The 72,089-nt window shown below is 42.1% G+C and overlaps 1 protein-coding gene across 1 annotated transcript; it reads left to right on the forward strand.

Annotated features, from left to right (window-relative positions):
* The first annotated feature begins 6,976 nt into the window (after window positions 1–6,976).
* ppargc1a (peroxisome proliferator-activated receptor gamma, coactivator 1 alpha) lies at window positions 6,977–50,502 on the forward strand. The gene is made up of 13 exons (XM_053343279.1): window positions 6,977–7,279; window positions 10,022–10,201; window positions 27,543–27,737; window positions 28,776–28,901; window positions 30,773–32,144; window positions 33,062–33,107; window positions 33,316–33,389; window positions 37,633–38,869; window positions 41,455–41,547; window positions 42,457–42,577; window positions 44,417–44,538; window positions 44,901–45,052; window positions 47,547–50,502. The coding sequence occupies exons 1-13, from the start codon at window positions 7,232–7,234 to the stop codon at window positions 47,648–47,650; spliced, it is 3,870 nt and encodes a 1,289-aa protein (XP_053199254.1). The 5' UTR covers window positions 6,977–7,231; the 3' UTR covers window positions 47,651–50,502.
* Window positions 50,503–72,089: the final 21,587 nt, after the last annotated feature.

Below are 72,089 nucleotides of genomic sequence, written 5' to 3' on the forward strand. Positions count from 1 at the left end.
AATGCCAGCGCTGATTAATCCTGTTTATTGTGGCAGTGATGACAGTCCCAGTAGACACAGAGCGCCACAAAGAACACAACAAGGGATTATATTGGAGGGACTTGGAGAAAGGCTGAAGGTACGGAAAAGCCAGGGCAGGGGTTGACTGATTAAATGACCGCCTGACAGATAATCTTGGTCTTGATTTCTACTCCCAACAATCAGATGATATCATGAAAATTAAGTAATGGAAATCCTTTTATTACAAGACAGTGGAAATGGCTTTAGGCATAACAGCATTTTGTCTGGAAAAAAAAAAGCAGAAAAAGCTTTCGTCGCCAAAAACACTGAGGTTGCCTACTCACGAGGAAACACCAACGTTATTGCTCAGCACAATCTGCAATGTGCTTACACACACTTTCATGGTGATGGACGGCTGCCAAGTCATGTGAATATCATGCCCAGTTAAAATCTTGATTTTTACAAACATCAAAAGCAATTACCTTATGTCATCATTGAATTGAAAAGCATTATTTCTTACAGTTTAAAATTGCTCACAGGGGGGGGGGGTGCCTTTGCAACACAATTTTATTTCCAAAACGTGAGCGTCATGAGGGGGCAATGAGGTCATGTTGGCAGTGGAAGGTGTATGTGTGTGTGTGTGTGTGTGTATATGTGTGTGTGTGTGTATGTGTGAAAATCTAGACCTTCCTGTAAATGAATACATAGCACATGTGAGCCAGATACCCATCGTAAGCAGGAAGATCTCAGACCGTGACCGGAATATGCGGGGGAGGGGAAGGTGGTAACCATTTGATTAACACTGAGATAGTGGACGTGGTAGGACCGGCGCTGGGAGGCCAGTGGGTACAGGGGTCAGTCCCAGCGAAGGCGACGGTAAGGTGGTTTATCTTCCGATGAGTGATGGAACAACTAGGTGGCTGCTAGCCTCCCCTCGGTGTGACCCTTTTTAAAGTCCACACTTCCTCTGCCCATTCACTCGTTCTTGTACTTAGCCTCCATCTTCCTTCCCTTCCTTCCATATCTGCCTCTAATTCATTCCCCGTCTTTGTCCAACTCTTTCTATCACTCACAGCGGCTTGCTCCCTCTTGCTTTTGTTACTCCCTCTCACACTCTCTTTTCAGCATTAGCTCCATCTCCATCCATCTGCTCCTTTTGTCTCTTTGCTCTTTTTCACTAGGATGCCTTGGCAAAAATGGGTATTGACTGTGCCTTCTCTTTCCTCTCATTCCTGCTCCGCTTTCCCTTTTTTCCCCATCACCGTGTACTCCAGCAGTACATGCTCCTTTTAGGAGGTGATGTGAAGAGTAGTAGAAATGCACCCTGTAAGGGGAAAAAAGGTGATGATACAATCAGTTTTATTGTGCCGTAAGGATTTTTTCAGGCTTGTGGTTATACATCCCGTATGCAGGCTGTATGAAAGAATTGCAATTCGCATGCATTTTTTTCTCTCTCTCATTCTCCTTTTCCTTCTCTTTTCATTGCTCAAAATAATTAGGCTGCACTCTGGACTCAGGGGTGTAACGTTTCTGCTCACGTTTCCATGATACAAGAGCAAAAGGAAAGGAAAAAAAAACTGGTTGTGCTGCTCCAGAAATTTCTACCTGTGTGTCACCAACCGCCCCCACCCCTTCCCTCTCCCGTGATGCTGTTTTAACATGGAGTTCCACAAGGCACAATTCACTTCAGCTGACCTAATTCTTCCCTGGTGCTCTTCCAGTGCTAAGAGTACATAAGGACTGAGCTGTCAAGGTATTCAGCCCTGCCTCTCTATTATTTTAGAAATCAGGCAACATCTGTTGTGCTTTGGGCCTCCTCGTGACTCACAGGAGGTTTTTGCAGTTTCTCAGAAAGATGCACCTCAATTTGCCTGTAGCCAGTGATGAGACCTCAATAATGTATTTTTTCACATTCAAGAGTTCATTTTGATACCGTCGAGATTCCTACCTAGATTTCATTGCTGTGAACATCATTGCTTTTACAGGCCATGGCTTTTGATTTAATAAGTTTAAAGTTTGCTGTAAAACTTGAAAAAGTGCCTTACTTAAATATTGAGCATGACAACAAGCACTATTTTCATGTGCTCTTCCAGTAGACAGAGATTTAACTGCATCTCCTCCGCACAAGCGCATCTCATTTCCTCTAGTTACATTACCAGGCATGTGGCATCTGTTGGAATTTTACAGCAATTTCAAAGTTTGGGTTTGTAATATTTTAAGCACAGGAGTGCTTGTTTATGTGTGTGTGTGAGAGAGTGTGTGTGTGTGTGTACGTGTACAACCCAAACCCTCATGGTCCATAAATTTTAATATTCCTTGTGAGTGCTATACACAAGCAAAACACAAAGTGCCTCACAAGTCCCTGCCTTGAGCACTAGTTTAGCACTGTTCTCCACCAAGACGCATTACACACGCTTCTTGCATGACTCGCTGGTGATTTAAAACAAGCCCAATAACAGAACTACAACACAGGGCTCCTACGGGAGACCCTGACTCGCATCACCATGTGACTGTGATATTATTCGTCTGTAGCGGCAGAGGCACGGCCGCCTCTTTTTCCCCGGCTCCTCCAAAACAGAGCTGGAGTAGGGAGGGGAGGGTGGAACCGTCCTGTGTTTCGCCCCAGGCTCCTTTTTGTGTTTACCAGCCCCTGCATGGGACTGATGCTATTTTCAATTCCAAGGCTCAGCCATGGCTAACTGGCCCTAGCCTCTTCATGCCATTTGCCTTAATAATGTGGGCCGGACTCACTGCGGGGAAAGTAGCCACCATCCTGAGAGTGGCTAAATGACACAGTGGAGTTCATTGATGGAAAGGATTACACGCTTGCACGCAGGGCGGCAAGGCGACGGGTTCTCTGAAGGGCACTACAAAGAGAGGAGATGTAAAATCTTCACAGGGGGAGAATATACTCGCTCACTGTATGTCAAAGGGCGAGCGCTGGCATAATTTGTGGCATCACACTGTTTACCTTGTTACCTATAATGCAAGAATTTGGACCCTATGGCTGCAATGTCAATATTTGGACCTTGTGAAAGATTTTTCTGTGGCACTGAAAAGAAATCCACTATTTGACCAATCCAATATCCAATATTTAACCCTAACCCTAACCCATATGATTAAATATTTAAATTATGTGAACCACTGTTAGTATCTGTTACTTTATTAAAGGGTTATTTTAGAGCAGTCATGTGTGATCATTTGACACCACGTTAGAACCACAAATTAGACCTGTGTATCCATTTACATTTCCTGTAGACACTTTTGTATGTTATTACACCGTGTCATTGTAGAGCATGTCAGTATAGTGAAATGTGACCGCTTCCTTCACAGTCCCATAATAAGGAGAAAACAATATGAAGAGGAAAAATGACCCAATCACCAAACATCTGAAGGCACATCAAATGACAGGCAGGCAAAAGAAGAATAAGCTGTCTCGTAACAGTCCTGAACAGTACATGAATAGATGTAGCACTCTGTTTTACCTCCGCCCTCAATTAATTCATATGAATCCAGCCACCATGTATTAAAATGGCCAGATGCTAGGATAGATTCTGTTGGGAGCAATGACATGCAACAAAGTGATATGAATCATCCCCCCACACTGTGCAGCAGCACACTCTCAGAGGGCCGGTGACACAATTTATGGAAAAAGGAAAACAAGACACAGCCACTTAAGTATAGATGGACTGTCAAAAAAAAAAAAAAAAAACACTGTCCAAACAAAAAAAAAAAGAAAAAAAAAGGAAGACACTTAAAGTATTATAAATAAACGTGTGACTGTTTCCACCACAGAATCAGGAAAAAGCAGAAATGGTTGTATCAAATTCTATCTAAGACCAGACATGCAAATAAAAGAATCTGCACCATGAGTCAGGCCATGTTGAATATTCAAACAAAGATAATTATCTGTGGATTAGCCCCATTTTGGCTTTGAGTGTTCCACTTGTCATCTGACTCTTGGGAGAAATTGTTTAATCATTAAGACCTTTTTGCTTTCTGAGAACTGCCAGCAGCACAACTCGGTGCATGCAAATCCAACTGTGGCTTTTTCTGCACGTACTGGACATGTTCTTCACTATGTTCATTAAAAAAAAGTTATTGCATGTTTTCTTTTTATGTTGTGAGCCATTTAGCAATTAACCTACAGTCCCATTTGAGTAAATCAGGTTTAATGGATCTGTTTAGAGGAATATTTGCACTGTGAGGTTATGCCCTGCAATTTTTCAGTATCCAAAGCCTCGGAAGAGCCTAAGAGAAGTCAGCTCCATCTTATGACAACATGCTATGCATCAAATGGGTGTGAACAACTTTTCACACTCCATCCTATAGATTCATTCCCCTTGAGACGTGGTATCTATAAGAGTGGCTAAATGAAAGGACGGTGTGAAAGCAAGACCAGGGGCCATTCTGGTGAGCAGAATGATCGAATACGCAGTGATGTTGGCCCCTGTAGCTGGCAGTGCTCCGGACCAAATATCTCCTCTTGATGCTGGCAACAAAACATTTCCTATTTCTCATTCCGCACCAGTCTGTGACCATCTCCCCATACTTACCCGTTCATTATCAGCTCTGTGCAACTGAAACAAAAAGCTGTGGCATTTCAAAGATTACCTGTACTTCAGTAGGGCTGTAGAACCCCCCTTTTTTTTCCCTTTTTGAAATGATTCCTATATCTACAAATCTCCACCACTGCGTACCCAGCCTCTAGCTAGAGTGTGTTTGCAGAAAAAAAAAAGAATCAAAGGCCATTCAAGAAAGGAAATCATAACATTATATCTATATTTAGCTTCCGTTGTCTTAATTGGCATGAAGAGTACAATCAGATAAGCCTTTTGACTGTGACTCACATGCCGCTTCAGGAGAGGGAGAAATATCATTTACCAGCATATATCCCCTGCCAAGATGTTTTTTTTTTCTTTCTTTCTTTTTCTTTTTATGGGGAGCAAGTCTGTGTTCATTAAGCTGCAATTACTCAAGTTGTGAGGATTCTATCTGACCAAAAACTACTGCACCTACATTTAACCAACACTTTTTTTTTTTCATCACAGAACTTAAATCCCCTGTTGTCTGAGGGCTTTATCTATGTCACTGCCGCAAAGCCAGCTACTATCTAGCTCCATGTCACTCCCATGTTGCCCCTATATTACGGTCTGTGTGGTACTGGTCCATCTGGGCTCTGTGAGGTCACTGCACACACCACCTGCTCCGATCGGGTTTCGCCGTGGCTTCTGGGTAGCATCTCTGGGCACGCATGGAGGGGCAGATGTATAGATTTAGTGGTACAAATGCCCTCAGATACCCATAAGCATAACACACACACACACACACACACTTTTAATGTCTTACTGCACTCAGAGGGCGTCCACTGGCATGCTCACACACACAATCTGTACAATTTACATTTTTAGCCGAGGAACCTTTTCACAGGTTTCTGTGCAATTTTGTGTTTAATGAGACTTTACTGTACATGGTTCACTAATTTAGGGAGACAATTGCTCTTTGAGTGCTCAGGTGGACTTAATAGGCTTACAAGACTAAAAATTGGATTGTGGTTAGCACATTCCAGGGAGTGAGCTTCTTTTACTGAAATGTATTGTCAGAAGTTAACTTGCTTGTCTCCTGAAAATAATGTCTTCATAGAATAAACTGTTGGTATTGTCAGTTTTTTACAAGTGTTTTTCTTTTTCTTCTGTAACTGGCTAAGGTAATCTCTAGTACTCATGATTTGCATATAGAAAGACGTTTCTATTTAATTGACAAAGACAATAGCAGTGAGGACTGGAAGACAATTCTTCAGCCAACAGAAAACCTACTTTGTTTGACATGTCCACAAAGCTTTTGTTTTTATTTAACTGAGGCAGTGTTGCCTATACACGTCCTGTTGACACTGTATACATGGTTGATACTGCCACCTGTCCTTTTATTGCCTCTGAATGGACAAAGAAAGGCTGGATTACCGTCATTGATACTCTACACTCAAAACACGTGCATTTTAAGTCACAGACTTGTCAGGAGTTAATGAAGGAAAGGAGTAAACCATAAAAGAGCAATTGTCTTTTGCGAGTAATTTTAAAAGACATAAATTTAAAAGACATAAAAAAAGACATCTAGTTCCTGCAGTGCGAGGAAAAAGCTGTGACCACACAAGCTGAAACGTAAAGAAAAGCCAGACGTTAAAACGTTACTGGTGCAATTTATATTTATGATGTTGATGCTGGTATTAAGTGTCTTTTATTCGTGACTATTCTAATGTCATTTTCAGCAATGATCCGTTTTTCCCCCTGCAGGCATTGATTTGGCTGTCTTATGGTTATTGCGCATTCTTGCAAAGGAATCCTGAAAGGTGCTGAAAAGCTTTGTGAGAGATTTGCTGATTTGCTTTTTCTTTTTTTTTGTATTGTCCTTAGAAAATGTCAGTAGCGTCAATTGACAAACTGAAAGTCCCATTCTCCTCTAGAAATGTCCTAAACGAGGACATGAGAACTAATGACTGATGATGGATAACTGATCAGAGGCAAAGTGCCAACATTGATTCATGCTTCATGTCGATTTCTGACATTTGCATCAATATTGACCAGTTTGATGATTAAAAACTACAAAAGCAGATCCACACTAATTTAGTTGAGTTTAACGATCCAATCGGAGGTTTAAGCTGCATTAAAATGTGCAAACAACTTTTAATTTGTCCATTTAAACATTTTTACAAAGACGCAGATTATGAGCTTATATTATATATATATCAAACAAGATATTAGCTGTCAGTTTAAGTCATTAGAATACGCTCTAAGATAGGTCTACATGCTTCCAGAAGAATCCAGAAATCCAGAAATGAGTGTGTTACCCCACGAGTAGAATGTATCGCTTATTTTTAGACATACACAATATATCTTAGAGAGATATACCATGATGTGTTTTCAGGATGGACATTTTTTGCAGTGCATGGAAAGGATTTTACTATGTGCGCAGCCAGACTCCGCCTGCTCACTGCGCGTCACTGGCGAGTAGTGAGGACGCGGAGTCACTCCCCTGCCTACTTTTAATAGCTTTGTCATGTGATGGAAAGCAGTTGTAAGACAGGTGCCCTCGGTTCATTCTCGGCGAGGGGCAGCATTTGCCTGTGTGAGAGCGAGTGGGAAGCGCGTGTGGATTTCTTTTTTACTTGATTTCTTTCTTTTTTTTTTCTTTTTTTCTTTTTTTTTTCATTTTCGGACCGTCATTCAGTGGCTGGATGGCGTGGGACAGGTGTAACCAGGACTCGGTGTGGAGAGAATTAGAGGTGAGCGCATCTAAACATCCGACTTCTTTCATCTTTGTAGCCTTGTGGACTGTCTTTTTTTTTTTTTAAACCCTGGACGGATGGACAACACTGACTATCCCGAGACAGCGATTTGCTTATAAGTCTACACTCTCTTCTCTGCTGGTGCTGGCCGTGGCATTCCGGTGTAGTGCGCGTCTGGACACAGTTGAGGATGCAGGGGAATATACAACACGGGGGACATATGACAAGTGGAGGGGAATGTGCGGAATCTCCCTTTTACACCTCAGTTAAAGATGTAGTTGTTGTAATGCGTGCACAGGCGGGACCACTGCTTTTCTCATAGGATCTCTGTTCAGTCGGAGCGAGTGCTTGCAAGCTGGCGGATATCTCTCCAGCCTCGGACTGTACGCGCTCCGGTGCCGAGAGGGTTTTCATTGCCAATATGACTGAAATGTCTCAAAGTCAGGTATTTGGCTGCGCATGAAATCCACAGACGATGACAATCCTTTTGATGTGCTGTGTCGGGATAGTGCGTGTTATTTTCAAGGGGCGAGAGCAAAGGTTGCCCACACTGAGGGAATCGCTATTTGGCATTGCGCAGGAGCATCATAATACTAACGGTACTGGGGCACGTTTATGTGCCAACATCGCGGCTGGAAGAGAGTGACACTGGCTGGAGAGCATTATAGCATCCAGTTAGAGAGATGATCTTATTTGGGTTTATATTCCCGTTTGCATGTTTTAATCTTTTATCTTACCAATTAGTTCCCGTTCGCTCTCCTTGCCTTTTTCTTTTTTAAATCCACCTCATCTTATCTTAACGTTTCGTTTAAAGTGCATGCAGATAATAACGCACATCAAAAGGATACTTATTCGTCCCCTCTTTCCTTTATAGTTGTTCAACGAGTCCGTCCAGCTTGTTGTGGACGTTTAGGTGTACCTGGCTATACTTAGGTACTTGTCTGCATACAGGAGCCCAGAGAGGTTTTCCCAGCACCAACATGATGTGACTGCAGTCTGGCTGCATATGTGTGGTGATCTGGGCTGCGTGATGAGGAATATGATGGGAAAGAAAACTGCATTTTTTTTAAAGAAAAAAAAGAAAAAGAAAGAAAGAAAGTAAGGATCTGATATTTCCGACTGATTATAGGGGTGGCTTTGATTCAGATGTACTCCTTTGCACTTTAATCGCCGAGGCAGACACATACCCTGTCACTTCAGCCAGGTGGGATTATCTTTCAGCGTTTAGTTATGTCAGTCAAACAAATGTAGGCTACGCGTTTTTCTTGAAGCTCCTTTGAGTCATTCCATGAAAATATTGTTATGCACCGAGACTTAATGACATTCAATAAATCCCTGCTTTTACAATAAGCGAATTGCCAACTCGGATCACGGTCTTTCCACTAATAATCTTCCCCTAGCAGGTGCGTAAATCACTGGAGCGCTGTGGTGCGCCCTGATTGTCTGTCTGGCGGCGCTATTTCATTAGTTCACCAAGAAGTCCATAAGATAATTGGGCATAGGACATCCAGCCTCTGAATATCCTAACATCGCTGTTACCGTTTTGTCATGCCGTGCCTTGTCAGACTGGATCATCTCAGGGGGAAGCCTAAGACGCAGTGAATCTGTCCCCTTCGCTATTGCGTTTGCAACATAACGGATTTGTCTCATCATAGTCGAAGCCATGTGTATTTGTGTTGGTGCGATTCCGAGGACAGATGAACTGTGACACCAGTGTCTAGGCGGTTTTTCCTACTTGGCACAGTATCCGTCTCTCAGCTTAGGTGAACCCGACTCTCATCCCTCCTCTGTCTGGGGGCCAAATATCCCCTGGCTTCGCCCGAGGATGTCTATCTTATATCTGTCTTAAGGCCATCGTGTAACGCTCATAGATCGGGTGACGTGTTGTCAACAAAATTAGCAAAGTGTGTCCTATTAGACAGCGGCCAAAAAGCTGTGTTCTCAGGCTTGGATTTGCATGTGCACAGTCACAGGGTGTAAACACACCTCCACTGTGGTGTGTGTGTGTGGTTTTTTTTTTGGGGGGGGGTTGCCTTTTTTTAATGATCACTGACTGTAGAGCTCAAAGTTTGCTCACTGTGCAACATAGTGACAGGTCTGACTGGCTGGTGCTTATTTTAACTGCTAGTTTCCTGCCTGGGGGTTGCATGCTGAAATGAACAAATTATACTGCACATAATAATGGTGCACAAAATGACTTAATAATATCCAAAATCAAGGCATGTGTTTTCTACTTAATGGTAAATATCTACCGTCTTAGGTTTTATTTACAGTGACCCTGCAAAATAAACCGGGACCGGGGTACACGCTGTCTAGATTATGTAAATCTCAAAATGTCAACAGGCAGTATTTAGTAGCACCAAGGCCAGCACCAATTGCATTGCTAGGGGGGACATGGTGTACAGCAGGTTGGACAGAACCAGAGTGGGAACATGTTGAGGGTCTACACGTTCTAGACAAAAATGAGCTGACAGCCAGTAAAGAAAAAAAAAACTCTTCTGGTAGTAAGAGTGCAAAAGAAAGCAAAGTAATAAAGGGTGTGTAAGTGTGCCACATGAAAGCAATATACTTTACTATTTTTATTTTATAGAAATGTTTGGATTTCCTTTGTTTATGAGTCATCAGTAGGATTGTAAAAAAGCTGTTTAAATCCTGTTCAAATTCCAGTTCTCCAAATAATTGAATGTATGATTTGCATGTGATTTTCTTCTAACCATCATTGTTGCTTTCTTCCTCCAGTGTGCTGCCTTGGTTGGTGAAGACCAGCCCCTCTGCCCCGATCTCCCTGAACTTGACCTTTCAGAGCTGGATGTCAGCGACTTAGATGCAGACAGCTTCCTGGGTGGCCTCAAATGGTACAGTGACCAATCGGAGATCATTTCCACTCAGTATGGCAACGAAGCAGCCAATCTTTTTGAGGTAAGCAAAGTCTCTTTTATTCATTAACTTCATAATCATTTCCTTCATTTTTGCATGATCATTCAGAACATGGCCAGTAACTGTTTCCAAAGCATTATGGTGCTATGGAACATCTTTGCATCGGCAGTGATTTCATCATATGTACTCCCAGGGGTCAGGATAGAGCTGGAATAATAACATGCACCTAGCAAACTCAACACGATATCACATTCTCGATTGCAAGGCAGACAAAATGTACAGCCATTACCAGTTTACAAACATACTTTTACGTTGCTCCGAAGTACAAAAAGGGGAGATAGCGTGAAGCGTGATAAGCCCTGGAGGACCTTTGTCCCCTTGCTTGGATCCTGGCCGCGACGGTAGGCTCCCTTATCAATATTAGCATTTATTTCAGCCCAGAGCTAGTAATGCGGCACACATCTGAAAGTAGTAAACTCTGGACTTGATGGCTATATTGCAAAACACTTCTCAAAGGTTGGAGTGTAAAACTTTAATCTTTGCTTCCCCCTCTGTCTCCTCCTATCCCTCTCTTTGCTTCGGACTCTCTCTTTCTGTTCTCACCCAGTGACAAACGAAGTCCACAGAGGGTGATGATCTGGCCAGGGCCATAAATCCATCGGTCTTGGGACTGAGTTCCAGTCCCCAGTTCATTATAAGCCTTTATCAGTGGCAGAGATAGACAAGAAAGACTGAGATTGGATGCTTTAGCCTCGCCTCAGGAGGAAAAACCCTGTCTGAGAAGGCAGTGCTTGCTTGTGCGTGCCGATGGCCCTGTCATGTAGTCACGTTTTCAGGGTCTCTGCTCTGTGTGTGTGTGTGTGTGTGTGTGTGTGTGTGTGTGTGTCCGTAATGGTCTTGCAGGCAACAGTTGATAACAGACCAAATTCTTTCCACGTTTAACCTCCCCACCACCACCACCACCTTTTTCAGAGTCTCTTTATATCACCACACACACTACCTCCGCGGACCACCCCAACACACACACACACACACACATACATACAAGAAGGGGGGCCTTAAGTACTAGCTGGTGTGACCGTGGCTCCTCTGTCGTCTGAGAGTGATATGGCTTGCAGCCACCGAGTGGCTCTGGGGATGGATAAAAATACCAATGAGAGTGTATGCATGTGCTTGTGTGTGTGAGAGAGTTTAAAACACAATGGAACTTAGCACCTACCGAGAGCCCTGATGCAGGGACTAGCTCTGAGCAAGACGCCATGGATGACTTCTAATGTGGGGAGAGGGCTTGTATTTGTGTGCCTGCATGTGCACATGCTCCTGCACACCAGCACACGTGTTAGTGCATCCACATGAATATTGTACTTTGCAGTAATCGGGTGATGTTTTCACACACTCAACTAGCCAGCAGCTATTGTATTATGCTGAGGATATGGAAAGGCTTCTAATCAAGCAGTGAAAACTGGGGTTTCAAAGCAAGCCTCATAGCAGTAATACATTTCCCTGACCAGGGTTTTTTTCTTTTTTCTTTTCCATCTTTGGAAAGTTTCAAGTCACCATATGAAGTGCTCAGTTCATCATAGGGCAGGACCCAGCTAATCCTACTTAATCTGACAGGGGAAAGTTTGCCGCTCGGCAAGGATCAGAAGACTGGGGCTGCAGTTGTACTTCCTGTACCCCCCTGATTGGCCTCTACACAGGGCAGAGAAGCATCCAATCAAAAGTTGAAGATTAGAGAAAATGTTAATAACTGGCCAGATTCAAAGCGTGTGAGTGTAGCCTTTGTTTCTCTCCTTTCTCTCATATGCATGCATCCACTTAACAAATAAGTTTATGTTTTAAGACAAAGCAGGTAGCAGATTTTCAAGGCTGCGCATGACTTAAAATGTGTAACAGCTGGGTGCAGCTGTCACACTGAGGCCCCTCTTTTAAGTGTCCCCATCAAAAAACTCTGGAAGTTTGAGTCGGATTTCATTAGTTCAAGTAAGTCAACTGTTGAAATGATTTGCAGCTCAGACGGAAAGACAAACACCTACTGTTTTTCTTGTGCAGGGCCTTTTGTTCAGATTGCACAGCCACGTGAGGGACAGTAGCAAATTTGTAAACAGGGCTGGTCTTGTAGTTAGGACAGGAGGCATAGCTGTCACACCACAAAAAGTCTAATTTAATCATTAAGAGGGCAATGGAAATTGTTTACATCCTGTGTAAGCAGTGTAAGCAGTGTAAGCGTGTATATGAATGTGAACATTTCCATGTTTCTATCTGTGCATGTGTGTGTTCTGTTCCATTAGCAGCATACGGCCTGAGATCACAAGCTGTCCCCTGGCTGGCCTTTTGCTCCATTCCCTGCCACTGTCCCAACTGTCCCTGACACGAAATGTGAAGAATGATACACCACAGCCCCTCCCCTCTTGTAACACGCACACACACACACCCACACACACACACACCCCCTACATGCGCACGCACACACACATAACAGCTATCGCTCCTGGCACAGTGTGTTTGACACCTCTTCAAAACGGGCCGACCGTGAACGTCCAGTCTATTTTGGGCTGCAGTTGTTAAGGGGTGGTTACTCCAATAAGTTCCCAATGTACTGCCAAAGATAACAGCACAGAAGCGTGACCCAATGTCTTTTTAACCGCAGGTCCCAGCTCAGGTTTCATGTCAAGGTTCAACCGTTTGATTGATGGAAATGTGTCTCGCTGGTTTTGGCTTGTTCGGATTCCGATGTGGACGTCCCGGCGGCGGCTGCACCGGCCACTTCACACGTATACAGATGAAGGCATTTACAGTTGTTGTAGATTTAGGAGGCAGTCTGTGAAATTATGCAAAGAAATTGGCACTGACTTTTAACTCCTGACATGTTATAGCTGCTGTCTTGTTGTGAGATACACTGTTGATAGATGGACAGCTGGTATAAAAGGACAAGGACAGATGAAGAAATGTGAAACAAGCGGAGGCACAGAGACGACAAGACAGACATGAGGACAGATGGGGAGTGAAAGAGGGTAATGTATAGATGGGGAGAAGCTTGGACTTGTGCCAGTCCAAATCAAAGCCCACGGATTGGAAGTAAAAGGTTGTGGGCTTTACAGGTAGTAAAATAAGATGGCATGGCTTAAAGCATTATTCACATATTGTATAGGGACATGCTTTGGAGTGTATGCACGTGAGCACACGCATACAGTATGTAAGTCATGTAAATGGTTTATATCACTCCAAGAGGATGTGGTGTGTGACGGCATACGAAAAGGCATTATGGTGCTTTGTCTTGCTTGTTTGTGCCTTTTTGGACAGATGCTCAGGCGCTTACTCTTAAGTAAAGGCAGATTAGATTGATTGGGTCATCTTTAGCAGGCTTTGAAAGAACATGTTGTGATAAAATGTTTTCCTCAAGCAGCCCTTCATTTCCTGCAAAACGCGAGTAAGCATAGATTAGCTGGCACACTTGTTGGCGATAGGAGGCTCCATGTGAGCTGAAAAAAAGGGAGCGTGCACACAGTTGTCGACCCTCGGAGAAGAATTGTCATGCCCACACACCACACACACACACACACACGCACACACACAAACACAAACAGCAGAGACCCTTATTGTCCCTGTTCCTATTCCCTGCTGAATGCCGGTTGCGTTTATTTTGCAAATTTATGCTGACATTTGAGAGTACACCACCCGCACCAGTTCACCGCTCCAGCAATGGGTGTATGAATTATCATATTCCGCTGTATAATATGATTTTCTGAAGTGAGTCTTATTAGAATACACCATACTTTCCTCATCTTGAGTTCTCTTCAGTTTTTACTGTGCTGATACATTGTTTGCACTGTCTGATGGAAGAAATCCTCCATCACTGTTTGAACTGAGAGCAAGCTGCGCTTTCAGGCCCGCGGCTACGCTGTTTCAAGATACACAAATGAGAGAGAGAGCGCAGACAAGGAGACGCAGACATATAGTAGAGAGATGCAGACTTACACTGTCCAAGCCCATGTCATCTTGGAGCGTCTGTCAGATCCACTCCACGACAAGAGCTCTCAACCCGCCGCCCCACAACACTGTGGGCTCTGCCGGCTGCCATCCTTTCTCCCTCTCTCCCTCCCTCCCTCCCTCCCTATCTGTCTTTTTCACTCCCAAGGCAAAGCATTTGTTCCTGGCTGATGGGAAGTTGAAACTGCACTGGCTAAACAAATATATTCTGGCCTCCAACAGTCGCTTCTGGAAAGGAAGACTGGATGGAGGATGGGAGCGAGGGGGAGAGATATGGACCACAAAAAAACAAAAAAAAAGGCCCCCTCAGGGAATGTTTGGAAAAAGAGCAAGGGAACATCTTTTGGTCTGGTGGCGGCTGCTTGGCTGCCTGTCTCGCTCTCCCTTTCTCTCCCTCTTTCTCTCACTCACTCACTCACTCACTCTCTCTCTCTCACACACACACACACCTCCGCACTCACACTCAACCCACAGTCCCAGTGGACTGTCGCTACTGATTGAGGCATGGTTTGGTGTTCCTGCCCCAGCTGATCCCCTGCCTCCAGTGGATACCCATCTCTCTCATCACACCAGAGCCCTCGATGTGTACGAGTGCATGTGTGTGTGTGTGTTTCTTTGTGTAATTGAGACAGCCAATACAAAGATCAGATAGTGGTCTTTTCTGGCTAGACACAACACTTTCATTGCTTTCCGTTTTGTGTGTGTGTGTATTGGGTGGGAATGACTATTTTTAGTACCTGGGGTAATCTCCACTAAGAGCCTTTCAGGGCTGTTTCACTTTAACCTGGCCAAAACACTAAGCCAATAATCCAACCCCCCCAGACTCATACTCACACACACTTAGAGCAACATGTTGCAACGATGCCACTCATGACGCAATAATGTTCCTTGTATTATTTAATAGTGAACACTTTGCAGTGGGAGGATGATATAAACAGTGAATTCCAAGAATTCTTTTATACTCTTCCCGTTATTCAATGAAGAGAGGCAGAGGAAGTATGAGATAAGAGACCGTGTTTGCATAGAGATGAAATGAATTGAATTGAATGAATCAAAGAGTGACAGGGAGTGAGGTACAAAATAAGGAGTGAAAGTGATAGCCAACAGTGAGAAAACAGGATGAATATAAGACGAAAAAGGGGAAACCTCAACAGACAGAAAGAAGGAGGAGGACAATGGAGAGAGGCCTTCAATCAGTGAGTGCTGTGATTCATGGTGAAGCGCTATCAGTCTTGGGCGATAGTCTGCTTCCCCTCTCCAGGAAAGGCCAATCGATCCCAAGTGTGTGTGTGTGTGTGTGTGAGTGTGAGTGTGTGTGTGTATGTGTGTGTGTATGCTGTGCCAACTTGCCCAGCAGCGGCAGTAGCCTTGGCCAGCCCTTCTGCTCTGGTAGTTTGCCATGTTCTGTCAATCTTTGTGTAATTTGTAACACAGCTTCCAGAAGAATTTTATAGATTCTGAGCAATAATTAATGACTTGCTAGGCAAAAGATTTATTTTAGCCCTTAAAAAAAACAAAGTAATGCACTTATGGGAAGAGCTAATATAATAAAGAGGAACTCTTTAGACTGAAAAAAGTGTACCACTGCCCTCTCTGGTTCAAAGTTTGAAGTGTGGTGCTTCTCTGAACCCAACAGTGATGCTGAGTATGTCTGGGGGTCAGAAGTGTGCCCTTTTGCACCTCTTAACAACACCCAGCACTACTGTCATGGTGTACTTGTATCCTGGCTGTAACAAGCTGCAGCAAGGTGAGAACCACTGGAGGTCAGCAAAAAATAGAATTTCAGCTGCTGTTAGGTTACGACTTAAGTTAGTTCTGGCTCCTCCTTTTTAGTAGAAACCATGTTTGTAACTAAAAGTATTAGCCAATTTTAAAAAAGAGGGGGGCTTTTTGTTCAGAATGAATGTCAGCAGTTTGATTAGATTATATTTTTAGTGCTGTGAGAAGGGTCTTTTATTCCATCTTTAATTCCCTGTTGTTTTATAATATGGTAATTAGATTTTTTATCATAACTTACTGAAGGAATTTAGTATTCATATAAACATATACACACGTACAAACATACTGAACTCACACAAACATTAATCCGCATTGTGCCCACCCCTTAACCCTCCTTACCGCCCCTGGGGCCAACATCACACTCAGAAGGAAAGAACAATGACATCTGACAAATGATCAAACAATAAAGAAAGGGAAAAAAAGTAAAGGAATAAATTAAATGACGGTACATAAAAATAATCAAATGTAAATATAGATAATGAGTAATCTGTTTGTTAAATACGGAGGACCATAAATTGAGTAGACATAGACAGGACTAGAACATGTGGCCTAACAAGACTGGGCTACTACATCTAGGGCAGGTGGGGTTAATAGATGGGTATATTTTAGCAAGTCTGTCATTGGAGTAATGCAGTCTGTGGAACACCTTGGATTAAATGAACCTGTGTTTTATGCTCTTAAAGGAAGTATGTATAGCAGAGATGCAATTTACCCAGATATCCTCAGGGATTACCTTTTCAAGGTTGCATTCCCAGGTTTCTCGAATTTTAGTCCTTGTTGGCGGATCAATATTTTGGATAATGTTATACGTCCTGGAAATAAAGATGGAGTGGGTTCCTTTATAATATGGTTCATATGTGGCATCTTTATGATGAGGTTTGTAGTAGGGAAATGTTTGGAAGCAAGACTGCAGGCTTGAAGTTATCTGAAAAAGTATGATTTTTGGATATCATGCTCTTTGCCTAAAAATTCAAAGGACATGAATGATTTGTTGTCAAATAGGTCTTCAAAGAAGATTAATCTGTGTCGGTTCCAGCCAGCAAAATTTGAATCGATTTGTGAGGGTGTGAAGAAATGATTGAGAGACAGGGGACAAAAGCCATTCATCTGGTTAAAATTGAAATGTTTGCAAAATTGTATCCAGATTTTAATGGAATTAAACACTACAGGGCTGGAAAAAATCTTAGTATTAGTGCATGCTGACAGTGGAGCAGATAATGGGGAGATTGGGGAGATTGATGTATGTGAGGTGAGTTCCATTGTTGCCCAGACAGGCTCATCTTTATCAGAAAATGCTGTCACCCTGTATGTCAGTTTGCTAATGAAAAAAATTCAGGAGACTGCAGGCCCCCTTCAGATTTAGGTCTTTCTAAATAGATCTTCATTTGAGAGGTTGATCGGTACCATAGAAAAGTTGAGATATATTTTTGTAATGTAACAAAGAATTGTTTTGGGAGCCAGACAGGTAGTGGGTAAAATAAATGCAGAAATCTTTGTAATCTTGGTAAATCTTGGTAAAATAGTTATTTTGAGGACGTTAAGATGTCCAGCTAAAGAAATCGTGGGCATGATCGCTGTTCTAAATCTGTTGTCGTATGTTCTGCCTTTGTGTTTTAAAAGAACAAGTCATATATATGTATAAGAACTTGAAGGATTGATGTTCAGTTTTGAAAGGGAATTAATCATTATTGTTTACAGGACAAAGTAGGCTTTTAATGAAATGTAATTTATAGCCTGTGAAGCTCCTTAAGCAGACGCAAAAGATTGGGTATGAAATGTACTGGGCAGGCTGCATAGTGGAGCAGCTCATTGCGGTATAGCAAATCCTTGTGGATTGGATTTCCTCTTGTAATGCTCCTACTTGTCCAGTCCTTCCTGATCACAGTAGTGAGGGATTCTATGGCCAAATCGAAAACATGGCAACAAATAACCTGATGTTAAGCCATTTGTCTTAAAAGCAGATCTAGGGTTATCATATAGAATTTGAATCCATTTACAGAATATATAAGACTTCATGTAAATACTTCCACTCTATCCTATCAAATGCCTTTTCATTGTTTAGTGACTAGATTGCCTCAGGCAGCTGTACTGGATAGGTTGAATTTAATATATCAAGGAGTCGCCACACATTGGAGAACAATTGTCACGCTGGTGTAACATCACAACACACAACATGGAGTGAATTATGGCCCATTGGCAGGGGTCTGGACGTCAGGATTGAGAGTGGGAATCTTTAGTGTATCAAGGAAAGATTGTATTGTACAGATTGTATTTGTTTCTATATCAGAGAGATCCAAATCTGAGTAGTATTTCTCAAATTGATTGTTAATAAGTTGAGGGTTGCATGGGGATGTATCTGGTCCATTATTTATCTCTGCAGTTTGGGAATTACTGGATGTTTGTCTGAGTTGATGTATGAGTATTCAACCTGCTTTGTCTCCATGTTCATGAAATTTGTGTTTTGTTCTAAGTAGATTCTTTTCTGCCTGATGGATGAAGAGGTTAGTAAATTCCATTTGTAAAAGGAGATGCTCTTTGTGGAGTTCTGATATGGGAGATGCTGAATTTTTTTTTTTGTCCAACTCCATTATATATTGTTCGATTTCCAAAAGACATTTATTACGTTGTCTATTCATGTGGGCTGTGCATGAAATTTTCTGACCTTTGGTTTAGGTTTAAAGTGTTTCCCACAGTGTATGTCATGGTGTGTCTAGACAGTCATTTATGTGGAGGGAGAGGTCTATTTGCTGATGGAAAAATGTTCTAAATGGGATGCATAACAAAAGCAAGAGGTCAAGACTCCTTGACCATCATGGCTGTACATGAGCAGGAAAATTTATGTCCAATTGCACCAGAGAGTGGTCTGATATAGCAATACTATGATATTGTAAATTGGTTACTGATGGAAGAGATTGCTGTTGATTAAGAAGTAATCTATTCAAGAATAACTTTTGTCAACTGGTGAGAAAAATAAAAGTTGTTTCGTAACAGGGTTTAAATTCCTCCATTGATTTGTTAGACCATAGGACTGTATGAAAGAGTTAATAACAGTTCATGCTTTGGATAGTTGGCTGTCTGGCTTGATCTAACTAGTTGTGGATTCCGTGTGCAATCTAGGTCTCCTGCTATGATGAGATGAATATTGTCGACATCAGGGATAGAGAATATTGGTTTGGGAAAAAACTGTGGGTCGTTCCAATTTGAACCATAGATTTCTACAAGGATAATCAGAACTTTCTTTATCAAACATTCTTATCCAGTTATTTCTCAGTCTTATGTGGTGATTAATCTTTAATTTTTAATTAATCTTTAATTGAGTCTCGGAGTGTCTGAGTGTAGTTCTAGCCCTGCGAATCCTGGAGTAGCTTAGATATTGACCGCTCCATATGAACATCTCTGAAGTTTTCTCCCACCACAATTATCCTGTAGTTGTCTCTGTGTTGCCTCAACTCCAGATTTTCCTCCTTGGGCTGTCAGTTGTTTGACTTAGCAGCGACAACTGCCATTGTAGCTCCACAACCTCAGCAGAGGAGTGGTTAGCTCCCTTCTCTAGGCCTTGTTTCAGTGTAGCCTGTAGCTTGATCTCCTGGGTAGTAGTATCCAAAACTTCATGTAATTTCGAATGGACTGTGGCTATTTCTCTGTTTAGCTCATCGGAGAGGCTTTCAATTTCTGTGTGCCGGTTCATCGATAATGCAGTAACAGTGTTTTCAACTTTTGTCATGACGGATTGCTTGGAGGCCTTGATGGCATCTATTATAGTGGTGACAGCCAGACCTGAAATGTCCTTAGGTGGTTGTGCCTCAGTAAAGTTCAAGGTGTTGACTTCTTATTTCTTTCATAATTTTATTTAAGCAGTTTTGTACCGCCCAGGGTAATTTGATTTTAGCACATATTTGGCAGTGTGTGCTGCAATCTTGTACTGTACATGTGAAGGACTAGTTTTCCCTGGTTGAGAGTCTATTTTTAAGAGCTTTGTCATCCAAGCAGAAAAAAACCCTCCCATTCTAACTAAGCTTTATGATGTGCACTGCATGCTTATAGCTCCAGCTTATTTCCCCCCTGAAGCATTTAAGTCTGCACAGGCCTCAAATAGTTCAAGAGGCTCTCTGAGGCTCTGCTGATGCATGAGTGACTGGATGCTTGGATGACTCACTTGCTGCCCAATCAGTAGCTCCTGAGTCTAAACTGAAAGCAGAAGCGTTTACAGACATTTGGTCTTTGCTGATACAAAACATTCCCCACCCTTTACTTTCTGTGAAACAAGGAGGAAATAGTATAAAGGCGTGACACAGTTTGGTGCTAATAAAAAAGATTGAGCTAAAACACTTGCAAATACCTAATCCAGAATCTCAATGTACTTGTAAATTCGGCAAGTACAGCTAAAGATAGCACAGGTTTTTATCAGGTGAACTGTAAAATATGTGCATTATGAAATCGTGAGGAGATGCATCCAGGATAAATCTACTCCATGCATCTGCCATGATAGGGCTGTTGACCCCAGGAGGTCAACAGCTCTAAAATTGCCTGCTTGTTAATCAGCTGTTTCCAGAAGACCATTTTCAGGCTATACTGAAGCCAATGAAACCTCTTTTCATATGGCTGTGAGCTGTGCTATATAATAACTTGATGGGTAGACTGGGAAGGGATTTTGAGTGTTGGATGCTTGTCATCAAGTGGTCAATGACCATTGATCTTTCTGCATTTGGCAGAGATTGCACCGTTTAGAACTGTGTGCAGGTGTGGTGGGCATGCTTAGCTAAATGTACACTGTGAAAGGCAAGGCTGTCCAAACCAAAGGCAAAATGATCAGTATTCCACAGAGGATATATCTTAGATTAAGATGAAAAACAGTTCAACATTTGATGTTGATGCTACAAAGAAACCACTATGAGCTTTCATGCTCCCCCTCATCCTTTCCCATAGTATCACTGGCTCACGTCAACGGTTTGGGATTGTATCAATTTATGTGACCGATGTTGCCTTTTTAATTCTCGTAAAGAATGGTGCATCCCTACACGGTTACCATTCAAACAACATGCAAAGGCTTGTGAAGTCCTCTGTGTTTGACCACTGCTGTTACACGTGCAGACCGTACGCATACTGTATGGCACTTGAAAGCGCCCAAGAAAAAAAAAAACGGCTCAGATAACACGCTCACAAAGTCATGACACGGATAAGAGGCATACACACTGCAGTGGCAACCTCCTACCTGGATCCAGGAGCGAAAAGGCACCCGCTCGCATACACAGAAGTCAAGGTAAAAGATAATGCGTTTATTTAGTAATCAGCAAATAGCTTTTATGCAGTGGGTAAGTGGTGAAGCCTGTGAGGCCTTGATAAGATCGTTTGCTTTCAGGTGTTTCCCTGTCACACCGCATATGGCATTGAGTGCAAATTGAATAGGGTGACCTTTTTTGCTGCAGAATCAAATTGACTGCATTTTCCCCAAAAGATTCTGCCATTTCAATTACCATTAATTTGCGATACTGCGTCCTCTGTCGTATGCACAGACACGTGCACACTAAAGATGTAGAATAGGACAATGACACAGTGAGACACACCTATTGTTTGAAACACTGTAGACCACTATATCTTGTCCACTGTACTCTGGCTCTCCTTGTGCTGGCATCCTTCCGAGGAATACATTACTGTGACAAATGAAACGCCACAAACCCTCGATGGGCTTGGCAGGGCCTGAAAGGTCAGGAGCTGCATTTGTGTGCAGGTATTTATGTGCGTGTGCTTGTAATTGTGTGAAGGTGGTGTCAGCAGTAGATAATAACATTGAGTCCTCTGTGCTAAAAACAAGAAGTTGCGGTCCATTCTGCTCCCCTCTCAAATCTATGTAAATGTCAAAAAATGACTAGCCCTCCGTATGTGTGTAATTGTCTCATGGCAGACTTGCATTCCAGCCAGGAAGTGCGGCAGTGCCCATTTAGCAAGATGGACATTGAAACAGTCTCTGTACTCCCTTTCTGTCCCTCTCTCTGCACTCGCTTTTTCCTCCTCCGTGTGTTCCTCCATCACATTATCAACAGTGTAACAGTATGTTCAAAGGGCCCTTGCTTAATGGTGCACATTCAGAGCTGCCGACTTAAGCAAATAGCTATTTGCATGCCATTAGGCGAAAAAAAAGCAGAGGGAAGCACCATTCCTCATCCCATCTCTGCATCTAGCCGAATATTCCTTATGCAAGGCTCCAAATCTCTGTTTTTCTCCCCCCTCCTGCTGTGACCGTCAGAGCAATCACAGCAATCAGTGTTTTCTCGTGCCAAGCCGATTGGGAAGTAGCTGCCAAAACAAAAGAGTGAGTGTCCAATCATTATGATGGTGTGTGATTCTGTGGTGTTAGCAAACGGTTGCTTGGACCATCTGTTGGACGGCTGGAGAAGGAAAACAGCAGCTTGGGGTAGGACTGTAGATGGGGGAGGCTCTGCCAGGACACATCGAACCCCCTTGTGATCCTATCAGTTGTTTGGATAGCTGTAAGAGAAGGTGTGTGCGCTGACAGAACAAGTGTGCGCGCATTTAATGCTGTGTTTAGACAGACAGATGTTATTACATTGTTTTTAAGGGTTTCATTGCTGGTTTAGGCTGTCTATCAATCTACTGTTTGATCTCCTGGATCCACTAGAAAGGTTTTGTGGTTGTGTCTGCTTTTTTTTGTTTAAAGGTATATAACCAACTGCTTGATTTTTGACCCAAAAGTGACAGCCCCAGCTGATCTCAGCAGATATGTGACAGAGTTCAGGTGGTTAGTTTTACCAACAGCAGCAGCAGCAGCAGCAGGGTTACTAGTCAAAGGACTTTCCCAAAAAAGAACTAGAAAGAACAGCACTGCTAACATCCCTAGGGTAGGTCTCTCAATCGGATCTGGCCTGTGTCAGGATGTGTAACAACAGTTCTCTTTCTCTCTTTGGCTTGCTCACACACAGACACAGACACACACACACACACATACACACACACACACACACACACACACACAGATATCTCCTCTTCTCACTTTCTCTTTTCCTCTCTCTTTCCCCATCAGCTCATCTGATAGTGCTCTAACAGTCTGAAATGGTTCCCAGGAGATGCATCATCTCTGCGCACACACATCCTGGTCCTTATTGATGGGTCGAACAGTTTCCTCACTGATGTATTACTCGCATGGCCTTCTAAACTGAGACAGACATCTGGCATATAAACAGTCAGCATGCTTCTGCTGTGGCACTTCTTCATTCGCATTGCACACATTGCCGTGTTTGTTTAAATGGAGGCACAAAATCATGAATTCCTGCCAGGACGAAGGGATTATCACGACGCCAGTTGTGGTATTATAGCTAAGTAGGGTGCAGGAGCCTAAAATCAGCTGCTGGGTGCTTGGATCGGACAATCTTGTCTGCATTTAGAGGGTACAAAATTTAGCAACTTGCAGCTCAAACCATCATGATAAAGCATAATGATCTTGAACTGAAAGTGGTGACAATAGAAGAGAGACAGAGGGGCAAGCATCATGTTGATAGATATAGAAATATACCGTTGGTGCCAGAACATTTGTTTGGGAAATTGTTTCTGAATAACTAGACACTCTATTGACTCTGTAGTCAGATGGAAAATGACAAGAGCCTTCAGTTCACTGCTATGTGTTACAGAGCCAATCACAGCCCTGACCACAATGGAGGTTTAACATTTAGTTTTATGATTTGGAACACTGTCAGACTGTTCTGCACACACACAGAGACACATAGAGGGACTTAACAGTGTTTTGTATGGTTTCATCACTCTGTATAGGCCATAATCACCCTCTCTCCATCTCAGTAAGCTCATGCTAAATGACCAGACGTCTCTCGCGGCTGCCATGATTTGTCTCTCGGCCGTGCATCGTGCCGTACCTTACACTGCCTGCCTGCCTCCTTTTTCCTCCCTCCTCCTTTCCTCCTCTGCTGCCATATGTTGTGCCTGTGTGACCGGCCGACGTGTCAGGCCTGACTAACGCCTTAACGGCAAGGCTGACTTTGATTTATTTCCTCTGAAATCTGGGGGCCAGGGGTAATAACACAGAATGACATTATTTGTTTATCAAATCCAAGGCTGCTTTTCTTGGCAGAGTCAAGATGTGACGACTTGATACCACCCCCTCACTCGCCCCACACACACGTACCCCCCACAATGCCTGATTGTGCCATGATTAGAAGGTCTGGCTAGTCGTTTAACCTCATCCAAGAGGTTGCTTTTGAAATCTGGCATAGCAGAGAAAGAGGAAATAAAGATTGAGATGAGGCAACGCAATTAAATTGTCAAGGCACAGATTCAACCCCCCCCCCCCCCCCACACACACATGCAATTTGGGGGACAATTTATTAAGAATGTTTTCTGTCTGACCCAATTGGTTGCTATTCGTCTATTTGGAGAAAGAGAGAGGGAAAGAGTGAGCAAAAAGAGACAGTGAGAATAAACAGTACTTTAAATACCAGATGACCCATTTAATGGGAAATATTTTATCTTCCCACATCCAGAGTGCCTGTCACATGTTCTGCCTCTCATTTGAAGATAACGGCGGGGCTGTTTAGTCTGTTGAAACTTCATCTTGGTGTTATTCAAAGATCAGGTCTATCATTCTGGAACTTTCACAACACATTTGGTTCCCTTTAACATGTAAATGATGCATTGCCCCAAAAAGCTCGTTAAAATTTGATCCTTGGCAAATTTGCTCTGGAGCTTGGAATCCTCAAGAAGCAATTAGCAGATTTAATTTGGCTATTTGCCCCGGTGTTCAAAAGTGGGAGTTTGTTTAAAACAGCACCTTCACCTTCTGTTATCAGCTGTGTGAATAGTATCTCCTGGAACACAATGCTGTGGTGTGGGGCTCAATAAAATAGTTAAAGGCAAGGACAATCTCAACGACTGCCTGCCTGATAACAAAAGGGCCTCACCTAATAATGAACAACTGGAGTTGGCTTTCTTTTCTCCAATGTGGGGAAGCTGGGGGTGAAGAAGGGGGGGAGAAAAGCTCTGCCAGCACTTGCCAGCATGTTTTATGGCTAATTGAAGCATTTGGAATAAAACAGCCACAAAATGGCACCCTTTAGAATTGGAGCGGGGTTAATATATTGTGATCCCACAATTAGCCCAGGATTGTTAAGATCTCTTTAATTCGGTGAGGTCCATTAAGCGGGATGGGCGAGAAAGTGCTCCCACCGAGACAATTTCTCTTCTCTCTTTGTTCTTCCTGCCCTCTTTTCCTCTCAGCAGCTGCTGTAGTAATCAATATAAGTGGACACGGCCATCAGTAGGTTGCCAGGTTATCCTGGAATTACCCCCTTTGGGTGCTATAGCTCCTGAAGTCGACCCACACAGAGGTTTTGTTTATAAATATACAGGGGGCACATAAGTTGGAGGTAGTAGATTGACTTTGGCGCTGAAACTCTACAAGGTGTGGTCTTTAATCTGGCATGGAAAAGCTCGCCCTCCTGGACAGGGGTATTAGATCGTGCACTCTCCAGAGTAGAAATGATCACTGAGGTTTGCTCTTTACCCCAGTTTCTCAAATCCCCACTTGGCCTATGAGTGCCTCCACTAGAGCCTCAGCAGCGGCTGCAGCATGATCGTCACGACTCAGGGTTTTACAAGTGTCTCTTTCAGAATATGAGAGTCCCTTCTGGGTTATCTTCGGGGATACAGTGTGCCTGTGGGAGCTTGCCAATTGGTAGAGGTTTTTGAAACGGGATTGAAATTGCTACATTTGAGCCTGCCACAGCTTCAGAAATTCCCCAACCCCTTCTAACCCATGACATAATGAAGCTTGCACAGCCCTCTCAACTTTTAATGTAACTAGTGTCACACAGTGGAAAAGACTGCAATTTCAGAATGTATAGGTTTAAACGTATTCTCATGAGGCGAATAAAGCCTTACCCAAATTCAGCATTGCTTGGATAGTTGGTGAGGTTGGACCCAAACAGATGGCTGGTTCTTTTGTGACTCATTTGTGATCGTCTAAAATGATCCTACTTTCAATTTCTCATGTGAGTTTGTGTATGTTTGGGTTGAGAAAAGGCTCTGGCTTTATCAGCGGTTAATACCTAGCTGCTTAGTGCTCAGGTAATAACTTGGTGATGCTGGAAAATGGTGAACGTTTCAGTAGCACAGGTTTCCAGCACAGTGGATTTGAAGCTCCTCACAAGTAATTAAACAGCATGCCACCTCATACAGAGCAATTTCCTGCAAGGCATTTGCTTGCCAATGCGCCATGCCCCCCAGTCTACGTCGTGTTATCTCTGTGAAATATGTCCCCTTTATCATTTTTTAATAATGACTGAGTGTTCATGTTGTTAGGAGAAAATCTGCTCAATGAGCATCAGATTAACGTTTTCCTCACTGTTAGCTAGCTAACTGAACGTCCCAAGATATCTGTGTCATCTATAAATGAAAATTGGAGGGGGAAAGCATTAAAATGGCCACTGTCTTGGCTGTGAATCTAAATCTGTGCCATCCATGATGGGTGTGTAATTGTGTAAAATCAGTGGGGTAGACAGAAACAAGTGGGTGGGAAAATTTCGTGCATGTGGGATTCTGAGTCTTGGAGGTATAGTGTTGGTATCTGAAAGGTTGGTGGCCCCGTCGGCCTAATGATGGCCACACGCTGTCGTGGTGTGATGATTGCCTGGAACGTACATTTCCTGTTGTCACTTGTCAGTGCCCAAAGGCACAGCCGTGCACACACACAAACACACACACACCTTGTTAGGCAAGCTGCATTCCTTTCACTCTTAATATCTATCTATATACATTGTCTCTATTCTTGTTTTGTCTCTACACACATGTGTGGTTATTATCCCTCATAAACCTTCAATGTTGATAGTTGGCAGCTCACAACTCTCTCTTTCCCTCTCTCTCACTATCCATCTCTGTGTATTCATCTCTTTGTCTCTGTCTGTCTTTATTTCACACACACAGTTATAATCTCAAACACTACACAGGCAGCTGCAGCAAGAACACAACTCTTGCAGTACATTAAAGAGGGGCTTAGTTGTAAGAACAAGTGTTATTTTTCCTGAAATGTTGATAGAGTCTTCCCACCTATTATAAACACATACTGTCATTTTAAATATATCACATTTATTTAGCATTAGCAGATGGTTTTTCACCTTATCTGAAGATTGCTTGCAAATATCTTGCCGGCCAGTCAATCGCCTCTCAATTCTGTGGGGAAAGAGGAGAGTCAACTTCAACTGATTGTGTCCTTTACCCTGACAAACTCCTCCATACCGCAACCCATCCCAACCCATTCCTGTCTTCCCTAGATACTTGCTACTTGTCAGGGTTTCTTGGGGAAGATATTATTTTGGTCCAGTAACCTGCATGCTTAAAATATGAGTGACAGGCTTGACTCACTTGCAGAGGGAGAGAATTTAGTTTTTTAAAAGGCTGCCAGAATTGAGCCAGCTCTGCTGCAGCAAAAGACAAAAAAAAATCTTCCTACTTTATTAACAATGGAAGTCCGCATGCAGCCACCCATCACCCTTACTTTCCTGGGGAAAAAAAGAGATGCAACTTCTGACTAAAATGTCCTATTTTTCCTGTCTCTCTATTTTTCTGTCTGCCTTCCCCCTTTCCCCCTCCTAAGAAGATAGATGAAGAAAATGAGGCCAACTTGCTGGCAGTGCTTACAGAGACCCTGGACAGCATCCCGGTGGATGAGGACGGATTGCCTTCGTTTGAGGCCCTGGCAGATGGGGACGTGACCAATGCCAGTGACCGGAGCTGTCCCTCCTCCCCTGACGGCTCGCCACGCACCCCAGAGCCAGAGGAGCCTTCTCTGGTAAGGCCTACAGCTCTTCCTTTTACGTGTTCCTCCCATCACCATTATTCCAAGATCACAGCATATTATTTCTGAGACATGACCTCCAACCATGCACACACACACTGCTTATTTTGTGTGAGTCTATGGTAGACACCTGATAAGACCCCTCTGCAAGGCTGGGCACCAAATGTAGACTTTTGTCTGTTAGACTTCTGTATTTGGCAGTACTGAATCCACACTCTGCCACATTTACCACAGTTTGTTCACTGTATCAGTGGTGGTAGCGTGCGCTTATGCAGATGCAGGGAGGAGGGAAGTAAATGCAATGGATCATTGTGTTTGCTGTTCAGTGCTAATTACATAACAGTGCTATTGCGGCGCCAATTCAATGATATGAACACTGTGGTGGGGCCAACTATGGTTGACACAGTGCCACAGGTCCTGAAATCAAGCCGGCACATAATAAAAGTAAGGGGAAAAAGAAATCCATCTCATCTCGTCGACTCCCAGTGGGTCTCGGCTAATCCCCCTGTGCCCGAGTCATCTTTTTTTGGCAAAAATACAGTCAATGTGAATTCAGTTCTTAACGTTGTGCTGTTATTTTTACACATAACCATACCATCTGGGCATTTCTCTAGCTTAAAAGCTTTGACCTAAAATGTTGTGTTATGTTTTGTTATAGTCCAGTTTATTCCATGCCGGTCCCTTCCAAATGACCTCTAGCCACATGCCCGAGTGTGTTTATTCAATCACATTAGAGAAGCCTGGCTTTGTGTACACAAAAACACCTGCACAGAAAGAAGAAGAAAAAAAAATCACAAGACTTGTGCTGTGCTGTGACGTACTCTGATCTTTTAAACATTTCAGTAATTTTACCTTTTTTTAACTGCTGTATCAGTGCCCTTCTGGTTGTACATTTACAAAGCACAGGACGCCTAATTGAAAGAAAATGGTAATTTGCATAACCCACGCTAACTCATTCTCTCTTCCCCCCCCCCTCCCTCCCTCCCTCCACTTCCACTCTCTCTTTCTCGTTGTGTTTGGGTCCATTCGCAGCTGAAGAAGCTCCTTCTGGCACCAGCAAACTCCCAGCTCAGCTATAATCAATACACAGGTGGCAAGGCACAGAACCATGCAGCCAGCAGCAACCACCGGATCAGACCACCACCTGCCGTCGTCAAGGTAGGGAAACGCTCACACTCACACACACATTTGCACACACGCAAGCACGCACTGCTTTGCTGCTTATTTCACTCTTGTACACACATTTTTTTTTGTTAGCGTTTGTTTATCTTTCTCATTCTGTTCATGCTCTGTCTTGTTTCTTGCTCTCTCGCTCTCTCTCTCTCTCCCCCTCCCTCTCACACTTTTCTTGTTTTGGTGGCCGCCTTTAGAAGATGTTAGACTACTGCTCTAGTCTTCTATCCCAGGGGGCCATCTCGTAATGAAAACAGGCTGATTGCTGTTGGGCTTTCCAGGCGAGGCATCGGCACCGTTGTCTCATTAGCTCCACCACTTATCCGCCTTGGTATGGTGCCTGTTGGAAAAAAAAAAAAAAAAAAACAGCGTCAGGCGCTCTTGCAGCAAGATTGATGCCTCGAGACGACAAGATCAAAATATCAGACTTGATGTTCTCATTAGATAGCTCTCAAAAGAGTTTTTTTTCTAAAGGGGTGGGGTTCATTAAGATTAATGTTAGTATGTTTTAAGTATCATAGGTTTATAAAAGTGAATAAATGAAGTATGTGATTTGAGTAATTTCATGTCAGAACATCACATACTGTATGTTCAGCTCAAATACAGCTTACAGCACTTGATCGTTTACTCTTGTCTGGGAAAATGTCTCTTCCCTAGTGTTTAATTCTATATACCTCAAACCGCCAACGGCTAAAATTCCCCCATGCACCTGGCTACTACATTTCCTTGTTTGGTTTGGTTCATCATGTTTTGGTTTTCTTTTTTTATAATCTTAGTATCACTTTGCATGGCTGTCAGCATAAATCATTCTAAAATGACAAAACGGTATTAAATGGAGATATTTGCATATTTGTGAGATGTCATATTAGTATAAAACAATATTCATCCCGAAATGAGATAACCCATGTTATTTAAATGACCAAAGTAGCTTAAATGCCCCATATGGACAACAATAAGCCATAATAATAATATTAAACAACCACATTCATGAGTGTTGCAGCAAAATCAACATGACAAAGTCAAGCACATAATTTCATCTAATCAATTATTTAATTAGGCATTTAAACAATGTGTGAATAAGAGAACATTACTAAACTTGAGGTAACCATTGCAGCTATTTTTTTAAATTTATAACATCATAATACAAATATACTGTACTGTATATTACTCTTTTGGTGTTCCATTAATGAAAACAGAGTATGGCGTCGGGCAAATTAGGCTAAACAGCCTATAAATAATATGGTACCATGCTAAAACAAAAGCGAACAAATAATCAATGAACTAAAACAGCATAGTAAAACATAGTAACGTACAATTACAAAACTGCTATGGGTAAATGTTACTTTGGCAGTTCTAGTGTGGATATCAATGTAAAAAGCAATTGTATGTGATCATATTGTGTGGTAAACACAGCACAGGCACAGATATGTGTGCGCTGCGCTTACTATGTTTGCACATGCAATGCGTCAACCTTCCTTACAGAGTCTATTTTCATACTGTGCCTTTGAGTCATCCATTTCTGGAGCACAGCGAATGAGGACTCCCGGAGGACATGGTGCGCGTACAGAGTGGCGCAGTGGTGTTTGGAGGGCCACGCAATTAAGATGATGGGCGGACCGCACTCCCACCATTGCCTCCCAGACAGTTGGGCAACCACTGTGTTTCAGTCTGTCTGAGTCTGTCTTTTAGCCTCTCTTTGTCTCCATCGCTTTCTACTTTTGTGTTTGTGCCAAATAAATCACTTAGCATTTCTCACAACTGGATCAACTGCACTGTACTAACAACAGCGAGCAAATCTTTTTATTTAAGCAAACTAAATGAGTGTCTCTCTGTCTCTGTTTCACTGTGTTGAATAGACGGAGAGCCCCTGGAATGGCAAAGCAAGAGGGGGCTCCAGCCAACAGAACCGCCCGGTGAGGCGGCCTTGCACTGAGCTGCTGAAATACCTAACGGCCACCGATGACATCCTGCTTCACACTAAAGCCAGTGAAGCCAAGAGCACCTGGGGTGGAGCCTGTAGCAGAGACAAGAGTGGCCTGGGTCTTGGCGCCTCTTCCTCCTCCTCCTCGCCATCCTCATCATCGACCTCCTCGTTCTCCTCCCTCTCTTCCAATTCCTCGTCCTCTTCCTCCACCAACTCCAAGAAGAAGTCAGCTGTGTCATCTCAACAACAACAACAACAACAACAACAACAACAACAGCAGCAGCAGCAGCAGCAACCGCCGCAGCAGCATCACCAGCGAGGTGAGAGCCGGGCTGCAGGCGAATGTATTGTGGCTGGTGTTGGGGCTGGGAAGTGGCAGCGTTGCTCTCACGATGACGGGGTTGAGGAGTCGGAGGGTGCTTCTATCCCTGTCGGCCACAGAACCTCCACCTGCGGTCATGCCTGCCCCAAACTGGAGCACGGGCCGCCCAGTGAAGAAGGAAGGCCGCCAGGCGATGTGGGCCGCCTGGCCGCCGCTAGGTTTATTAGGTATATGCATTCTTATTCCCTCCCTCCCCGAGAGGTGAGTCACAGCTGTGAGCATTGCCGAGAGGCTGCGGGCGCCACTCAGGCTAGTGAGGGCTTTGGCAGGCAAGGCCGTAGTAACCGTAGTGTTGCCAGCCGTACGCCACATAGGCACGTCACAGTGACTATTAGGAAAAGAGATGAGAAGCCGGGGCACCCCTTACTTAGCCAGCTGCTCACCTCCAAACAGAGGCCCGCTCGATATCGGGCCCATTTACTCCCACCTAAGATCACCCCTTTACCCAGCACTCAGAGAAAATTAGCAGGTAAGAGGTCTGAGAGCCCAGTTCAGGCTGTTTCAAAGGTGGAGGAGGAAAAGTTCAGAGGGACCACTGATCTTAGAAACCAGGGGGTAAGTGAGGCTAAAGAGCCTGACTCAGAGCCCCTGCTGTCACCCCTTGCCTTTGACCTAGAAAGCTGGGTTAACCATTCAGATCCAGGGCTAGATATGGGCTTTGGACTAGAGCTGGGCTGGCCAAACCAGGGGGGCTATGGGGAGGATGTTGACCATGATGATGATGATGATGATGATGGTGTTGATGATGATGACCATGTCATGGGCAGCCCCGCAGCGGTGCTCTCACAGGGCCCACCAAGCCCACTCTTCCCAGATACTAGAATTGCAGAGCCCGCCCCTCCCTGCATCATAGAAGGGCAAGGGCACCCACACAGGCAGTCACTCTGCGAGCACCCCGACGACCAGGGCCACCCGTTGTTAGGTAATCATGACTGCATCCCCCCCACTGGCCTTATCTCTGCTCTCTCTTCTCCCTCTCCTGCTCTAACCACTTCCCAGTTTGACTTCACAACTAACCCCTATTCTAATTCGAATCTAACAGTCATTCTGAGGGAATAAACAAAAAATGACAACAAACAGCCTGCTAGCCAATGCTTTTTGCTAGTCCTAGAGGCATTCTTTTGAATTAAAATAGAGTGAAATTAAAAAAAGGAGGGGGTGGGAAAAGGGGTGAGCCTTGTCTTGCTACTGTCCGTCCTGTATTCATAAAGTCAACTCTTGAACCATCTTTGGCTGGTGGAGCTGAGTGTGCTGAATATGTACATTTAGTCTCAGAGCCCGGGTGCTGCTCTTTAGCGTCGTGCTACTAAAGCCACGTTCCCTTAGCTGGAGCACAAGTCGACCAGAGCCTCGGGCAACTGCACAAGCTTCCTTGACTCTCCTTTCTTCCTTCTTTTTTTCCCCTCCTCTGCTGTTGGTGCATGCGATTATGACTTTATTGTCCAGGAAGGGGCTCACCCACTGTCATGTGTCTTGTTTGTGGCATCGTCTCTGTATGTCTTGATTCCATTTCGATCTGTTTGTTGTCTTGAGCAGGCTATGTCTGTATCTAGACACCTGTGAAACACGTACCATCACTTCATCCTGCCTCATAGAGTGAACAGTCTATCCTAAGAGAAAAAAAAATTGGTAAAAATGGGGTCAATCTAAAAAGATATGATTTGTACAGTAGTGTCCATATAAAGACTTTCTAACCAGGGATGGATGTTTTTTTTGTAGTGATAATTGCATTTAATAAGCCAATTTTAGATTAATTGTTGCAGAATGTGGACCTGTTCTCTTCTGCCATGTGTGGTATATCTAGATCAATAATTACCCATGCTCCTTTGTGTTCTGCAGCCAAACCAACCACCTTGCCACTTCCTTTGACCCCAGAGTCTCCAAAGTAAGTGTGAGAAGTTTTTCCACATTCTTCTTGGCAAAAAGCAACAACAAACTACAAAAAAGAAAGCCAAAGCCAAAGAAAACTATATAGACTAGAATCCAAGTTGAGGCATTTTTGTGACTCATTTCCATTGCTTAGATCACAAAAAGCTTTTAAAGTCGTACTTTCACCTGAGAAGTAACATTTTGTAACTTTTTTTGTCTTCCAGTGACCTCAAGGGATCACCGTTTGAGAACAAAACCATTGAACGCACATTAAGTGTGGAGATTGCTGGAACCCCAGGTAAGTACACTTAAGTATTTTTAAATAAATACTATTCAATGGAAATTCTCAGCTCCCTTTTGTAACTAGTAATGGGTTAACTCTTGATAGTTCCATCACAGTTCAGAGTTCAAGGTGAAGGCATAGGAGAACATTTTTATGTGCCTAGGTATTGATTACGCTTTCCAATCTCCTCAGGGTTTATTAGCAAACCCCTCCCATGCCCCACCACCTCCCCTCTCCTGTCACTTAAGAGTTAATATGCTGTTCCTCTTCCTCTATCAGACCCTAATGCTCTCTGACTGACAGCTTACTTAGCCTACACATCATAGGAAAATTGAAATGGCAGTGTTATTGTTTTAATTGGTTTTGCGGTGTAATTCAGTTTTACCTGTATGATCTGTGTCTTGGTTTTCTTTAAGTCTCCAGACATGCAGGCAATTACATCAGCTGACATGGGGGTAATTTTCCAATGTTAAGACTTCTATGCAAAGGATGCTTTTTTGTAAATGGAGTCAGTGTGAGGGTTTCAACATTATTGACATCATCCGTTCGTGTTATTGAGTTACATGTAACTATATCAGAATAAAGCTATAGGAAAAAGGTAATTACAAGCTGAAAATAAAGAGAACATCAGCAAAAGCTGCTGTAAATGGGGGTCATCTTTCTTTTTCTCTCTCCATGCGAATTATATTGGTAATTACCTCTCTTGATTCATTCTCCAGATGAATCATCTAAGGTCAATAAAACAAAATGGCTCCCCTTTTGCTTCTTACACTGTGTGATGTTGCACTGGCCTCTTTGGGTATTCATTTACCAGCAGGGGAAATGGTCCCAAATGTACACACCTCATGTCAGCCCCCCTGTACCTTTTACTACACTCTTGTGACGGATGGAAATTTGTGGCACGTCAGACCCCAAGGGGGCTCCCTCTGTCCTTGTGACCTTGTCGAGGTGCTTTTTAACCCTTTTGTGTAGATAAGCTTTCAGGTTCAAAGGGGATGCCTGTGGAGACCTAAAGAAGGGAGCTGCTTAAGCTCTGGGGCAATCAAGCACAGTTAATATTTCTTCCTGTTTTACTGCACGTGGGCGAGTCTATTGACCTGTGGCCATATCTGGGCGTTCGTTCTGTTCCACTGCGTCCATTTTACAAGCAGGGTTAAATGAAGGCCTTCACCTGACTTCTCTGTCCTGTGCAAATTTTGGATTGAATATTAGCAGGAAAGTCATTAGTCCAGAAAGCTCCAGGTTACTGAGCCCCTTTCTGACCTAGGGATTAGCTTTTCAGTCTTGTGCTGTCTGAAACAGATGGATATGGATCCTACTAAGTGGAGTTACATGTCCTTTGCAGATTTAGAGTAACATTCCACTACAATAGCGATTATGGTGGTGTAATAGATATCCAGATAGATGTTAGCCAGGTAGGTGGTTCCACCCTCCACCTTCAAGGCAGATCGGCAACTCACTAGTGTAACTTTCCATGAACTGGTGCCAATAACAAATTATTTTATGGCTTTATGATGAGTTGTAGTATTAGTGTTTACTGTTTTATTGATATAAAGACACATTTAATTATCAGTTGAACATAGACCTGTACAAGTTGTACTGAGCCAAAACATGTTAAACACCAACTAATATCAAGTTTAAGGGCCCTTTTGCACCTGACTTGTTTTGTTCAGACTTTGAGACTTTTCAGTGTGATCTGAATCAAAATTGCAGTTGTGAAACCTCCTCTTGACCTCGGTGCACACTAAAGGGAAGAGTTGGTCTTGGTGTAGATCAAACTGAATCACGGTTCAGTATGGTTCTTGTGTGAAAACATTTTTGGATGATTCAGTCTTTCGGGCAAATTACAGGAAGTTCTAGCAGTGTATTGTCAGATCTGGAAAGAGGAAAAATGAGTCACAGTAGTATATGGGGAGAGGGGGAGACAAAGCTTTTAATCGAAATATGGTCTAACAATGTTATAAAAAGGCAACAGAAAAGAATCTGTACACTTTGCAGGTATTTTTGGAGAGGATATGAGCAGAGAGAGCAATGCCACCTGAAGATATAGAAACTGTGGTAGTTGTGTGATGCCAATAAAAAAAAGTGCATTGACCAATCAGAAGGACAGATTTCCTTTTATGATGTAAATAATAATAAATAATATAATGATAATGGCAACAAAAAAATGATCAGTTAATTAATTATTCTCCATTCAAAAGGCGATAGAGGGGTAACCGCCAAATTGACAACATGCCTATATCAGATGCACACCCATCTACAAACCAATCAATGTTGAGTATAGAGAGACGTTGCCCATATAAGTGATGATGAGAGGATGTAGGTATGTCATGTAAAGTTCTTTAGTTTCAGGTGTGAAAAGGGCCTTGGTCAGTTGGTGATATGTTCTCTTGACACGTCCCAGAGAGGTACAGTAAAGCTACAACAGGCAGTGAGGCCCCCTGGGATTTGACTGTTCAGGGCCTAATCTCTGCCAGGCTAATAGATTTACCCTGTGCTGCCATGTTGTCTTTAATTACTGTATCTCATGACACTGGGGTGGTCTGTGTGTTGCTATTTGCATGGCTTACCGCCGGATCAACTCTTTAAGCCTGGAGCTGTTATTCGCTCCGAGGTCTCCTCGCAATTTACAGTTGGACGAGAAAAAATATTATAAAACCCTCCTCTTTCTTTCTGTCTTGCTCCCTCGCTCCATCGTTTTCTCCCCGGCAGCTACGTAATTGGTGTTTGTGTCTGCGGATCATCCATCACTAGCAAGTTTGACTGAGAGGCACATATTTATCTAATTCTGATTTATTTCACACCCATCGCTAATGGCTCCTAGTTTATGACCCCATGTGCACATTGTTTTGGACACATGGCGCTTCACTGGTGAAATGAAAGTTCCTCAGGCATTGTGAAACACCCCCCCCCCCTCTCTCTTCTCCTTTTCATAGCTCATTTCATTGGCATAATGCATATATGTCTATATCACATCATAACTGAGAGAATGAAGAGAAAGAGGGAAGAAAAGGGAGGGCAAGAGGAGGAGTATAGGCTTGCAGTCCTACTTCCAGACACATCTAGATAATAAGTAGGATGATAAGTCGTTGGATCAGGCATTCTAAACACAGCAAGTGGTTTCAGAAACTCGCATATTTATGTATCAGGCTCCTGCACTCTCTTTGTCAAGCTGTCTTTCCGGTGCATACTCTAATGCTGGATTTGATACTAATAGCTGTCATTTGGTGCAATTCACCAGCGAGGGAAGAATGATGTGCATTATAAGAAAGGCAAAGAAGAGGAGAGAGCGTAGGTATTTCAAAATGCCTGAGTTTGACTCCAGTGAAAGACTGTTAGTGACGTGTGTGTGTGTGTGTGTGTGTGTGTGTGTGTGTGTGTGTGTGTGTGTGTGTGTGTGTGTATGGGCACATTTGTTCGTTGCAAGACAGGAAAAGATGCAGAGAGACGGAAAGGGATACAAGATACAAGACTAAAGGGGGAGTGTGTGTGTGTGGGGGGGGGGGGGGGTACAGAGAATGAGAGTAATGGTGGCGGCTGTTTGTGTGAGTGCATTAACAATGCTATAAAGTGGGCTCATCTCAGGACTTCCCATATAACTGCCATCTGTCTAGTTATAAATCTGTAGGAGGTGGGGGAAGAGATGGGAGGGCACAAGCAGTAGGGACATGCCATCTGAGAAGAATGACAACCCATTTGCCAGTAATCCCTGTGCTTCCATTACATAGCATATATCATACCATAGCAACATCATTAGAAACACCAACGGGTACATTAAGAGTAGTGAGAGCATCATGTCAGTGACTGCTCTTTCAAAATACATTGCTGTCCAGTGTGGACATTTGCATGAGGCAGATAGAGATAACATACATGTTCTGTAATTCTGTAATTCATCAGATGCATTATGTTTGTCCTATGCAGATTTTTGTGTTTTTATTTTTTCCATGAAAAGAGATCAAGGTCAGAGAGGAAGGGGATAGCAAGTCATCCGTATTACAGCACTACCATATTAAGTTACATCAAGCATTACATTAATCTGTCAAGATCGCAATAAAATAGAGATCAGGATTAGTCCAAGTGAAAGTGAATATTTTAATCAGGCATGTATCTGTGTCCACTGTCCATAAACTGACCTGGGAATTTATAGATAAGTGGGGGTAGGTGGGAATGGGGGGTTGTTTCGGGAGGTTTGAATTATGATTCCCATTTTATTGCCCCCATTCCCACCACCAACTTCTGTCTCTCCCTCCCTCTCTAGGTCTGACACCACCTACCACGCCCCCACACAAAGCCAGTCAAGAGAATCCTTTCAAAGCATCGCTCAAAACCAAGTTGTCTTCATGTTCCTCCTCGGCCTTGGCATGCAAAAGAGCCAGGCTGAGCGAGTTGGGCCCCGGCGCTCTGGCCCCGGCCCCAGGTGCCTCAGGCGGGGGCCCCACCAGGAAGGGTCCCGAACAGACTGAGCTATATGCCCAGCTGAGCAAAGCGTCCACCGCCCTCCCTTACTCCGTCACTCAACAAATAGTGGAGGGCGGACTTGAGGAGCATCGCAGCACTAGCAACAATAAGCGCGTGGTGCCCCGTGGCTACAGTGACCATGACTATTGCCAGGCGTCAGCTAGCACAAAGAAGGATGGCAGCACAGCCACTCTTACCATGACTAGAGCAGCGGAAAAAACGGTCACCCCAGGTGCCACTGCTGCTCCCATGCCTGCTGCAGGCACAGCGGAGGACAGGCATGTCGAATGTAAGGACTCAGCCATGCCACTGTCCTCTTCATCATCTTCATCTTCTTGTTCTCCATCATCCGCTTCATCTGGTCCTTTGGCTAAGCAGCAACATTTTGCATCTGTGGATGGAGAAGCAGCCCAGATCCAGGGGTTAGGGAAGCAAACCTTGACACAAACCACCCAGATACCCTCACAAGAGGCCATTAGTGATAGGGACCAACAACACCCTTCTGCCATCAACCGGAAGCCCCTGTGCGACCAGGAAATCAGAGCAGAACTTAACAAGCACTTCGGCCACCCATTAAAAGCCCTGTACAGCCAGGATGGCCAGAAAAGAGAACAAAGCAGCAAACCAAACAAGGCTGCAGCCCCTCAGAACACTGAGGAGGGAGAGGGTGACTACTACTCCCAGAAGCTGACTGGATCAAGCTACCTGCACCCAGGGTTCCTGCCCCTCCACGATGAGCTAGAGCTGGGTGAGGGCCGTGAGAGTCGTTTTCTTTATCCATGGGAGGGCACCCCTCTGGACCTACTCTTTGACTGCCCTCCCTGCTCTCCCTCCTGTTCCCCACCATCCAGCTGCTCCCCTTCACGAGGTTCCGTCTCCCCACCTTCCTCCCTCCTTCTCTCGCCCAGCAGGCCTTTCTGCTGGACCAGCAGCGGGTCCCGCTCCCGTTCTCGTTCCCACTCTGGCTCCCGCAGCTCCTCTTCACACTACCGGAGGCGCTCCCTCTCCACCTCACCTGACAGACGCCCCTCCTCTTGGTAAGTCATCTCACAGACACACACACACACACACACACACACACACACACACACACACACACTTTGGCTGAACCTTGGCTGCTCCCCACCCATGCAGTTTAAACAGGGCTTGGAGCTGGCAGGGGGTCTAGCTCAGGAGTGTAAAACAGGCCTGATCAGTTGTCAGAGTGGGTATCAGACAGGATAGACCCTGGAGACTCTTAGCATGGGTTCTTGACCTCCTGAAATGCCTATGCCTTGCGTGGACTAAATGCAGGATGGATTTGTCATGTCTTAGACAGAGATTTAACAGGTGAAAGAGAGGTTTAATGGATTCTTACCAAATTGTCTGCAGTTGTTATACCAACCAAAGTCTCCCTATTAAACCATTTTTCTGAACCAACAATGGAAAGAAAAAAGATTGGTTGAATGGTGCAATCTCCTCATAACAACACCCAACGAAGAGGAAAAAAAAACATGAAAGGTGCCAGGGGCAGTCGACTTTTGAACAGTATGAGTTTTCATCTCTAGGCAGGGAGTTTTATTTGAGTGTCTTCCTAATATTCACCCCTCCTCACTCACTCCATGTTCCTGTTCTTTTTTTTTTTTTTTTTTTTTGATGCTGGGGCTATTGTTTTAAGCGGCAGCTGTTGTTTTTACTGAGTGGCAAACCCTCCTCTTCTACATCCCCAGAGATGAAAGCCAAATCCAGGCTGTGGGAATGTAGTCTCAAAACCCCTCTCAGAAGAGACTCCTATCATCATAGCTCTGTGTGAGAACTACATTTCCCATGCTTCCCTTTGATCAGAGCCAAGGGGGTTTCTTTTGGGGTTTTTTGGTAGAAGAACAGAGGCAAACCATAGTTACTGAGACGGTTCTGAGTAAATTCAGTTTGTCAGTAGTAGTTCATTGAGTGCCTCACAGAGTCAGACTCCACTGCAGTGACTCAGTTTGTTTGCCTGATTACTTAAAGGTCAGTTTACTCCACTGAGCCAATAGAATCCCTTTATTCTGCTCAGTCCCTTTTTCTTTGCGCCACACCAGCTTGTTCACACATTTATACAGTAATAGTCTCATGGCATTCGATTACAATCTGATACTGACAAGCTTTCTGAAAATACTGTGCAGGGATTTGAGTTTTGAGAGTGACAGAACAAGATGCTTGTTATATTTTCATGCAAGAAAAGATAAATAGAATTTCGGCAAAATAACTCTCAAAATCCCTCATCTGTGTTTCAAGTTTCACAGTGTAACTGGCATTCTTTTGCTTCACTGAGCTTCCCAAACTTCTCTCCCTCCATAATTCAGGTCTTCCTTCCTCAGCAACACTTCAATAATGAAGCATCCAAAGCTTAAGGAGTGTAAGGGTACAACGCGCTCTACAGTCAGGCCACTAGGGCCTACAGTATTGACCATTTTCTCATACAACATAGATAGAAGATTCATGTATAGTGTACATAAGCTCAGGCATGTAAAAACGTTCTGCAGAAAATCATGCACACTTTCTGTGGCCATGGGTTAGTTTAGGCCAGGAGAATTTAAATTGCTTTTATCTGGAATTAACCCAGTTTCTAACATCTAAGTGGCTCTTGAGAAAAAGTTAATTTGGTTCCCAAAGCCAAGAACAAATTAACCATCGTGTCACAAGTTAACAATGTAAGTGTAAGTTTAAAGTATGTAGTGCGATGCTTGAACTTTTCATACTTGCACACCGGCGACAGCTGTGACTGCAGGCATTATGTTTTCGGGATGTCCTTCCTTCCATCCCATTCTCGAGGGAACGCAATATTTCAGGAACGCCTTGAGGGAATTTCTTTAAATTTGTCACAAACGTCCACTTTGACTCAAAGATGAACTGATTAGATTTTGATGATCAAAGGTCAAGGTCACTGTGAATCTCACATCAGTTTGGCAGTCCCAATCTCTTGAGTGTGATATCTCAGAAATGCCTAGAGGGAATTACATCTAGCACAAATGTCCACTTGGCCTCAAGGATACACTGATTTTTGTGGTCAAAGGTCAAAGTCACTGTAACCTCACAACAACTCAAGAATTCATACACTAATTATGACAAAGTTTCACAAAAATGTCTATCTAATAATAAATATATGATAAAATGACTAAGTGATGATGGTTTATATCCAAAAGGTCAAAGGTCAACATCATAATGTTCTTCAAAAACACTTTTCTGTCCAGTATAACTAAGGAACAGATGAGAAGATGGTGACAATATTTCACGTTTGGTTGCACATTGACTTGGTGGCACTAATCTTGGGTGCCCACATTGAGACTGTGCTGATTGTATAGATCTTCTGTGCTGCTGCGTTATTTGTGTGAAGCATCCACATTTGAGAATTTTTAGCATCTTTGCAGCAACATCCATATCTGAGTTACCGTCTGCTCTCATGGCTACAACTCTGTATTCTATCAGAATCAGATTTAATGGCCAAGCATGTAAACACAAACAAGTAAAACACACAAACCATTTTTATTATATGAATCTAGGCAGACATGGATGTAAACTGTAACCAGGGTGGTATTTCTAGTTTTCTTAGGTTGCTAAAAATAATATTTTCATATTTAACATTTTCTGCTTTTTCCCTCAGGTCTCGTCACAACACAGATTCAAGCACTTTTCGTTCCAGGACTCATAAGAGCCCCCACCCTCAGCCTCGATCTCCTCTCAGCCGCAGGCCAAGGTGATTATTTAAAACATATTATTTAACCTACAGTGTTTTATGTGCTGTTAACCTTTTTAAGTTGTGCACTGCATTTTAGAACAGATGTTTATTCTTAGATGGCATACAAGGAAGGAATCACCATAGCTAAATGCAGTAAAATAAACTTTTCCCTGTCATCGCTCACAGTTTGATTTCTGTGCAATTCCCAATGAGGCCCAATGACAAACAATCAGGGCAGATATGTTTAATTGACTATGTTTTATTGGACTAGTGGCAGAAGAATTCTGAGTCATACCGATGCACATTAATACTTCACTGTTGAGTTGATGCTCTCAGCTGTGTAATGACGTTTATTCAACAGAGCGCTTGTGTAGTTTTCCATGAACCACTGCAAGGGGACCATTTCATATGCAGAGCGGTATTGGCACAGTACAGAGAGAGAGAGGGAGACTGACACCATCTCAGTGCTCGGAGCTGATTTGGCACCCACGTGCCTAATGACACCCGACAAGCCAGAGAGTCGCTCATCAGTCGAAAACTTAACAGACACATCTTGTACTAGTCTGGGGTGGGGGAGAAAGTTGCACTTTCCTTCTTGATGAAGCCCTAACTAAGCAGAAAGTAATGACATGTGAAGTTGTGCTGACAGTTGCAGCTGCCCAGCTCCCCAACCGCGCTGCTCGCCGGCACTCCCGCGGGCCTATCCTGCGGGCTCCGTAATCATAGCAATGGCGAAGAGACATCTTATTAACATGTCCATTTCCTTTCCTTTGCAACCCCCTTCTCAACTTTCAGTGATGAGAAAAACAGAAGACTACTCCTTGGTGTATACTAGCAATACAGAAGTTCTGCATAACCATCAACAGGAAGGGTGAATTTAGAGGACAAGTGAGGACAGTGATGTCACACGTATATTTTCCTCTACAGGTATGACAGCTATGAGGAGTACCAGCACGAGAGGCTGAAGAGGGAGGAGTACCGCCGGGACTACGAGAAGCGGGAGTTCGAAAGGGCCGAGCAGAGAGAGAGGCAAAAGCAAAAAGCAATAGTGAGTCAACTGACATAACTGCCATCTCATTTCCTCTATCACCCTGTTTTTTTTCTCTGAGCTTGACTTCACGTTTTTTCCTGCCAACACTGATAAAATATTGGATGCAATCACTGCTGTGGCACATGTACAAAACCCTGCAAATGCACATAAACTTATCACAGACACACATACATACACATTACTTTGGATGAGACAGCCTCCAGCCCAGTGCCATGTGCCACAGTGTCTCCACTGAAAAAGAATACATACAAAGTGAGTTCCTGAATGATTCAGGCGACAGGCCCTTCCTCTTTATCTCCGGGTTGTGTATTTTTAACGTCTCTGTCGTCTGGAAACACTGTCGTCTCTTATTAATCACACCACAGGGGTAAAATGTTAAAATAGTGGAAAAAAGAAACTAGGAGAGCAAAACGGGGAGAGGCCAAAAAAGGAAACGGCCACTGATTCTCTTGAGCTCTTTTTCTTTATCTATTTCAAAATTCAGCCTGACGCAGTGAATATCACATTCCTTCCATATCTCTGCTCTCCTTGTCTCAGTGTGAAATTACTCAGGTTTCCAGCGGGGTAGCACTACTACCACCCGTTGATAAAGCACACATTAAATGATGCAGTAATGCAAACGTGCTTTGGCATGCATACATTTTCAGAGGTGGAGAAACAAACAATTATGATCAGTAAAGCTCAAGCTGTCAAACAAGGTTTGGGAGGCCAGAGATGTGAAAGCATCTCTTTCTGTATTTCTCAGTCTGTTTTTGCCTCATTCTCTCACTTACTCACACACCCACACACAAGCAGCCCTCAGGGTGCCATCAAGAAAAGACCGCCTATTTATCAGTTGTCAGCAACTAAACCGCTAATTCAGCAAATATGTTTTGTCTCAGACAGTATGTAAGCATTAAAAGAGAGTGGAAAAAGCATAAAAACAGTCATCTGTAGTTAATTTGTATTTTTCTCGGTTTTCTATATAAGTCTAACGGGGCAAAGGTGAAGTTTAGCACAAGGCAACTGATTTACATATAGTATATGTTATTACTACCCTCAAGACAGCATTCAAAATTTCAATGGGCCTCAATGGACATGCCCCAGTAATGGATGAAGTAAATGAAGGAATAAATAAATAATAGTAGTGATACACTACAGCCCCAGGCTTGTGCTGTGTTATATGATTAGCAGATGCAATTAAACTACTCAAAAGCTATAATTGCAGCCTGGTGCAGTTTTTTTCTTAATTTATTCTGCTATGACCCCCTTGTCCTCTAAGGTTCAGGGAAATCTATGTTTTTTGCCCTGTGCCTCACTGCTAATGCCCTCTCTTTCTTGTATATGAATATAATTTATATCTTTTAAACATTAACAGACCTTTCAGTTAGCAACACTGCCCACTTACTATACTGTGTATTGTAAGTATAACTTTGAGGTAGGGGGAGAGTGGCTTTTCTAATATATAGCTGAGTCACTCTAGAGCTTTATTTTTAGACTTCATGAAAGAAGAAGCAGCCCCAAACTCAAGACATGGCATCATTTGATAAAAATCACTCTCCTTCTGGTTGATGAGTTGCAGAGAGAAAGAGGAATTGTAGTGCCAAGGCAGATTGAAGGCGCTTCCGAAAGGCAACTCTATCAGATAAGAGGAAGCCAGCTGAACCAATCACAGCGGAACACAACAGACAGCCAGGGAAGAGGGACAAAAACAGGGGCACAAAGTCAGACACAGTATCCACAGGAGTGATCAAGACCAATTCATTAGGGCCTGGTGAAGAAAGAGTGGGGAAAAGGAAAAACAGACTCCCCCTCCTAATCTCCTTCCTCCACTCTGTCTTTTCTCTTAACGAGCAGGAGGAGAGACGGGTGGTGTACGTGGGGCGACTGAGGTCCGACTGCACCCGGACAGAGTTGAAGCGCCGCTTTGAAGTCTTTGGCGAAATTGAAGAATGTGCAGTGAACCTGAGGGACGATGGGTAAGACCCCAGGACTTTCTGTGCATGTGTGTGTGTGTAGCTGGGTATTAGTGTGGAGGGATAGGAAACATTTTAAGCATTTTTTCCCACTGGATTTAATGTAATAGACAAAAAGCTGCTGCTGTTACTGTGGAACTTTGAGTAAAGGCAAGTGTTAAGGTCTGAGACAAAGACAGAGCTTTTGCAGTCTCAGAGCATCTCCTGATCCATCTATTTCTAGGCCTAAGGAGCCTCACAGATACACTTTTATTGATTCTCTTTTGCATATAAATAGCATGATCTTCATCTAAGACAAGGCCCTCTGTTCAGTTATTGTTGCCCCACAGCACCACTCTGACGTATCATTTTCTATTCTTGACCAGGGACAATTTTGGCTTCATCACGTACCGCTACACTTGTGACGCCTTTGCCGCCCTTGAGAACGGACACACCTTACGCAGGTCAAACGAGCCTCAGTTCGAGCTGTGCTTTGGCGGACAAAAGCAGTTCTGCAAATCACATTACACAGACTTGGGTAAGTGCAGCTTTGTTGTTCTCTCCATCAGCCCCCTGCAGTCATGCAGTATATTTGTGTGGCTAGGAGGACTGACAGTGAAAAGAGGAATAGGGAAAAGGAGGGGGAATAATACATCTTGAGTGATGCTTGCAGATCAAAAGAGACCCATCACAGTGCTAGTAACTCTCCCTCAAGCTTTGAATGTGTCCATCAGGCATTTGTGGCTCAAAAGGACAAACAGAGTTCAGAGGTCAGTCTGTGAACATGCTGAGAATAGAGCTGTATTTCTTCCTTGCTAGTGGCTGTAGTAATTCCAGGAAAACAAGACAGACTCCATTACTCACATGGACATGGAATTCTTGTTTCTACTTTGTTGATATGAAAAGAAAGGTAGAAGGGGGAACGATGGCACTTAAAAGGGCGCGTGCCGCCATACGCAAGGTGTGTTTTCATGTTTCCTTTGTTTGATATATGTGTGCGTGGGTGTGGGAATAATTTTAAGTGCATAGAGGAGGGAGGAGTGGAGATGAAATTACAAGGAGAAAGACACAGTAGAAGAACAAGAGGAGATAAGGTTAGGAAGAGGAAGGTGGGAGCAAGGTTAAGTCCCAGCAACCTCCCCCCATCCCTCCAGAGTGAGATTCCATCTGTTGCCAGCTGTTGCAGTGGTGAACTACGCAGAGCCTCGATGTGGCACGTAGGGGCCAGTCATTTAAAGGGATGGACTGCTGTAGGAACGTAGGAACCTGCTTATGTATGCCTACTGCCTTTGTTTGAAAACCGGGGGTCGTGGCAGATTGTGCACTATAGCAGAATGCATGTAATCTAAGTAATTCCTCAGGGTAAAAGTGCATATATGTAGTGTTAGTATGTACATAGCTTCTATATGGTTCTGACGCATGAGTCTGAGACAAATCTGAACTCAAATGGATGTAGCTGAGTGTTGAATGACGCATTTGATAAATAATGCAAGCTATCAATGATAGACATTTTCCATTTGGCATGATGCCCCACTTTTGACATGCAAAAATAAAAAGGTACTTTCTTCTCTTCTGTTAGTGGCACAATAATAATAAAGGCGGTGATAAATGAGCAGCCACATTCAAACTTAAGGGACAAATGCTCCATTATGTTAAGTGTTGCACAGCCACAAAAGATCATCTTTTCCATTTAATGATGACATATAAGATAGGTATTGACTGTTGCGTCTGCAGCCAGTTTTCCCCTGACATTTATTTACCAGCAATATGTGAGGTCAGAAATGTATAATGCCCCACTACAGGGTGGGTCAAAGGGTCACTTCAAAAGAAAAAGAGCACTTTCCTCAATAAATGAAGCGGTTACTATACATTTTCAAAGCACGTGCTCGAAGCCATCAGCTTTTTAAAAGACGACATGATGAGAAATTGACACAGAGAAACAGTTGCTAATCCTAAAGCCTTGAGGATAGACATTATGCTGAGATTGACTAATCAGTCTACTGAAATGGAAAGGCCTTCATTCGACCGCCTCTTTGTCAGGATCAGGCTATTTTGGTCGTCCCCATACTGTGATAGCACAGGATAAATAGATTGAGAGGAAGGGAGATTCTTATAATAGTGTGGTATCCAAACCTCTCTCTGTCTTCTCAATCTTGTTGGCTCTCACTTCTTTTTTTTTTGTTTTCGGAGACACTGTCCATTAGTTTTAAGTAGAGCACCGGGGTATTTTTCATCCCTCAAGGTGCGCAGTGTGACACAATCCAGCCCTCGGCCACTGCATTAGATCACAACTGGCATCTCCTAGCTGCCATGGTCATTCCCATTTCTCAAAGCTCTTGGAGTGTGCTGCTGGGCCCTTTGGGGGCCCTATTTGTGAAGCTGTCTGTTTTCAGAGATAAGATACTCTTTATGTATTATCAAGTTGATCAGGAAAAATAGGACACATGAAAGACTTAAGAGACAGAAGGATACGCTTTCACATCGGTGTCCTCCTTATAAAAAAAGGTTATTTTGTCAACCTTCAATATCTGATGTAGTTGGTTATACTTGATTAGTTGCTATTTAAAAGATGTATTGTGCTTTGCATTGAAGTCTGGCCCAATACATACAATATGTGGTGCATTATACTCTTTGTACAATACCCTACACTTGCTATAGCCAGTCAGCTTTGACTTTTGTCACAGGTTGGATGTTTCTTCCTGTTTACAGTCTTTGTGCTAAGCTACGCTAACAGCCAGTGAGAGGCTACAGCTGTCATCTGCTGTCAGCCTCATATTTACCACACAGACGAAAGTGTGGTATCAATCTTCTCATCTCACTCTCAGCAAGACAGCAAATGAATGTCAAACTCTTCCTTGAACAGCTTACTTAACACACATGACTGAGCAATAATGGTGAAAAGGCAGAATATACTGTGAGCTCTGACCATTCGTTTTCTGAGAATACAAAAGTGAACCTTTTCCTTTATATGCAGTTTCAGAGAAATCATGCTTTGCACAGCTCTGACCACAATCTAACTCTCCCCATTTCAGACTCCCATTCTGACGACTTTGATCCAGCCTCCACAAAAAGCAAGTATGACTCCATGGATTTTGACAGCTTGCTGATGGAGGCCCAGCGCAGCCTGAGAAGGTAACCAGTTCAGTGGCACCTGCTGTCTGTCACAAAGAGGGACTTCTTATACCTCACTGTTGTTTCTCGCTCCTTTGACGACGAGACTACAAGAAGTTTTACACTCTATATCATAGAGTATATAAGAATAAGTCTATAGACCTATATCAATATAAATGAATATATCAAAAATAAAGTTTACATGAACATAGCTGCTGAAGAGCTGGGAAGAGACATTGCATTCTGGAAAAGCCAGTGAACCCTCAGAACCTGGTGCACAGGTTTGGTGCACTCTACTGCTGTACAACCATCAGTGAAAGAAGAAAAAAAAAACTTTCTTTTTTTTTTTTTTTCTCCAAGCACTACAATGCCCACAATTCTTTGGGGGTGAAAACATGCAGCTTGTTCAGCCAGATTTGTTTTCTTCTGCTGTTGATTTTCTTTTCTTCTTTCTTTTAAATCTGGTGTTTGGATCTGGTGTTACATTACAAACAAGAGTATAGGGAATTGTATCTTGGAGGTAAAATTCTCAAGGTAACATTGTTGTCTACATTTTAAGGAGAAATGTAGCTGTGTATTTACAAATACTATAAAAAGGAATATTTTTATTTTATGTACATATCGGATAAAGTTCTTTATTTGTTACAGCTATGCACTGTAAAACGCAGCCTTTTTTAAAAATGAGGAGAACATTTCTTAATTCAGAATGTCGATCTGTAGTAATTACAATACTGTTAAACATATTGTACACCTACATGATGTTTTGAAGACATGCTATGATTGTAAAAAAAAAAGAAAAAAAGATCTGTGTGATTGCTCATTTTGAGGGAGCATGTGAACAAACGTTTTTAAGTTATTTTGTTTGGGAAAAAAACAGTCAACCATGTATAGTTTTCTCTGTTTATAAAGTTTCTCAATCAGTGTTTTTGCTTATACAACCAGTGTAAAATGCATTTTTAACGTGTTTTTCATGATTGTAAAAAAAAAAAAAAGGTACCCCATTTTTTATTAATGATTTCTGAAGCAATCAGTATATAAATACAACATGGTTTGATTTTATTGCTTTGTATGGTTCTCATTTTGATTACCTTCAGTGAGAGAGAATAATGCATTCAAATCTTTTCAATCAGTACAAACGTATTTATCTATTTATTTTAATATTTGAATCAGAAATATTTATGGGCTCCATTTAACATGGCGTACCTCATGAAATTTATTTGCTATTTATGTTGTTATTTGATTTTTGTTATTTAACTTACAATCACTAGACAGGGTGTACAATAAATGGTTTGGTGGGGATAATATTACCTTCTATGCCTTTCTGAAACAATCAGAACATTCAGCTAATCACTCCAGCAGTCAGCCCCCTCTTCAGATGTGCCGCTCATGATTTTAGTGATTTCTGTCTCCACTATCAGTCAGATCGGCAGCATGTCGCTGGTTTTTCTTTTTTTTCCACACACAAGCAGAACATGAAGCAATAAAATGATTTTTGCAGGAATTTTCTTGTACCACTGTAAACACTTTTGTCATCGCTCCACTCACGCTTGATTATGTGAATGCCAAACAAAAGTTTACAATTTCCTTTCCTGAATTTTTTAAAGATCTTGTATTTGATGTACAAAATATATATATACAATGATGATACTACTAATATTCTTCACAATAATTACAAGATGATTAATAATAACAATGATAATAATATAAATGAAAGAAAAAAACTATATAAAAAGCAATAAATTATTTTTCAGAGTTGTATTTTAGCTCCTACTGTTGTGTGATTTTTGGACTTGACCCATTACCCAGTCGCTGGTAGCTAGGATGACTCCATTCCAGTATCTTGGCATTTCATCACCGTGACATTACCCTGTGCGGTAAATACTTGAATGTCCCCTCTCCCACCTGCTCTTCCCTTTAAGATGTAATTGAGTCTATGTAATTTGTAATGCACGCATTACCTTGTGACATCTGTGCAAACGTGACTGACTCTTAACTTCAACCTATGTGTACAATGTGTCGAGTTGAAACTGTTTGTTGTGTAGTGCATGGCTATTACAGGCTGGCAGTCGGTACAGTATATACCACTTTGGATATCTGCCCCTCAGCTGTCTTAACTGGCAGATTTTAAATGACATTCTATAAGCCTAGAGAAAACTACTCAACAATGTATCGCATGCCGCACCACTTTCCATTACCACCCCCCGCACCTCCACCCCCACCCCCCCACTCACAGTCCAGATATCACAGCACCGTCGACATGACATAAAAGGTAACCTTGCGGTTTCTGGTTCAATTAATATCCCGTTTCTAGCAAGAGCCAAGTAATGAGAGAACCAGCTTCCATCACAGGAAGGAAAAATCTTTTGTATGAAAGCTTTGCTGATCACAGGCTTTCTCTCATGGAGTTTGACTGTGGAGACAAGAAACGGCAAATTTTCATGATGCAAAGAGACAAAAATTGGTCGAGGGAAGAATTACAAAAAAAAACCCTTTACCTGTGTTTTATGACATTGTTTTACTTTTTTGCTGTCTGTGTAGCGTTTGGGTAATGGTGTCGTGTCCCATTTGATAGATGTGGCTTTAATCATTGTAATAAAAAAAATGCTTTGTAAATTGCCTAGAGTAGCAATATATTATAACACCTTATGGTTCAAATTTCAACTGTGGCGGACTTTTTAATAATGTGACCTATTGAGGACTTTGCCACTGCTTAAACGTTTGTTCGGTAATCATGTTTCTTTTGGAAGGACAATATGTGTATGAGCCTATGTATGTATGTTTGAGTTTGTGTGTGTGTGTGTGTTTGTCTGTGTGAGCTTGTGTGTGTGTGTGTGTGTGCGTGTGTGTGTGTGTGCGTGTGCGTGTGTTTGGGGGGGAGGGGGGATCGCTATGGGTTGTTACCTGTTTGTGTCCTATCCACGTTGCCTTCTGCCAAGTCCTTACCAATGCCTTTGTGGTTCTACCTATTGTACGACTTTCTTGTGAATTTTATTTTTTATGTGCAATTCTCATCAGCCTCACCATGCCAATAAAGGGAAATGTGTTTGAAAAAAAAAGAAAAGAAAAAGACCTTTATTTTAGTGGCTTCCTTATTATCTTCTCTTTCTTGTGATGAACGCCCCTTCGTCAAGCACTGTTGTACCACTTTCAGTCAGTGCTGGAGTGATTATGATTTGTGCTGTCTCTGATTACCACTGTATCAAGGAGACAGCCTTGATGTTTTTAAGTGGCGGATTTAAAAAAAAAAAAAAGTTATGAAAACACTGCATGTTGTTAATGTGCATTCACAATAAATCCATCATCCCTCCCTCCTGTGCTGATATATCAAAGTGTTGAATGAAACCTGACTGACGCAGGAGAAATGACACGAGCCCATCCTCAGCACATCTGTCTCCCTCTGAAGTTTCCTCCCTGATAAAAGAAACTCGGCTTAATTCAGAGCAACTTCCCTCTTTGATATTCATATCACCTGGGAGAGAACACTGTAGTCTTTGTCTGTGTCCACAACTTGACTCCACACCATGAGTCTGCAAGTTAATTAAAAAGTTGGGGGGAACAATTTCATTAACACGATGGAGAGCTATAGTGAGTTGATGGTGTGCTTGATATTCAATGGGGCTTCATTATGACTATAACAGCCCCCCTTTTTTTTCCCTACACACACACACACACACACTTCTTTGCCTAGGAGCTGGGATCACACCAGGAGCTTCCACCATGTCCTTTTTTACTGGTGCAAAGAGAAATATGGCAAGAATGTGCATTAAACTTTAAGGTTGGGGGTCTGATTGTGTTTTTTATTAAGGCCGCTGTTTAGCCCCGGAGAAGAGAGCGGCTGGCTTTCATTTCGGCTTGGCTGCCGCATTACAGCGGGAGGTCTCCTTCTGCTTGCCCTTTCCACAGAATGAAACTGTCCCTGGAAATCTCTCTGCTCCCTGTCGGCTTTTTTCCCCACCTCTCTCTTTCCATCACGATAGGATGGCTTTTTTTTTTTTTTTTTTCTATCTGTTATGTGTCTTTTTTATTATTAACCAGTAGATAAGCAGCTATCTCTACTCCAGTTGGAAGTAAGTGGTAGCCTTGGAGATAATGGGGTTTGATGGGGCTGGGTTCTCTGTGGGACAAACACTGAGATGTTGCCGCTGAGTTGTGTAGCTCTGTATTTTATTTGGCATCTAGCTGAGGCTGCTGTGTCGGATGCTGTTAAAATCCTGGAAATGGCACTGACAATTCAGCCTTTGTTTCCAGCAATGTGACAAGAATGTGTAAATGGTTTGTGGTTTGTGAATTTTGGTTGCTAAGCTATGGAGAGCAACTTGAACATGAAAACCTCGTACAATTTTGGTAGCTCATTTTTGAGAACATCCTCCTGTATTTTTCTCATGTTCCTGTCTTTCTATCATGTAAGCAGGTCAGGGTGTGGAAAAAGCAGTCTTCGATAATAAGATTAGACTACCTGAGACTAGTTAATTAAAGCCTGTGGGGTGGAACATGAGCAATTCTACTGGTAATTTACGATCAAGAACTCTTTTTTTTTAATTCTCAGCCTAGCACAAGATATATCAAGAGGACAAATTTCCTTTCTGTATCAATAGAGAACAACTGACATTGAAGCAACAACATTTATCTCAGATTGTATCGCAATAATTAAAGTTAGGTGACACTGATTATCTCTGACTACAAGGCTGGCAGAGAGAATAAAAACAAGATTATAATGTGCCAAAGACGTAGGATTAGGGAGCTGTTGGCGATGACAAAATAACATCAAAGAAACTATGCCAAGATGTGATGCTGGGTTCTTGCCTCTGGTGTCCCTTCAAGGTTTCTCTTTGCTCAATCCCCTGAACTCCTCTTCTCTGTCTCTCTCTTGCCCTCTTTCTCTCTGTCCCTCTTGTCACCTTTTTATTTTTAGATCATTTCATATAAGCTGAGTGTGTAATACTAATATGTTACCAGGCAGAACTTGCTCTACTGAAGCAAAACCAACAAGATTTTTCGTGAAACTGGAGGAAGAAGCTAAATCTGAAATTTATAATATCATGACTGCCATGGCTGCCGGCCATGGGCTGTTATTCCAATCAGATTGTGTGTGTACAAGCTGGGGATGATTGGTTAAGTCACATGGCCTGTGGTGTTGCAATAGTCACGTGACCTGATGGCTCTTATTTCATCACAGGGAAAACAAACATTTCCAACGGCAGTTTCTGGACCCATCATCTTGAATGAAACTGTGCATTTTTGTTCCCATCATCATGAAAGTGGTCTTTGATGAATCTGAACAGAATGAACCACTAGATGTTGCTTGGCATCCACTTATTGAAACGCTTCTTTGTTAGCGCAATTTTTTTTTCCGACAAGCCTTCTATCGTATGCCACCTTATGGGAGAAGATAATGACAGTGCTATTAAAATCGCAATCTCCCTATCCAGCATTCTAGTTTCAGCAGTTTCTGCTGTTAAAGAGTAATGAGGAACAGAAGGACAGTATTCTTCTTCCCCCCAAACTATCAACTTTGGGGACTGAATGTATTCTTCGCTAGATAATTAATGGCTACAGACAAATGGTGGTTGATTGAGCGACTCATCCCTCTATTTTCAATCACCATCTGCTGTGTGTTGCTGGCAAAAACAATGTTAATTACCTCGAGTGTGCCCAAGACGTGGCGTATTAATTAGAACAACAAAAAAGGGAAACCTAAAAGATTCCAGTGCTTTAGCGTCTGTAATGATGTGTGCGTTTTTGTGTGTTCGTATAGATTTTGTTGATGGATTAGCATAGGAATCAGATCCAGAGGGCAATCATTAGGTAATCTGGCCTTTTGATTATCTACTAACAGACCAGTGTTGCCTTGACGCACTTCCGTTTACCTGCTTCCTGTGCCTCGAGGCCATGACAGGCCTTTAAGAATGCTGGGGCTGGCAACTCTCTGCCACACAGAAGGGACGTCAGCAGAAAGATGACCGCAGGGACAGCCAGCTGACAGAGAGCGTTAGGACTCCGAATGTCGACAGCCGGGCTTTTTCTGTGTCTGCATCACCTGACCGAAAAAGAAAGAGTGAGAGAGGGGAAAGAGACGAAGCGGGACTGACTCGACATGACAAGGCTTGCTATGGCACTCTTTGGGCCAAAGCTGTGATGGCACCCTGCAGACACTCAGACTGTCCCAGACTCAGAGTGTGCAGGTGGCGAGAGTGGATCTTGATAGGCCCGGCGTCACGGCGCCGTCGCTAACGAGACGATGTAGAGAGCTACATGTAAATCTGATGATGTGAGCAGCATATCATCGCTAATTATTTGGCAATCATAAAGTAGCATCAATAACAATTAGCATAATTTCCATGACTTCACTACTTAATGACTTCATTAAAATACTGACAAATCAAATGTGCTTATTTCCTTCATACAAATAGGTAATTTACAGTCTGTTCAAGACTGGATTAAGAACATCAAGTACTGGAAATAAAAAATAGCATGAGACCTAAATTACAACATGACTTTAGCTTCATTATATACAGAAGTAAACACTACAGACCTCATTTAACAATTGTGCAAACGTGCAGTTGTTACTGAATCAACTTTTTTGCTGTCAAAAATAATGTCAATTACATTTTAAATGTGTTGTTAATAGTTTTGTATTACTGGAATGAAGAATGAACAAAGGCTGCAAAACCGAAATGTTACTTTTTGTCTCAGCCAGCTGGGGAGGTGTGTCAAAGGCTTGTTTGATAGACATTAGCTGGGAGGCTACTGGTGGTACACCACACAGAATGGAGACAAAATAATCAAAAACTGCTGTAGCTGCAAGTCATAGCAGACAATGTGTTGCTTTCTGATGAACATTGACTAAACCAGGATCTGACCTGACCAGAGTGATATTGTCCTAAGCTAGATAAAAAGTAGACTTTAGCAGGAAAGCTAATATGGGTTGTTGTTCAGAGTCCGTGGTTCTTGTGCTGTGTAGCAGGATGCTATCAGGCTCAGTGTGACTGTCTGCTCTGCGTATAATAGAACATTATGTTATCTCTTTAAGCAAGATTTGATTTGCTGTATCGAAATAGGGTATCTAGCTCAGGGAAGTGGATGATGGAAAGGTATTCTATTGAAATACTATAAAACTTGGAGGTACAATCATGAAGTCAAAGATTTTAAATTCTCCTTTTTGGCTTCTGATTTTTTTTTTCTTACAGTAGAGGACAGGACAACTGATTTATAGAACAGATATGTATGCTGCAGTAGATTAAAAAAGACGATTTAGTTTCAGTTGGATAGTAAACAATCCATACACTACACACACAGTTATCACTTTGAGAGTGTGTGTGTATTTAGAACCACTCCTGAACAGCCATACCAACAAAGTATAATCACAGATAAACCTATTCCTGAATAACTGAAACCCACACCTTGACTCTGTTGACTGTCTAATGCTCTTATTTGGTCTGGTTTCTATATTGTTATATTATTGAGCTGGCCATGTAATATTGTCCTACTCATACCATTTCTTGACCCGAAGAAATGAAACTACACTATTTTTCACGAGAATAAAAGATTAAAGAGTGTGAAAAATAAATATGGCATCATTTTCTATTATTATTATTTGTTACCCCAGAAAGCCTTGGACGTCCCAAACTCCAGTTGCAAACCAATATTTTTGAAAATGTAAAGCAAGCTGTCTTTATTCTTGTTATTTAAAATCTCCCGTACTAGGAGGCTTCATAATGGCTCCATTCAAGCATTCTTGACAAGATGGCTTGGAAAGAGAAAAAAGCTAAGTGCTCTCTCCCTCTCTATGCATTCTCTATCTGTGTCTCTCTCCCTCTGTCTCTTATCTGCTCCTTGTATTTTTTGCAGTGGTCCTGGTGGATTGCAGAGTTGTGTCTAAATCCAGTTCCCAGCTACTTAGCCCCCACCCACTCCACTCACTCTGACACAAGGGCACATGAGAGCATCTCTCCCGCTCTCTCAGACCCCAGCATGAACTCATGTATCACACAGCAAGCCATCACAATACAGTAGAATGGGCACATGGACAGTTATTGTTTGTTTGCACTATGTCAGTGAACAGTCTGCGGCAAATGGCACCGTAATGCAATCATTCATTCCCGCGTTTCTGTGCTCCCGTCCATTAGGCTAATGATATTCTGTAACCGTCATGGGTTCCCTGGCTGTTGAAATCATGAATGTGAGAAGTAGGGTGGCCACCGTTTAATTGGAGGACCCATGATCAAATTCTTGTGTCTGGAAGCATCTGTCCTGCTGCTGCCGTGTCCTTGAGCAACACAAGAAGTTCCCGGAAACTCCAAAAGGCTGCTCTAAGTGTACGTCTGATCCTACCAACATATGGACGTATGGAGTATCGAAAGAAGTTTGAGATATATGCCCGCCGTCATTGTAAAGACCATATACACGTCCCTCAGTAGCACTCCATTTAGGACCTAAAGTTCTCTGAAATCAATCCTTGTCACAAAATAATACAGTTCTGTAAGGCTGTAGCCACTTAACCACTACACTGCTTTGACCTAAATGCTAACACCAGCTTATGATTTGAAGGTATAATGTTCACAATTTTTACCAATTTATTGTATAGTGTTAGTTTGCTAACATTTGCTAGCAAACAGTACAGCTGAGGCTTATGAGATTATCATTAGTTTTGCAGGTATTTGGCAAAAAAACCCAAGTATTTCTTACATTGAAATATTTTGACCTGATGGCAAATGCCAGTCAATGGCATTTAATCCAATGGTTGTCAAGATAGTTCATTCAAAAACCGAAATGTCTCCAAAGTGGGTAGGATTCATCATTAAACAATAAATGTCTACATAAAATTCAGTGCCAATCTATTTAGTAGATACTGAAATATTACACAAAGGGAAAACTCTGACAAGCTGGTGGCACTAGATGAAAAGTGAGGGGATCATCAGTGTCTTTAGGATTCAGGGCAAAATGTTTCATGGAAGTCCACTGAAAAGTTGCTGACCTATTTCAGTCTTCACCAACGTAGTGGACTGACTGACAGACCAACATTTCCATCAATATATTCCTTAGCATGGCTAATAAAAGTAATCTGATGTCACTTCTTTGTAATGTAACTAATATGTGGGTGTCCGGGTGGTTGAAGGTTGTTAGGCAGATAGGAGAACACAGGCTAAATGTTGTTAAGGTGCCATGGCTGACAACCTGAAAATAGAAAAAAATGACCACAGTGTGCTGAGTCTCTTTCATTTCGGCTCCCCTGATTCTCTCCTCTGATATATAAATAGCATCAAATCAAGGCAGTGTCTTGTCAAATGACTTACTCATTATCACCAAATATCCTTTTAATCCTTGTTTTGTGGGCACAATTACAGCTGAAATGCCAGACTTATCCCAAAGCATTACTGATACATTTTGTAATGGAACTTTTCTCTGTGTTCAGACTGTCAAAAATTTCAACCCAAATCGTCCTGACTAAAGTGCATTAAAATGCACGGACAGTTAAGCTATAATTACTGGGCAAAAATACCCCACGCCTTAATCCACATGGTAATAACGCAATTAAAGTGGTGTTTCTTGGACTTGGTAATCTTCTGTGACAAGGCTTACAATTCAATTAACCCTGTTTTAACACTTTGTTTCAACTTCCTGTGACGCTAATTTGCTTTAAACTTACTTCAGCAGCTATAATTATGCCTTAAGAAATGTCCAATTTCAGAATTATCAGTTGTTTATGTCAGTGAAGCGCTGGTTTTCAGTGGAGGGGATCTGCTCTTATCCAGCGGCATGTCTGAAAGGGGATTTCTTTACTCTGACTCCTAACAAAATGATAGCTTTGTCATTTATCATAATGTCAGGCTGACTTTATTGAACGCTATTGATGTATTAGACTTGTTGCACTGATACAAAGTGAACTGAACTGCTGCTGTGCAATATTCAGAAAAAAATACTCAATCACCTCTAAAAGTCAGATGTGAAATATTTCTGGAATTAGAAAATTGTCTCCTATCCTTTTATTTTTTTCTTCTTCTTTGATTCATTGCTCTGAAAAGTTGGGTGCATCCATGATGAGAGAGTTCCAGCCTGATACAATTTCCGATAATCTCATAGTACAACCGGAGCTGCACTCCTCCTGACATCTACCAAAGCCAGCCACGGATCTAACCCATTTAATCACTCCTTTCTTGTTCTCTTTCTAAGCTCATGCTGGCTGTGACATATTGAGCCGGCAAACTTTCCATGTTCTCTCAGAGAAGGTCATTGGGCCAGGCCCAATCTAGCCTCTGAAACTGAGCCAAGATTTCCACTGCTGTCGTTCAGATTAGTATTAGACGTGAGCGCCTTTCCTAAGCAAATCAGACAGTGTGAAGGACAGAACCGTTCTTCCATTCAAGCACGCCTGCGTCTTGTTAAAGAGAGACAGGGCAATAAGTTGTAGGACAAAGGGAAGTTTGTAGGAAGTCTTCACGTTTCAGGAATACTTATTGTGAATTGTGACAAGCCGGTCCGTCGTGTTAGATGAGAAACAATTGTATTATACAGCCGTTCTATTTCCCTATAAATTGTAGTAATTTCTCATGCTCATTAATGATTCATCACTTCAAGAAATTCTGCCCACATGATTGTTCCAAGAAATTTGTGTTTTTATTAATAAGTGCTGATTAAGGTTTGCTGAAATTTACTTTTAATACATTTTCATAGGAGATCATGAGAATCACTTGTTCCACAAAGTACAATAGCATGTAGGATTTTTTCTACAGGTGCAGCCAGGCACACATTGTATTGAATACTGACACGTGATAAAAGACACCAGTTGCTTCTAAAGGACAACACAGGACACTCAATGTACTATAAGGATATATGAGCCAGGACACTATGTCTGCATTGTGAATTTGACAGTATTTGGATATAAAAGGCGACATACTGTAATTCAAGAGTTTTGTTGCAAGCGTGAACAAATTTGGTGGGTGAATTGGTATCGATTCAGCTCTGTAGCACTTGGAAGGACAAACTTGCACCTGGACTCAATCAACGTTGATTGGGGAGTGGCAACATGCCCACATGCACACAACACAGCTGATAGGACACACAATCCAGTTCTCTCTCTTTCTTTTAAACTTGTAACTAGTAACACTTTATTCTGAAAAAAGTCAGATTTAACTTTGAAATATCCAGAGGCATTAAATGTTTTATCTCATACATTAGTTGAAGGCTAAGCAAGAAGCCCTTACATGATCAAGACTTTTAAGTAAGTTTTGCATTTATGTTTTTTTTTACTTCTCCCCAACAGTGGGTAGTCTCACAGAGGGCCACACACTATTTCTGCAGATTTGTATGATTTAATTGGAAACTGTGTGTCAGTTATCCAAGTCCCCTGTTGTTTGTTAGGTCTTGATTTACTGCTCTCCCCAATTTCACTGACAAGTTCAATTCAGAGTTTTTCTTTTATTATTTTCAAAACACTCCTAATTTATGCATTTGCTTTTCATTATTACATCCTCAGTCTGTAAATACTAAGCAATAAAAAAGAGTGCAAACATTTGGCTTGCAGTGTTTTAACTAGATAGAAGAATGAGATGAAATGTGGAACAATAAGTGCTGTATGATAACTTTAGTTAGTCTGTAGGGTGTAAAACTAACTAAATGAATCCGATAAACATTTATTTTCTTAAATTTTGAATTAGACATTATTTACACTGTTTCCGCTTTTCCCATATTATGAGCCCTTAACTGCAATATACTCCATCTTTCTGAACTAATGGCTTTAGACCAACAATGATTCTCCATTCTCTCCAACTTCTCCTGGTTGTTGCAGAATCACATTCTGGATCACTTGTCTGCAGACTTGTTGGCATGCCGACCGGATGGCTCAGTTTTGGGATAATGTCAACGCCTTCAGCAAATGCTATTGCTTTACATAAAGAGATATGCCATGCTGGAGAGCTCCCACTCACTTCTGATGTGTGCATTCTGGCTACGGGCAACAACTTAACATCCAGTCCTATCACTGACACGGCAACCAAGAAATCTGGGAGCGATCCCAAAGCTGTTTTGCATCACTTGTCAAAGGTAAATTCTGACTCAGTTACTTGAAGTTTTATTAAGCAATCTGACAACTGGGGGCAGAGAGACTTCTAAATAAACTCAAAGGAGCAAGCTTTGATATTCATCGCCTTATCAGGTGCTTTGGGCTAAAATGTTAACAAGCAGGTGCCTTGAATGTTCTTACTACATGTCAGATTTTCTGAAGTTTGTATTCTGAGTTAAGGCCATAATCCAATATGTTTGCTTGTACTGCAGATCCCACTGAGAATCTGACAGACAAAACACAGTCTGCAGCTCAATGCCGTCTTGTGAGCTTTGAGTCAGTGGGATCAGTGGTGTGAATTTCCACTTTGTGACCCAACAAATCCAGGGCCACGTCCTAGGATTTGTGATCAATATCAGAGTGGGACACTGTCACTGTGTATTTTATATATCGCCATTGTTTAACCACCTAACACACGCCCCTGTTTTTTATGCTGTTAGCCTAAACGCCATGCCCAAGTTGTGAGCAGCACAGATCCCACATAGTTTTAGACTCAGATATGTTTCTGGTATCATTGGAAAGGAAACACTCTCAGGATTCTTGTAAAAGTGTCTGTGTGATTCTGTGACTTACTGACAAAGAGTGGCAGAGGTTACAATAATGGGGTTGTTTACTCACCCATAGGTTTGTCTTTACAATGACATGTGTACAGACATTCAGGGACCTCTCAGCGAGATATAGACACAATGAGGCCACAGCCACATGTCTTGGCTTCATGCAGTCCAAATTTGGAGTCAAAAGACCAAAAGATGAATTTTTCAGAGTTATTTTTCAACAGGTATGTCCATGTGTTTTCCTCAGGACTTTTTTGGAGACTCCAAATGGACACTTGGTTACCAAAGCTGTATAACCGCAATCAAACACCTATAACTTCACATCCCCTTTGCTTACAATCAAAATCTTGGTCTCTAATGAAAGATGACACCATATTATTATTATTATTATTATTATTATTATTATTATTATTACATATAACCATATTTTTTTGTTTGGCCATATCTATCTATCTATCTATCTGTTTATTTTGGTATAAGTCATATGTCAAGTCGAAGAATATTGGAGACATGTACTGCCTAATCCTAAACACCGATTGGCTTGTGTGTGGTGTCGTCAGAAGCAGAAGAGGCTCACGGTCGTAAACATCTAGTCAAGTGTACTCTGAGAAGGACGTGCAGGTCAGGAAATGACGTAAACGGACCGTATATGGTTTGCTATTTGTGTTATTACGTTACGTGTTGGACTAAATACATGGACATATTGAGGAAAGTATTCCGGTTTTATGGAAACGGATTTCATATTTCACAAGAATGGATACTTGGTGAGCTGTACAGAAAGTCCTGAGTCATAAGATGATCGTTGTGGATAAAGGGAAGACTTTGAAGGTATGTAGCATTATAGCTTTTCTCACTTAGCTCAGGGGCTAGCCGAGCTAATCGCTAATACTATTACGGCTGTGAGCAACCATATAAGTCGTGAGTGGTCTTGAATGAATCAGGACAATCTAAGCTTTCCAACGATGTACGGCATGAATATAAATGTTTAAGGGTTGGTGTTTAAAACATTCAGAAGAACTTGTGGCTACCTCCTAACATCCGTCCCGTCTCGTAGACGGAACAGCGTACGTTAAGAGGTTAAGGATAGGTTCATATTATTTCAGGTTCATCTTAATGTTTGCTGTTCTCATTCCACTTCACCATACTGGTCGTGAAGGATATTTTCCCTACATTATTTCAATTTAAGAGTTCAGCGACCAAATTTTCAGTCCTTGTTCTGTGAAAAAAATGAATTCTAACATTCAGCTGAAGTTGATATGAGGCTTTTATCAAATCAAGTGGATATCTTCCGAGTCCCAGCCTTTTTAGTACAAAATTCCCTCTTTGTGTTACCCCGGACAATGTTTTCATGCTAAGCTGCAGTGTAAAACTAGTTGTACAAAGAGGGAATTTCATTGGAAAAAAAGACTCTAACTGAGGGAGATAATTGCTCAATTTGTCTAGCTCAGACTGCTGAAGCCTCAAATTAGCTTTGGATGAACTCTCTTTGGCATTGTTTACCCCCATGTCTTACTGTACTTAAACTGTACTGAAATTACAAAACCCCTAACCCAATCAATGTATGGATATGTTAGTGTTTTAATACAATAATCTATAATAGTGACAGTCAAATATGCACACGTCTTGAAATCCACAATTCTCACGTGCACTGTATTTTCTGCCACGTGCAAGCCTTTATCTCAATAAAATCAATTTCATCTAGGTCTGATATCCCAGTGGAGGCACGGCAGGTAGTGTAATGGCAGAGAGGAAACAGGGTGGAGAGGCTATTTTTACCTGAAGCCCAGGAGTGAGCACAACACAGAAGGTGAAGGGGGAGGAGAGTGGAATTTGGGCAACATTTGGAAAAGGGAATCGCGTAACGTTAATCATCTGGACAGCAGAGACATTAACTGTGCATAAAGTTCAGTCTCTGGACATTGCATGTACTGTTGAAATACTGACAGAGGGCGTGCTTGTGTGTGTGTGTGTGTGTGTGTAGAATCAGAGGCAAAAAGAAGAAGGGCATGGTGTGTTTCTGTGTGCGAGTGAGTGAATCTGGGAGTCAGAGGACATGGGCCTAGTGTAATTATGTGTGTGTCTGGGACAGTGTGCTTTTGCCAAGGTGATATACAGTGCCCTGACTTACTCTTGTAGACCAAGTGCACTTTGCTCAAAGCTACACCCCACCCCAAAGGAATAGACTGTGTTTTCCAACTCACTTTTCAGGTTGGTAAAACACACAGATGAAAAAGGATGAGGCTATGGCGGCACACTCACTCTTCGCGGCAGCCCCCGTCACACACTAACATCATTACAATTTCAGCTCCAGTGCCTTCTAACAAAACTCTGCATATTTACAATGTGTGTGTGTATCCACTATTGTCTTGTTAAATTTTTACAATGGCTGCTGAGCTGAGCGCCTTTGCATACTGAATGCAATATTGTGTCTTAATATGGCCTGGTATAATGACTACAGATTTGGAGAGTGCTGATACGGCACATTTCGCAAGTGGAAGCATCTGAGTCGCACGAAAGCGGAGTGTTCACCCCTGAGAGAGCGAGGGGGCTCACCTTTTGTTATTATTTTCGGAGGCGCCGATTCGTGCTGACCTACTTTGGGAGCAGGGATTGTTGAGGCACAGAGCACCAATGCAAATGAAATCTGTTGCTTCCTGCCTGTTGGATTTCAAGGATTTCTAGGCACATGATGCAACTGGGGAAAAAAATGACTAGATGTCACATGTTTTGCAGTTTCATGCATACTGTCATCGTTTTATCTGCTATTTCAAAGCTTATCTGGACTCATCGCTATTCTATATTTTCTATGTTGGTTGTTTTCCAGGAAAGATTATTGAATCAGTGGCCTTACATCAGTTTGAATTCTTGACAGCAGCCTGCTTGGTTTACCTACAAACCTTATATAAACCTGCTCAGCATTGCAAATGACAGTGATCACACTGTGACTTGAACGTGACACCTGCTTGACAGGAAGCTGTCAAAAATACCTGTCATCCTGTCAACTGCACAGCCTACCTACTACCATCAACTCTGGCTTTTTTATTTTACGAGGCTCTTTCTCTCTTTCACACAGTTGTACTGCGGCAAAGGAAAATGAGAATACTGTTTCTTTTACGATTTGTCATTTTGATGGGACGTAATGTAAGAGGAAGTAGTACAGTCATAGTGATATTAGCTGGGCTGACTTGGAGAAAAAAAAGCTAACATGAATAATTTACAAATTTAAAAGTATTCCTCTTTCTTTAAAACTAATTTTATCATATCAACATAAAAAAAATAATTGAATTTGAATGAATTTACACTGTAGTACAATAGGTTCTACAAAGGAAAATGCAGGTACTTTAACCTAAGGTTGGTTTATTCCCACCACAGTATGTATAACACAGACTGCACTGACTTTTTAAAACCTTTTCTATCACCTTTTTTATATACATGCAAATGCTGTTCCTTTTGAATTATTGTCAAGCTACAAGTATTTCTACATGTGGCTGCTGTCACTATATTTTATTACACACTGTAATTGTAGCAAGTGGCCATTTTTTGGTAGGAAGAAGAATCAGAAGTACCGTTACCATCCCTGCAGGGGATGGAGTGCTCTAAATCTGGTGTGGCCTTTGTAGCCACATGTGAAATATGATTTTGGTGAAGGATGTCATTTGAAGGGGCCCGGTACTGCAGTTCTGACAGCCCCCGAGCACCCTCTTACACAGTCTCACTGTCTTTACTGCTGCCTCTGTATCATTGCATCTCTCCGCTATCCATCTATCTATCTATCTATCCTTCACACATTCTCCCACACCTTTTTCTCTCACTCACTCCATGCCTCCCAGTGGCTCTTTTATTGGGCTGCTTTAAAGCCAGATGTTCCTGTGCCGCAAGGGTGAGGAGGGAGAATGGATGGGGGGACAGTGGCGAAGGGGAGGGGCGACCAAATGACTTGTAGCTTCAGAGTAGCTCATTTCCCACACAATAGACTACCTTTCTCTCCAAACCCTCCCTTTATTCTTTCACTCCATATCCTCCATTTTATTTTCCTATTTGTTCCCCAAGAGCTCATTCTTTATACACTCACGACACACCCACATACAAAACTTTCTCTCCCTTCCCTCTGTCATATAATGCAAACGACCTAGTTCTAAGTTGGATCAACAGTTTGATTTGAATTGGGAAAGAGGCTGTAGTTGTGAGTCAGGCTGTCTTGAATACTGCTCTGCCGCACGCAGGAGATAAGAGGTGTGATCTCAGTGGCCTGGCCCTGTTTTCAAACCCAGATAATACTCCCTCAAAATCAGATTCCCACAACAGCACACTGGCCCCTGTAATTGTCTGCACTTGAGCAGCAGTGAATTTCTCCAGTACTGAACTTTTGCACAGTGTAGGGGAATGAATAATTCTATTCTTATAACTGAAAACTATCTCAGGCACGCTGTGCTTTTTTCTTCTTTTTTTTTTTTTATTCTTCAGAATTTCCGAGTTGGAAATGTCAATTTGCCCTGTCCTTTCTCTCTCCTCGACTATAATCAACGACAGCTCCTATTTTTGTAGATTATACAGACATCGGTGTAAAGAGAGGAATAAAAATTGCTGCCATGCTGAGTTTACGCCTGACAAACAACATCCACGTGGAGATCTGACACTGCAATTTGCACTTACACACAGAGGCAAATCCTAGCCTTATTCAGATACATTTCCAGTACAGACCTATTTTGCAAATCAATCATGCAGCACAAAATAGTGGCACAGAGGCTTATATTTTCCAACTGCCCAGAGACGGAAAGCAGCAAAAAAAAGAAAAAAAGCTGAGATGTGGCAGGGTGTTTATGGAGAATATGAATGAAGGTAGCATGCAGCTTTTATGCCTCCTAATAAGCCCCCAAGGCTGGGGAACATTACGACTCTACAGTTTTACAACCACTGATGGTCTGCTCAGAGATGTACATTGTGCCTCTTTTAGGTGTGTGTATGTGTGTGTGTCAGGGTTTGGGTGGGGGGATCAAACCCATAGCTGTCTACTATAACGATCATCATGAATATCTAGCTATGAATCACGCTGCTAGACTTCCTCTCACATGATACTCTTCACAAATGATATGCTTGATAAATACTGAAAAGTGCATGCTAGTGTGTACATGTGCACATGTGTGTGAGACTGCATGCTTGTGGGGTTCATCACTGCAAATAGATTGGGATCTGACAGGCATTCCAATGAGCTGCTACGATGGCGTGATGAAATCATGACCCCACACTAAAATTTTGCCACGTTCACATTAAGTAGATGTCATGCGATTGTGTGTGTGTGTGTGCGCGAGGTTCCGTGCGAATGTGCACCTTAATCGTGTCACATCCGAGTGTCGCATGATGTTTTGTTGTGGCTGCGTGTAGGTGTGTCTGCACAAGTGTGCGTGCCTGGCATAGTGTGGGTGCAGTCCATCAGCAAACCAATGAGGGAGAACTGACGCAAGTGCATGAGAAAAGGCGGTGAAGTGATTCCTCCGACACAGATCTGAGATGAGTTTTGCAGCCATAACCAAGCGGCGCTGTAGGAGCTAATTCATAGTTATTGACACATGCCTGGCCTGTATCTTCTGTAGCATCTTTGTGTATATGACTCACTTTCTGTATTTTCCACTTATTTTAAAAGTTATTTTGATATGAAAAATATCATTTCTTGGACTGAGGCTTGTTCATATTTTGGAGCTACAGTACATCAAACACTTTTATATTTATGTTTGGACACACCTTGACTTGCTTGGACACACCCAAAAAGTGCCACAGTAAAATTCATTAATGCGTCCTCATGAAATGTGCTGCTGGAAGACTGGTGATGTAGTGACTACTTGCAGTTTGTGCAGTGAATATTGTCGGTTGCGGTTCAATTTGTTGGTGGCTGACTGTGAAGAAGAAAGCTGTCCTAGCATTTCTTTAGTGGAGCAAGGTTGTATAAAACTGAATGGTGCAACACAGCTATTACTCCCTTATTCACCCCCTGTATTCCCTCAAAGGTTAACACTTTTAAACCGGACACATTTAATTTTTTTTCACTGTGATTTCATATCTTTATATTAAACTTGGTCAAACTTACCAAATTTGAGGTGAACATATGGAAAATACTTCCTGAAAGTCAAGAGCTTACTACTTCCTCTTCATGATGGCAACATATTGTTATTGGATTCCTGTAAATAGCTGTGAACCTTGCTAAGATTGTTCCATGATACATTCCTTTTAAGATGATTTACATTTGGATAGCAACCCAAATGTGTGTGTCAAAGTTCACCAGACTTGAACTCTGTGACTAAATCCAGTGATTGTAGTAAGTCCATTTAAATGAACAAATTTAGGTTTGAAGTTTTCCTGGCATAAATAATTGAGACTAAGCCTTAACAGAGTTATAATTGGTGTTAGGTTAATTAGTTATGTTTCATGGTAAACAAGTAAAATGAGCTTTTAGATAGTTCATGGTATCGCCAATGAAAAAAACTCATACCCAGTGTCCAGCAACCCATACCCCTTTTCCACCGAGCTGGAGCTGGTGCTGGTTTGGAGCCAGAGCCTGACTAAGCACCGGTTCTTTTCCACCACCAAAGCTCCAGCCCCGAGCCTCAGAACGGGAGCCAGAGCAAGCACCAACTCTTTGCTGGTCTAAAGCAAGAACCGATTACGTCAGTGGGCCGGGTGGCTAATGTTTATTAGCCGGCTAGCAGGGTTAACGTTTATTAGCCGGCTAGCGGGGCTTATGTCTATTAACAGACTAGCGGGATTAACGTTCATTAGTTGACTAGCGTGGCATTTACAGAGGATTTTATCTTTTTTTTTGCCAGAGCTGTCGTCTTCTTCTTCTTCTTCTTTTCTTCTTCTTCTTCTTCTTCTTCTTCTTCTTCGTTTCTGGCAGGCTAGATGCCTTGCGCCATGTTGCTGCCTCTCACTGGTGAATAATGGAAGTGCTTCAAAGGCGTGCGCTGGCTATGTTATACAGTGACGTAATCGCGTGGCTCCTTGCCGGTGGAAAAGCAACTGGTTCGTAAGAGGTACTTGGATTAGCACCAATTGAGGACTGGCTGTAGCACTAGTGCCGAACCAGCACTGGCCACAGCTCGGTGGAAAAGTGATACCAGTGAGTCATCTGATCTGTTCCACTTGACAGACTCTTTGAAAGTCATGCAGAGTTTCACGAAAGAAAAAGGGAAATTCCATGGATCTATTGATTGAATTTCGGAACTTTTTCACAAAATAACATGCTACTGAGCTCAACATAAAGGTGTGGCACTACATGTTTCATTATCTTGTCTTCATCATGTGAAGCCATGGAAAGAACTTCTTGTGGATACACCAAACAAGACAAGAAGCTACGTGTTCTTTGCAGGATTTCACAATGGGAAGTAATTACTTATCTAATTATTTCCCTTTCTCTTGTTTTGAATACAAACAAAGGCACTGGAGAGAAGTGGAGGCCATGGACCAGGATGAAGTGATTGAGGGGACTGTTAAACATGGCAAGGGGGCAGTTGTTGTTTTTTTTAGTTTTTTCCAGAAAAGAAAATATATTGATTTACTGTAAGCATGCAGTAGTCTCAGAAAGGATAAAAACAACATAGGGCTGCTGTTGTAAAATCAAAGAATACATTCATAAATCAGAGGACTTGCATAAAAATGTAGCTGAGCGCTAAATATCTTTTAACTTATGATATCGAAACAGCTGTTTGCAGCTTGTAGGACTCTCTCTCACACACATACTCTCTCTCTCTCTCTCTCTCTCTCTCACACACACACACACACACACACAGCTTTGTTTCTAAGATAAATCCCATGGTGTCCTTTAAATGTCCTTCCTGTCAGGAACCAGAAACTATTTTCCTTGTTTCCTGGAATGTAAAAAGCTTGAAGTTCTGTTTGAAACTCTGAAAACTCAGTTTTTATACTGTAGTGGGACTTTATGTGAAACTGCTTTTATTTTCTGGCGCTGGTCACAAAAAAGAAAAGGCAGCTGTTGAACTTTGTTGTGGGACAAACTGTCCATTTATAAATGCAAAAAAAAAATGAAATGGAAAGTGTTTCAGGTGAGGAGCTGCTGTCAGTGTTTAAGTCGTCAGTGAAAGCCAGAGTCAGAGTGGATTTTAGATTCTATTCATTCATGAATAATGTTGATGAGTTTCTGTCTCAGTGGTGTTTCACTAAAGCTCTCTGTTCTGTTGTTGAGGGACAGCTGGTTTTTAACTTTCTGTTTCTATGAGACTTTTAAATCCCTTTTTTGTGGGCTTGTTTAATCTGGTAATTATGTCACATTGATATTGTCCTCATTTATCCAAAAATGAGGGTGTTTTTAAAAATCGTGATTCTCTCTCGCTCTCTCTCACTCTCTCTCTTGTTGACTGCCCCTTAACTTCTCTGTCTCTGGATTGCTACACGGGGGTGGGAAATGGATTAAGGGTCAAAAGTTCTATTTACAACCATGAAAAGCAAGCAGCGTAAGAAACTGACCTAAGTGACGTGGTCGGTCTGTCTGTCTGACTGTCTATTGAACTTTTTTATTCATCATGTCCCCTACCCAAAACAAGCAGCACTGTCCAATGCTCTGAAACAACAGCTAAGCAATGGTCATGGTGAGCTCATTTTCCACCAAAATATTGTTAAATATTCCTCTTGCCCTGTCAAGTAAACCATTTTACAAATGTCACGTCTTTGAGTAAGTCTAAGAAAAGCATTGTCTTATTGCTATTTGGATGGAGTTACGGGACTCAGGAGAATAAGCAACAAAGGACATTAGAAATACTCCATGCTGGACTTAGAAAAAATCCTTATCTAACCCGCTTTGTACACTTCAAAGATGCTGAATACATTACTTTTAGGGGGTGTTATTCAAATGTGTTGATCCCTTTTGGGCCTTCATAAGCATATTGATAGTATTTTGTCACACAAATGGCTTCTAGTCATTGAGGCATAATCAAACAATGAATTGCAGTGTGCCACCATAAACGGTTTAAAGCCAGGACAAAACATTGGAATATTTATGTGTTAAGAGTCATTGCTCTGTATTACATTAAACTATATGCCTGGTTTTTACTGTTTCTAGTTTATAAATGCCTAACTGTGGCTATTAATGACAGTCTTAAGTCTTTAATTTGGGAGATATATGCATTCTCTCATAAAATGATTCATTTTTTCATTTGTATTACCACTTGGCACATTAGCTTTACGTAAGAGTTCCAGTGATTAAAAAAAAAAAGAAGAACTATCTTGTGTTTTTTTTTCTTCCTTCAAAGTAAATACTTTGATGTTTTAAAACTCATTCAATATGAACCACTTTGATTTTAGGTACAAAACTTGCCTGCAGTACGATTAGCCGTGGCAGCGCATATCTCCTAGGATATCTGCTAAATCGGCACCCAGCAATTTTCCAGAAAGATTACACACAACACATGCTATGCTATCAGTTAAATCTATGCAATTAGAACCTGAGCATTGCCTCTTTGGTAAATTCCAGAAGTGAATCCATTATTTAAGCATTTCTTTTTAATGTTGGGTAGTGCTAATTTGCAATAGTTTCATTAAGAAGGCAACAATAGATTAACCACACAGAGAGATCAATTTCTCAAAGCATCCATTTGTACTATTTAGAAAACCTGGAGGGGTGTTGTTGATGCTCTGTGTGCATTCACATTTGTGTGTAGACTATTGTGTGTTAGCAGTATTGGCCAGCCCTTTAGTGTGTAAGAAAAAAAAGGGTGGGTGGGGGTGAGTGGGTCTCGGGCATGCAGTGTGTGTTGGCTTTTTGATTTGGCTTGCTGCTGTGACACTTCCTATAGGACCAGTGGGCCTCCTCCTTTGAAACAAACAGCAGTTAAGAGACAACAGCGAGCACCACTGCACTGCTAATAGAAGTGACTTCAGGGTTGAGGAACAGTGAGATTTTTAAAGTTTGGGCATAGCAAGTTTCACATAGCAAGCACACATTTTTTCAATAAGAGGTCAGTTCCAGAAATCATGTGAAAAGTGAAAACTTTTTCTAACCCTTAGATGAGGGAAAGTTGGGTTTTTTTGTTCCTCAAAAATGGAGAGATCACTTTAATGCTGGTTCAGTCACTGCTGTAACTCACTTTTTGAACCAAACCTGCTCACTGGCAGATTTTCCTGAGCAAGCATTGACTTTTCTAGCTGTCCCACCCTCCTGCAGAGCCTGAAGGAGCTGTCAGACATGCAGTTTCATTTCCTCATTGATACAGTTGATATCACAGCATATATCAAAATGCATTAGGACTATCTTTTCTAACATTACTGCTTTTATGTTTAATCAGTCATTTCTCTGCCCTTACATTCAAATAGGCTATTTATTCCACATTATGGATTCAGCCTTAGCTCAGAATAAAATCTATGCATTGTCCCTTTTCTTTGCAAGTGCAAGTTTTTTTTTCTTTAATAACATTGTGATGCATTGCTGTAGAAGGATAATCTCAGTTTGGATTTTCTAAAAAATCTGTATGAAGCTTTAGGCACATACTGCAAGACACTGATCAGTTAATAACCGTGTCATATTTCTCATGATTTGATCAGTTGCGCTAGTGGAATGTTCCTATCACAGTTATCTTATTATATTTTGGAGATTATATGATTATTTCTGACTGAGCATGATTGTGGTGCAGCTGAAAAGACGAAGATTTTAAAACTGGTCTCAATATATTTGAAAAGTGACATTTTTAAAGACACTACATATAGTCTGAATGTTTTTTTAAACAACATTTTTAGTGACTGTTTATACCAATCTAAAAATGTACATTCAATTTTAACTATAGACGCCTTTTCACTAAAATTGTTATTGCTGAATTAGACTATGAGGTGAAAGGTCTATATGTAAAATAGGCCTATATCATGTCTGTTTGTGTTTGAATTCATTCTATCATATATATATATAGTAAAATTCTTCTGATTTATTAAGGAAATTCGAATCAGTGATGAATGAGTTAAATGTTAACTTTTTGACTCTTCTCTCTACTCCAACTGAGGTTTTATCTCTGCTGCTGCTGCTGCTGCTGTGGTTTTTAAAGATAAGTGTATGTTAGTTTCTTTAGAATTAAAAAGGAGGCTGTACCCTTTTATTTATCTGTTGCCATAGTGAATTGCAGTGTTGGAGCTCCATTGATGATTGGACTCTCTGGGTTAGCCAACTCAGAGTTTAGGGTTTCTTAAACCAGCTGTCTGGAGCAAGTATATTTTTACCCATATTTCAATCTGACCAGAGACATTCATTGTATATTTTCTCTAATGTATAAATACAAACATTGTCACATTTGTCTGTTAATGTTTCCCAGAACACAGCAGCCAATATAATCAATGGCTTTCTAAAAATATTTATACTAGAGAGGATCGATGTGAGAGATCATTCTCTTTCTACTCCGATATGTATACACAAATAGACCATTGATGGTATTGAGTGGTCTATGGCTATGTTGCCTTGCTGTCGAGGTGAAGGCACTACTGGAGTCGGTGCATATAGCCACTACTGCTATATCTAGCTCCTCTTCCCTGTTGTACACAAAGCTTTTTACATATAATAATGCAAGGTTGAGCTTGACTCACAGAATATAAAACCACAGGCTTACAATAATGCTGGTGAAAGGCGGCGCACTCCCTGTCAGAGACACTTTTCTTGGGAATGTGATTATGTTAGGAGATTTTTCTTTGGAGTAATTTTCAAGAGAGAACAAATTTTCTATCTCCACTCTCATGACAAACTTTCAAACCCAGCTGTTGTCAAGTTGTTTGCATTAGGATTTCTCGTAAAGCCATGTTATCACTGTCTGACTATTGCTGCACGCAGGGATGAAGCGGTCTGTAAGTGTCAACTGTAGCACAGAACATTA

Source organism: Scomber japonicus, chromosome 22 (assembly GCF_027409825.1).
Source record: "Scomber japonicus isolate fScoJap1 chromosome 22, fScoJap1.pri, whole genome shotgun sequence".
In the NCBI taxonomy this organism is placed as follows: domain Eukaryota; kingdom Metazoa; phylum Chordata; class Actinopteri; order Scombriformes; family Scombridae; genus Scomber; species Scomber japonicus.

Coding starts and splice junctions, on each gene's coding strand:
- ppargc1a (XM_053343279.1), top strand. CDS start 7,232: ATGGCGTGGGACAGGTGTAACCAGGACTCGGTGTGGAGAGAATTAGAG. Junction 27,738..28,775: donor AGCCAGAGGAGCCTTCTCTG/GTAAGGCCTACA, acceptor GTCCATTCGCAG/CTGAAGAAGCTCCTTCTGGC. Junction 33,108..33,315: donor TTGACCCCAGAGTCTCCAAA/GTAAGTGTGAGA, acceptor TTTGTCTTCCAG/TGACCTCAAGGGATCACCGT.